Source organism: Lissotriton helveticus, chromosome 1_1, assembly GCF_964261635.1.
Source record: "Lissotriton helveticus chromosome 1_1, aLisHel1.1, whole genome shotgun sequence".
Taxonomy (NCBI): domain Eukaryota; kingdom Metazoa; phylum Chordata; class Amphibia; order Caudata; family Salamandridae; genus Lissotriton; species Lissotriton helveticus.
The window spans coordinates 631,024,174-631,096,262 of NC_136057.1; positions in this window are offsets into that span (position 1 = coordinate 631,024,174).

Genomic DNA, 72,089 nt, shown 5'->3' on the forward strand with positions numbered 1-72,089 from the left:
TCCCTGCTCCCCCAACGCTCCTTTGCTGTCCCTGTGAAGAGTGCTGAGGTACTGAAGGGGGTTGCTGCCTTGTGAAGTGCTGTACCTGCAGGGTGCTATTATCTAAACCTGATTGCCTGCTGAAGCGCTGTCCCCAGCATTGCCTGTGGCCAAGCGCTGTCATGTGAGGAACTGAGGTAGTGCCCAGGGAAGCGCTGTAATTTCACTCCAAGCGCTTTCTTGAATGTCCCATAGAAGCGCTGTAATTGTGCCTCCAAGCGCTCTCTTGTAGGCCCCAGAGAAACGCTGTATTTTTGACCTTAAGTGCCCACCTGTTGGCCCCTATGTGCCTCTAGTGACGTGGAGGCCATTAAGTTACTGTTTATGCCTGAGGACAGGCTTGCCATTCATTAACTGTTTGGGCCCTGGTTCCGGCGTAGGCCTAAAGGCATACTGAGTTCACCTGCGATGGCTTAGCCCTGCATAGGGGAGTCCAAGGCATAGTAAAATGCTCATTGAGAATGCTTTACTGAATTGCTTATTGAAATGTTCACCTTAATTAACAGAAATGTTTTACTAGTCTAAAGCAAGGCCTGTGCTTGCTTAATGAGATGTTGCTCTCTAGCAATGAGTAATGTTCTATTTATAAGTTACTTAATGAAATGCCTATGCCTGATTCCTTCCCTGTAATGTTTACTCCTGATTAGGGGGATGTTACCTATGATTGGGGAAGAGTTTTGAAGTGGTTATTCCTGCTTGGAACCAGGATTATTCTGAACTATAGAAGTTTTATTACACCCATGCCCCAGTGTTATAACCTCTACTTATTTACAGGATTACTCTTGGGTGCTGAAAGGTTTATGCCTGCTTAATGTAGGAATTAGAATGTTGATCCTGGCCTGGGGGTGGAAACGCCAACCGCTGCATAATGAACTGTGTCTGCTGACTAATGAAACATTTATTCATGTTGGTTGAAAGGTGGAGCACATGCCCACAGTTATGGAGTGAGGTGCTCCTTGCTTTAAAGAAATGTTTACATTTACTAAAAGGCTTTACATGCATAAACCAAGTCTTCTAAGCTCAGGCTTGCCTGTTAAAAATGGTTATCTCTGCCTTGAAGAGTTGTTAACTGTTGATTGCTGAGTAGGGGAACGTTAATGCTATAAGGATATAGTTACACTGCCTAATGAGATGTTTTATCCGCAGTGGCGTGTTTTTATTCCTGCCATAGGAGTTTCATTCCTGCCTAAGGAAATGGTTAATGAAATGTTTTACCCTCAGTGAAGTGTTTTACTTCTGCTAAACTGATTATCTCTATTGCAGGAAATGTTTTACCTGTAAGCTCCTGATTAATAGGGGGAAGGCCCTGCCTGTTCAGGCATCAGGTAATAGGATGGTGTGTGATGCCTAAAGAAATACTTTATGCCTAATGAAAGGTGTTGACCTCATTTGAGGCAATGTTTACTCCTGCCCAGGGAAGGGTCTCATACCCCTGCTATAACAGAGATCTACTTACACCTGCTCAATGTAGGGATTTCTACTTCCCTGATGGAATGTTGGTGTAGCCCTGATACAGTTAAACCTGCACAAGGGGATGGTTACCTAGATTGCAATGTTTTCTCCTAGTTAGTGCTGGCTAATGCAATGGTTAGCTGGGCCCAATGAGAAGTTCTCCCAAAGGGATGCCCAACCTTGTTATATGGAATAATTATTCTTAATGAAATGTTTAATTCCTATTACAGGAGGAGAGTTACATCCACATACTTTTGTGGCAAATGAAATGTTTCATATTTAAGGAAATGTTTGAACTACACTTAACAAATTGTTTATTCCTACAGCGGGGAGATGTTTCTGTTAAGGAACTGTCCCTTTGTTTACCTGAGGAAATGGATATTGATGCTTAATGCAGTGTTGTTCTTATGACTTTGAGATGTATTCCTTTCAGGTACTGACCAAGAAGCAAGGCGTAGGTCGGGCCTGTGTCCCACTAAAAATGTATTTAACTATTTATTGATCCAATATTTAATATTTATTGCAGAACGGATATTTATTCATCCAATATTGATTGCAAGTCTTGAGACACATGTATTTTAAATGAATGTATGATTTCCCTGATCCTGCTCTATCTATCTGATTATTTATCTTAATACAAATCACTTGTTTTTATACAAGCTCTGGAGTGGAGTCATTTATTGCGTGCCCAGGTTTCTGTCTCAGTGTGAGTGTGTGCTGCATGATCGCTTAACACATGTGCTTTCGGATGCCTACCCGCTCGTGCCATGCTACCCTAGGGGACTGGTGACCCCAGTTCCGACATATTGGTGTTGAGCGGTGGGATCCAGGACCTGTGACCATGCAGCACCCTCCATTGGGACAGGGTGCACAGCAATTGGGCTGCACACTGATTGTGTGTGCAAGCCTTAGTAATTGACCCCTCCACTGTCTAGCCTGTGAGTGTATCAGGGCCTGTTTGACCTATACTGTCACCCACATCCTAGAACCTTTTCCTGAATTATCTGAGTCCTCACCTGGCACTGGAGTGTTGTGTCAGGGGATGGGGGTGCCTGTTGGGCGGAGGGAAGAAGGAACTCCGTACCACTTTGGGGCACGGGTAGGAGCCCACCCAGAGGGGAGAGGGGATGGGGACAGGAGGGGCAGGTCACACCCAGGGAGGCGGCCACACCAGAGAACTCTGAGAGGGGGTGTGCGTCGTCAGAGAGGTTAGAGCATGAAAGGGAGAGTGTGAGCCTTGCAATGAAGGAAAGGAAGCTGGCGCACAGGCTTCAGCTAGAAGAGTTAGAGCTGAAGGCCTGGGAATGATGTGCACCAGGTTCTTCCAATGGTGGCAGCGTACCCGAGGTTCGGAGTTTAGACCAGTCACAGGGTGTAGAACCTGGACTGGGGTTTCAGGTGCAGGGGTTGCCTGATCTGGAGGGTGGGGTACCAGTAACTATGGACCCTACCAATGTGACTTCCAGGGGTACCTATCCGGGGAGGAGGGTGCGGAACCCTGGAAGGGGGTGCAGAGGGAGGAAGGACTCTCCTCTGGCACCGGTCCAGCCACGGGGTTCAGATCCTGGGTTGGGTGGCCAGGTTCAGGGGTTGCCTGACCTGGCGGGAGGAATCTCTGTATTCAGAGTTCCCCCGGTTGTGACTCTCAGGGGTACTACTCCAGGTGGGAGGGTGCGGAACCCTGGGAGGGGGTGCAGGGAGAGGTAGGTCTCGCCCCTGTCACCAATTCAACTTAAGGGTTTAGACCCTAGGTTGAGGAGGAGAGTGGAAAGGGTACCACGGGCCTGGGGCTACTGCCCCCCACTCTGAGAGAGAGCAAGGGCCAGAGACATCTGAATTGTTTAGAGGTCCGTCCTGGCTGCATCTCACTGGGGAACACCAGTGGGGTGGTTGGATTAGCGAGAATGTCATGGTGGTATTGGGCCTGCGTCCACCTTTTTCCGCCCCAAGCAGGGAAGCCCATCAAGGGAATGATCGGACTACCCTGGCTTTTGGCTGGGGGGGAGATGTGTGGGACTTGGCCCTTTCCCCAGAAATGTTTCGTTTTTTACCCCTTTTAATTTAGAATGCCCCTATTGTAACAACAATGTATAGGCCTTGTGTAGTGAGGAAAGCCCTGTGTACTGTGAAACTGATGTTAAGATGCAGGTGTCTTATACCCCTAACATGGCTGCCACTGACCACTGCTGCTGCAGCGGGGTTAGTGAGCGCATTCTAGTGGCTAGGGCCTGGCTGGAACCCTCCAAACAATGTATCAACTTAGCCTGCCAGCCTGCCCACAGGTAGAATGGTGGAACCTCCTAGAACCCCCTGGAACCTTCTGGAACAGGTGAGGTGACACCAACTGCCACTGCCAACTGTCAAACTGGCACTGTATAAGGAAAGGAAGGAAAACTTTCCTGTCAGAGTGACTGAGGGGAAGACCTGGGGAAGAACCTACGCAGGAGGATAGGCAGTGAGGGTCAGGGCAGGGTCTTATGATGCTGGAAATGACAGGGCCTAGAGTGCTGCTTTACAAGTATTGAGGCATCCTGTACCCCCCCCCCCCCACTGACCTAACCCCGTGGAAGGGAACCCCCAGGGACCACTTGAAGGGATTGGCTGAGGAGATCTTACACCAGCCACCAACTTAACCCCCTTCAAGGAAACAAGAAACCAAAGGGCGCAAGAAACATCACGCCAAGAAGAAACTAAGCCTCTATTTACAAGGGCGCAAGAAACCTAAAGCACTAAGAAGAAATTAAATCATCACAGGACTTTTGAAGAAGCAAACAGGTATTGGCGCGGTACTGACCCTGCGTTTCCTGATGTCACCTGGGGTCTCCCTTGCTAACCTGCCACTGGGGTGTCACCTGTCCTGTATATCTAGCGCTGCCCTTGCTGACCCTGTGAAGAGCGCTGAAGTAATGGAGGGGGTTGCTGCCTTCTGAAGCACTATATTTGCCTGAACTGCAGCACCCTGAACTGAATGTTATTAGACCTGCTGGTCTTGCCCCCACCTCGTGTGGGCCAAAGCGCTATAGCCCTGCACCCTGCTGTCTGTGAAGCGCTAGAATCCTGGGCGTGATTCCTGCCTGAAGCGCTATATTCTGTGGTGCCCTTCAGCAGCGCTACCTGGAACGAACTGTCTGCCGAGCGCTACCTCTGCTGTGAATTGCCTGCTATATCGTAGCGCTGTGAATCCTGAAAAGCGCTATCCCCCTGAAGCGCTGTGTCACCAAGAACTTCTGTGGCTCTAGAAGTTGCTGCCTTCTGAAGCGCTGACTCCCTGCTCCCCCAACGCTCCTTTGCTGTCCCTGTGAAGAGTGCTGAGGTACTGAAGGGGGTTGCTGCCTTGTGAAGTGCTGTGTAGTGTAGTTCCTATCATCCCAATAGGCTCTGCGCATTGGAATAATACCTACAGCAGTAAAGGCCTAGACCAGACGTTAACTAGGTCTACTACTGTCGATACTAGACTTAAAGTTTTGGGTTTGCCAGCTTAGCTCAGAGTTCACTAGAAACTTTCTCGAATGTTCAAGGAGGACTTAACTTCCCTGATTAGACAAGAAGGGATTTAGTTTCTGACAACCATAGAACATGACAACTTTGCTCTCCCCTAATCAAGAGTATATCTCGAGAGTCGTGTGAACAAAAGGCAATTTATTTTACTCAGTCAGTACGTGCATTCTTAGTCTCATCAGATTGTAGAGAAAAGGAAGAGACGGGCGTGTTCAATAAAAAGGTGTTATTTATTGATCAGTCTCTTTTCTCATACAAGAGAAATGGATCGATATTATTGCAATACTTATAGTTAAGTAAAGTGCATACATTAAAAGCAATAGTATAAAATAATACTGTAAAAACATTGATATGGTTTCTAAGCCATAAGATGTTTAAAATGAATAAAATATATTACATACACATATACATTTGACTAAACGTACTCAACTGGTGTTTCTAAATACGCCTACCCCGTGTACCTGACCTAAGCCTAATACGTGGGCGGGAATAGAAAGTTACAGTTTAAGTTAAGTTTGTTTTTGCCAAGTGAATAACTAAAGAATTCTCTGTGAGGGGTTATTCAGTTCTGTACCTGGAATCTAGGTTGAATGAGGGATGGTATCTCTCTCTCTGGTCTCGATATTCCAGGCTGCCTGCGAGGGCTACCCGGAAACGCCGGTGCTGGATTTCTCGGCAGGAGAAAGCAGCTTCTCTCAGCGCGTCAGGAAGGCGGGGCTGCGCCAGCGGGGTCTGCTCTGCTCTTCGCTTCGGCAAGTATGGCTGCTCCGTCTCGTCACCACGCGTGTGTTTGCATAGGGCAATATCGGTAATATTTATACCTTTAAGGTGCCGAGATTGACGTAAGGATGGACATAGATACGTCAATAAGGATGTCATACGACTTGCTCGTTAGCACATTCTTTTACTGAAGTTCTTGGTGAAATCAAAACAATGGCCGCAGGGTTTTGCCCAGGTTGTCATAGGTTTCATTTGTTATGAGAACTCCGTATGCCTTATCAGGGGCTGGAGGAATATCGCTTGTCTAATTAGATCGCAAGCGTTATGACCTAATCAGATAACACGTTCCTGTGCCGTAGTGTGACTGCGTCAGATAACGGTATCTGCATCATGGGGGTTTTCTGCCTCATGGGCTGACTACTTAGTTAACTTGTTAGTTTGCTAACCAGAATAGGGTCAGGAATAGGGGGATCGATTCAGGACCTATAGGAATACATCACACCCACTCCACGCTAACTATGGTCATATTTACTAATCTATGCATAGTATAACATAGTACAACATACTATAGAGTATAGTGTATACCTTACCACCCTAAAATACATAAATGCATTTTGAAATTTTCAAATATACGGAAAAATTGCAGTCATATGTATTGTATGCACTCAAGCTGTAGAATAATGCCAAAGTAATCGCATTTGTATACATTATTGCTATTTTGTATATGAGAATTACACATGAAATGGCTCTTAATACAGAAGAAAAGTTCGAGACCATTTCATCACAGAACATAATAACAACGAACATACCAGCGGGCAGCTAATGTCTATAAGCTATCTAAAATTTGGAAACCATAGTTCTCTAAGAATAGTTCTTACTTTAAGCAGAAGATAGTGTCCCGAAAAATATGCAAAAATATTTTGGGGCTGCTGAAAAATTGCTGTCCGTGAACTGGAGGGAAAATTGTTCATGTGACTTTATTTTTAAAGTTGAAGGCCGAATTCAGGGAACGCCGTGTGCGAGCTTGTTCAAAAGTCTCTATTTTTGTTCTGGCGAGAACATCATATCATTTAGGCTTTCGAAAAAACTGTCAACAGCTTCCTGGGAAAGTTCCACTAACTCGGATATAGGTGTAATCATGCATTCGTGCGCATGATTGTCTCCATTGACATTCTGATTCGCATTGCTGACAGAAGGTCGTACCTGATCGATGCTGCTTTTTTCTTGAACTTCACTACCCATCAATCGTAGTGGTGAAGCTTCCACGAATGCCGTCATCAGGATTGGTAGCCTTTGAGGGCAGCACAAAGCATGAACCTTGATCGGGCTCAACAATGTTTCTGCATCCATTGGCGCATCCGATTGTAGCGTCAGACAGGTGTCTAACACGCATTCTTCTCCGCATAGCAGACACCTTAATACAGGTAAAACACATCTTTGCCACATTGGTCGAAATGATAGAAACCAAGTCATGTTCAGGTCTCTAAGCCGGGAGAGTCCCAGGATTTTTGATATCCGGTCCCGGTATCCAATGGCTAGGATTGTTTCTTCCCTTGTCGCAAGAGTTTTGTCTGTGACATGGGTTGCCATAACGAAAAATAAGGACCAAGAATAGGATTCCTGCAATTAGTCCCAAGATCAGGGGAAGTCCGCCAAAAATCGAATGGACGAAATCTGGAAAAATACCCAGTATGGCTTTGAATGGTGTTAATGCCATCGAAAATACTGTCTTAAATACCTTTGAGACCCCATTGGTATCAGAAATATTTAAGATTTTGTTTAGAATTTCCGCGAAATGTATGGGGGAATTAGTTGATAACAATGAATGTATCTCTGCAGTCGTCCTTGCGACTTGTAGATCATACGTTTCTTTTGATGACGTGAGCCTTGTAGGCGTCTGAAGAAGCACTGTTTTCATTCTGCTTAAAGTATCTATTCGGATAGAAGTAATTTTCAAAATGGGCCATGCCCTTGCCTCCCTGTCTGGAAAGGAGCTGGGGAACAATGAGCGTCCACAGCACTTGACCTTCGCAGTCGTAGTTACTAGATAAGGAGTCCCGGGCATAAGACTACAACATCTGCGGTCTACAATTAGAATGTAACTCCCATTATAGAGTCTTTGAAAGAATGGTTCTATTTCTGTTGCAGGTGTGCCTTGCTGGTGACATGAAAGGTTGTATGAATTCCCTTCACAGGCTCCATGCAAACTAATTCCGTTACACAGAAGTATGCCACTTAGTGACATCGCACAATTGTTGCCACTAAGAAACACTTTCTGTCCTTTATTACTGACACATGCATGTGAATAGGGCAGGTTCCATGTTGTTTTAAGGTACCCCTTTCCCAATTTCTCGTACATGCCAGCCTGTATATATTTTTGGCAGTATTGAAACCTGAAGGTTGAGATTGGAATATTTATTATCCCATGTATTATCCATTCACTGACAGGTCGTTCTGACATTGTCACTGGTAATCTTTCGAGTTTCTCAATGCTCAGGATTGTATAATCAGCACCCTTTTGTGCCATACTGATTTGTCTATCAGTAAGGTTAAAGATTTGGAATAGTGACGTTGTGTTGATTAAACGCCAAGGCACATAGCCTGAACGCAGATTTTGTAACGTCCAGCCAAGCTGTACAATAGAGCGCAATTGTGACTGACCGTGTTGTAATAACAGTAAGTCTTGCGACAATATGTCGATTGCTGAAGACACAATGCTGTCCAAAGAAAAAATTCTGGAGGACAGAGTCATTAACCCATTGTCCACTACAGAAAGTGATTTTTCCAAATTAATACGGTCAATTTCCCGTATTCTCTCTGCTGTTTCAATTTGAGTAACCTTCCAGGCCTCATTGTATGCTGCATATACAGAGGCTGCTATGAAACGTTTTTGACGCTGTTTGCGCGGTCCCATAATGAAATCACGCAAGTCAGCACCATCAGTAAGTAAAGTTAGGTGTTGTTTAATTTCTGCCAGTGTGGAAGTGTGTAGCCATTGAAGGCATAATTTGCCCACACTGTAGGTGGTTATTATCCCTGGGTGATGTCTTTGGGGATATCTCGGGTCTGGCCTGGTCATTTTGAACCCCTGTGTTTTGTTCAGGAATCTATCTTGACAGTTATTTGTATCTGTGGGCCAGATCAACCACTGTTTCCAATCAGGATGTGCTCTGTTTTGGTTTAATACATAATTTACGTCTATCTCTTCATCTGTAGAGCTATTGCTGAACATTGTTGGCTTTGGAATAGACGGTTTATTTAAGTCTTTGATTTTGGCTAGGCCAAGACAGGTAGTTTGTTGAACAGTGTCATTTAAAAATATCATTTGTTCTGGGACCATGCAGGCTCTAAACAAAGATTCTATACCCTGCACTTGCCATTCTTTTGTACCCCAAACACTTTTCAATTCAACATTTTTGTCCCAATAATCAAAACCAAAAGTATTCATTTGTTCAAAAAATGAGTCTGAATATATCAATTTTGTGTTGGTTATCATGGTCTTTGTCCCTGTCTTGTTTGACAATTTAAAATAGAATGCTTCAGCATTACTTGTGTTAAAACCTGAAAAGTATGAATATTTGTCATAGAAGGTCCTTGAGCTTCCTTTTGGAGGGGTTGCACAATGTTCCCATTGATTATAATTTAAAATATTTCTAGGTTGTGCAGATCTATGTAAAAAATGGTTACCATAGTGGTTATAACAGTACATACTATCATAATTTGTAGAACCCTGCAAATAATCATGTTTGGTAAATTTAGCAGACATTACTAAGTCAGACATCATATTATTAATGCTTTCGAAGTCCCAATCATCAGCAAATGAGCTTGGTTTTACAAAGTCACTCAAGGAGATCTTAATTTGGTGTGGATATTTCAGGATTTCGACTGGACCATAAATTTCATAGTCAGTGTTGTCCCAGGCTACCCCACCCGGTATCGGATTGGCTGTGAAGTTGACTGAAGAAAGTTCTCTTTTCTCGATGTGTGAAGATGTGTGTGGTTTGAGGATCAAGTTGATTTTCTGACTTGCTGTGTCCATTTTTGCATATTTTCCCTCAATGAAGCGTCCCAAAGTTAGTATCATGATGAGCCAAAGTATGAGGATAAATGCACCAAAATTCAATCCATGGGGAAATCAGATATGTTTCTTTCAGTTGTTTCAAAAGTTCTTTAGCTTTATCTTTAAAGGTTTTTGATGATGGCTGTGTATTTGATTCACTGAAGCCTTCAGAGGAATCATCGAAGTTTATGAAGTAGCCGGATGCTGTTCTGTCAATTGTTCCAATTGCTTCAGGATTACTGTTTCTTGCATTTTCACTTGGTACTGCATTATAGATTGGTGTGTCCCTGCTAAATGTTTTTATTTGGGCTTTCAGAGGTCTGAGTTCTATTGCATTGTTGCATAGTCCTTGTTGTTTTTCCGTAGGCGTTTCGAATGTGATGAGCCTCTTCGTTAGGACCTCTGTACTGGTAGCAAACCTTGGTGTTCTGCTACTTATTGGGAGTCCACTTGGCCTACTGTTTGTTATCGGCCACATGTTGTGGTTTTACCAGGTCGATGGATACAACTCGGTTCTCCTTTTTTCCAGCAAGTGGCGGTAGTACAACTGATCTTGTCCCGTTGACAGACAAGACTGGAACTGCTTTTCTGTAAGAAGGCCCAAATTCCTTCTTTACCGCGATCTTTTCCCTGACTAGATCCCCGACTTTTGGAATCCAGACAGGTCTTGCTGGGACAGGTGGTGGTTCTTCAGTGGTTGTTGGCTGTTGTTTCAACTTTATGTTGCTCAGGTCTTTTCTTGTTTTGTTTAAGTCCTGCAAAATAGCCAAACGGTCTTTGATATCAAAGCATTTTTCTTCTACCACTGAAGTCTGACTATCAATGTCAGAGATCAACATCCTAGTTCCAAATAATAATTCGTACGCACTGAATCCCTTCAGAGAATTTCTTGGCAAGTTATTTAGACTACGTTGGACACTTATTAGATGTTTGACCCACCCAGCTCCTGAACCTAATATCCTTTCCGCTATAGATTGCTTTATGCCTTGGTTTTTTCTTTACACCATCCCGTACCCTCAGGAAGGAAGTGAGAAGATTCCCGCTGTGCTATGCTCATTTGGCCATGTTTCCCATCAGGCTGGAAGGCTAGAGTGAAAACAATGGTCAAACGTAGCATGCTCTTAGCGTATATGCCATTTAGACTCGCAAATCTTTGTATAACAGTCCAGACGTCAGCCGAGTGCTGGTGATCTACATTATAAGTGTAAACTAGCCTGTATATGTGAATCGCAAGCCTTCTTTTTTACTCTTGATCTTTTCTGGAGTAAACCGACGAGGTATTAAACTGTTTCTCTCCCCACTGCGATCTCTGTTGCAGTTTGGGCAGTTTTTTACAAACATGGTGTGACGCAGGCTCATGCCTGGCCACCAGTACCGTGATTGTAATTCTTCCAGAGAATCTTTTAGTTTGAGGTGTCTGAGACCCTCGCCCATATGTGCGTCTGCGATTAACAAGTTTCTCCTGTCCATGTTTGGAATCACTCTATCCCCCACTCCAGGGATTCGAGCAAAAGGGACGGAGTTTGCATCGATTATGTATGTATAATTGAGTGGATAGTTGATCGGTAACGCTGAGCAGTCGCCTTTTGATGACGTTTTCACTGCCAGCACTGATTCACTGTCAATGTATTTTAATGTACGCTTTTTTTGAACTACGGGAGCCGATTTAGTGGCTGCCGCTGTGGCTGTTTCAGCCAATGAATTCCCTGCAACGTGAACGCCATCACGCTGATGACTCAGTGAGTGTGTCACGTGAGTCTTTGGTAGTTCTTTTTGTAAAAGAGCTATTTGTTCCCATAGCAGTTTCTGCTTTATTGGTGCATCTGTGTCATCTTTGTAACCGTTTCGAATCCATGTCTGCAAAACCTTGTTATATGATTTGACGCAGTAATATGAATCTGACACTATAAGTGTCGGGAATTCGCGATCCGCATTATCTAGCGCCATTTTCAAAGCTAATATTTCAGTTTGTTGTTCTGAATTAGTTTCTACTGAGTGTGTTTTTGTTAATAGAGGTTTTAGTTTCCCTCCGCGCCACACTTCTTTTGTAATCCCACATGTGGGGTTGTATGCCTGTTCGCCCCAAACGGGGGGTTGAGCATGTCCGTCTGTATAAATTACACAGGCGTAATGTCGTAAAGGCAGAATATCGATTGGCAGAAGATATGTTTTTTCATATTCTAGATTTTTTAATTCTTCTAGTTCTGGATCAAAGTAGTAGTACACTTTGTCCGTTGTGATTGAATTCACCCATTGTATCCATTCTGGATTCAATGTTGTTGTTGGTAAATTACACGGTGTTATTAGTGCCTCAAAGGCTGATTCTGCTGTTCTGACTGTGATATGTCTACCGTCCGCTTGATCTTTTTCTCTAGCTATTGCGGTTTGAACTGCATGAACAATTTTTTCTTTGTTGCTGAATTTCTGTTCAGCTTCTGTGTACAAGTGTGATTTGAATGCAATTGGTACCTTTTCTCCCTCATTAGAGGTCAGGTATGTGAATCCGCATCTCCCTGGGATGACTCGAATCACAAGATTGCGTGTGTTATCACGTGTTTCTAATTTTGTTTTAATTAGCATGTCTGTTTGTAGGGATCTCAAAATTTCTGTGTGTATTTGAGTCCAATTGGATCTTTTAAAATCTGGTTTTATCAGATCATAAAGGGGTTTGACCCTTTCTGCGTAATTTGCAATGTATGTTCTTCCGAAATTTAGGAAGCCTAGAATCGACTGTAGGTTTTTTAGTGTTCTAGGTGCTTGGATTACGGCACATTTCTCTAGGAAATTGTCAGCCAGGCTTTTGCCTTCACTTGATAATTCATATCCTAAGAACAGGACTGTCAGATGGGCAATTCTGGATTTTTTAAAGTTGAATTTGTAACCCTCTGCAGCGAACCCAAGTATTATGGTGTTCACTCTTTTCAAGTGAGTCTCCAAGTCATCATCTGTTAAGTAAATGTCATCGACATAAGATAATGCTTCATCATCATATATTTGTAGAAATTCTGTTACTCTCGCTGAGAATATTCCCGGGCTGTTCTTGTACCCCTGGGCTAACCGACAGAATTGTTTTTGAGTGCCATTTATTGAGAATGCAGTTAAATATCTGCTCTCTGGTGCTATGTTTTGACAAAAGAATCCATTAGAGATGTCTAAGGTTGTTTTGTATTTTTTGCGCACTATGTTATTCATTAGTGCAGCACTATGCGAATTTTGCACTGCAAAAGTTTTGCAACATGTGTTAAGGTGTCGGTAATCCAAAACTAGACGATATGAATTGTCTGGTTTGGAGACCGGAAATAAAGGGTTGTTCATTTGTGAGGTGCAAGTTTCAATCACCCCCTGGTATTCTAGCTGATCTAGTATTTCATTTACCTGTTTTTTAGCTTCTTGCTTAATTGGGTACTGCCTTTGTGCAGTAGGTTGTGATTTTAACTGGATTTTGTGAGGAGGAGAGTCCTCATCCCATCCCACGTGATTTTTATATAAAGCAGGAGCTAGAGCCACTGCCCACTTTCTAGCAAGTGTGTATTTTTTATGAATTGGGATATGATTTGAGAAGGCAGGCATAATTACTTCTTCGCCATGAGGGCACTCCCTGACAAACTCTGGTGGCCAGTCTTTTTCAGCTAGAAGGATATCATAGCCCTTGGAGAGATTATCCCAAAATAGTCCCCTTATTTTCCTAATCTTATCTCCCTCTATACGCAATGTTATTTCGTATATCTTGTGAGGTTTGCTAACTCTGGTGTCCGCAGTTTCCACTTGAAGATATTCATTCGTGTCCACTGTCTCCAGATGATTCATAAGGACTTTGCGAGCTATGCTCACTTCTGCTGCGCTGTCTAGCATTGTCTGAGCCCATTCTCCGTTTTTCAGTTGTGTCCTCAGTATTCTCGGCATTGTTAACTACCTTGATACTGGCTACCTTCTTTTTTGGAAATTGTAATTTCTTTTTTAGCTGAGCAGGTTCCTTGTCTTTGGACTTGGCGTGCTCTTCTCTTTGTTCTGATCGTCCTCTTCTTTCCGATTTCTGCGAGGAAGTCTGAAAAGATTGAGAGGGACGTGTATCAATGTCTTGATATCTATCAGGCTTTTTAATATTATCCCTATTTCTAAGGTTATATCTTTTCCCAGAGGGGTCACTCTGAGGTGACCTGTGTCTTTGGTTCGGAGATTTTTCTCTTCGCCTAGGAGACCTTCCTCGGGACTGGAATTTCTTTTCTTTAGGATTGGATTGTTTGTTTCCATCCCAGTTCTTTTTTGGTGATGTAGAATTATTATTAAAAAATATTTTTTCAGGACTTTCAATTAGTTGCGGTTTTACTGGTATTCCACCTAAACTATCTCTGCCTAGTTCCTCATAGGATTTTTCTATGATTCTGGCAATTTCAGCTGGTTGGTCTGCTATATCTGTCTCTTTTAACCTCTGGCGAATCGCCACGTTTGCTGCTTCTCCTTTTATGTTGGCTAATAGTATAGCCGAGACCTGCTTGAAGTCTTTTAGTAATTTCATACCAAGAGTTAAAGCGGGTTCAGGACCATATTCATCTTGAATTTGTTTTAGCACATCTGGTATTACCGAAATGGATGGAACACCGTGCGTTTTTGTGTAGATGGAAGCAAAGACTGTACCCCAAGTGTCACAGTCCTCAATGTGTGGTGCGATTCCCATTGGAAGACAGATAGTCAGAATCCTGTGCTTTTCTAGCGCGGTAGTGTCTGGAAACACCGCCTCTATTTGGGTGATTTTCTGCGCTAGCCAGAATGGTATTTGTTCCCGTTTAGCCGGTACTTTACCTAGGCAGGACTGGATGTTCTGTGGTGTAATTTTATTTGTGTTCCCCTGGTGAGGGGTCAGCTGTGGGAGTTTAATCGCTGGCTGAATTGTTGAAGTCCGCATCACATATTGGACTAATTGTCTGTGTATTTTTATTAGTTGTTTTAGCTGTGTTAAAAGGTTTGGTGCAGACATCCCATCGATGTCTGGATGTGGTGTGTATCCGGCTAGGACCGGCCACGTTGCTCCTGGTCCACCTAAAGGACCGAGCCTGGTGATGTGATTATTATGTTTTAGGGCGCCATCAAATAAGAGCAAATGCTCTTGAAATTTGAGTGGTACTTCCACCTCCTCGAAAGGAGTGTACGTTTCAGGAGGTTCCTCTATTTTGTAATAGTGGAAGTACTTTGTTACAGGATTTGCTGCTGGAAAATGTATCCATGAATAGTATACCTCTGTCTGCCGATATTCGTGTGCCTCAATTACGAATATGACTGTGCCACCTCTAGGTGTCAGTCCATTTTCTATAAGTTTTATGGTTATAGATTTCCTTTTGATGACCGGGATGAGTATTATATCCGGGTCTGCGTCTTGCATGGTAGCGTCAGCTGCTGCGAGTTCAGTTGCTAATCTAACTGCCTCTCTTTCATCCTCATTGTCTGACATTTTACTGTCCAAAGGGTTTTTTCTTTTGTTTGCAGATCGGGTTTCTTATGGAAACAAAGTTTAGATGCACAATATTTTGGAACTGTTTTTATCCTTCAACGTTGACTTGTACCAAGAACCATACATAGGAGTTCCCTCCTGCGAGGTCTGGCGGATATAACCTTTCACCCACTCCAGACGTCTTTGGAGTATTTGGAAAAAGGGGTCTGAGTGAGAAAGCACGACTGAGTTACTCTAAATGTCTTACGTTAGTTTTATCGCCCTTTCCAAACGCGTTGGGCGCCATGTAGTGTAGTTCCTATCATCCCAATAGGCTCTGCGCATTGGAGTAATACCTACAGCAGTAAAGGCCTAGACCAGACGTTAACTAGGTCTACTACTGTCGATACTAGACTTAAAGTTTTGGGTTTGCCAGCTTAGCTCAGAGTTCACTAGAAACTTTCTCGAATGTTCAAGGAGGACTTAACTTCCCTGATTAGACAAGAAGGGATTTAGTTTCTGACAACCATAGAACATGACAACTTTGCTCTCCCCTAATCAAGAGTATATCTCGAGAGTCGTGTGAACAAAAGGCAATTTATTTTACTCAGTCAGTACGTGCATTCTTAGTCTCATCAGATTGTAGAGAAAAGGAAGAGACGGGCGTGTTCAATAAAAAGGTGTTATTTATTGATCAGTCTCTTTTCTCATACAAGAGAAATTGATCGATATTATTGCAATACTTATAGTTAAGTAAAGTGCATACATTAAAAGCAATAGTATAAAATAATACTGTAAAAACATTGATATGGTTTCTAAGCCATAAGATGTTTAAAATGAATAAAATATATTACATACACATATACATTTGACTAAACGTACTCAACTGGTGTTTCTAAATACGCCTACCCCGTGTACCTGACCTAAGCCTAATACGTGGGCGGGAATAGAAAGTTACAGTTTAAGTTAAGTTTGTTTTTGCCAAGTGAATAACTAAAGAATTCTCTGTGAGGGGTTATTCAGTTCTGTACCTGGAATCTAGGTTGAATGAGGGATGGTATCTCTCTCTCTGGTCTCGATATTCCAGGCTGCCTGCGAGGGCTACCCGGAAACGCCGGTGCTGGATTTCTCGGCAGGAGAAAGCAGCTTCTCTCAGCGCGTCAGGAAGGCGGGGCTGCGCCAGCGGGGTCTGCTCTGCTCTTCGCTTCGGCAAGTATGGCTGCTCCGTCTCGTCACCACGCGTGTGTTTGCATAGGGCAATATCGGTAATATTTATACCTTTAAGGTGCCGAGATTGACGTAAGGATGGACATAGATACGTCAATAAGGATGTCATACGACTTGCTCGTTAGCACATTCTTTTACTGAAGTTCTCGGTGAAATCAAAACAATGGCCGCAGGGTTTTGCCCAGGTTGTCATAGGTTTGATTTGTTATGAGAACTCCGTATGCCTTATCAGGGGCTGGAGGAATATCGCTTGTCTAATTAGATCGCAAGCGTTATGACCTAATCAGATAACACGTTCCTGTGCCGTAGTGTGACTGCGTCAGATAACGGTATCTGCATCATGGGGGTTTTCTGCCTCATGGGCTGACTACTTAGTTAACTTGTTAGTTTGCTAACCAGAATAGGGTCAGGAATAGGGGGATCGATTCAGGACCTATAGGAATACATCACAGCTGTACCTGCAGGGTGCTATTATCTAAACTTGATTGCCTGCTGAAGCGCTGTCCCCAGCATTGCCTGTGGCCAAGCGCTGTCATGTGAGGAACTGAGGTAGTGCCCAGGGAAGCGCTGTAATTTCACTCCAAGCGCTTTCTTGAATGTCCCATAGAAGCGCTGTAATTGTGCATCCAAGCGCTCTCTTGTAGGCCCCAGAGAAACGCTGTATTTTTGACCTTAAGTGCCCACCTGTTGGCACCTATGTGCCTCTAGTGACGTGGAGGCCATTAAGTTACTGTTTATGCCTGAGGACAGGCTTGCCATTCATTAACTGTTTGGGCCCTGGTTCCGGCGTAGGCCTAAAGACATACTGAGTTCACCTGCGATGGCTTAGCCCTATAGGGGAGTCCAAGGCATAGTAAAATGCTCATTGAGAATGCTTTACTGAATTGCTTATTGAAATGTTCACCTTAATTAACAGAAATGTTTTACTAGTCTAAAGCAAGGCCTGTGCTTGCTTAATGAGATGTTGCTCTCTAGCAATGAGTAATGTTCTATTTATAGGTTACTTAATGAAATGCCTATGCCTGATTCCTTCCCTGTAATGTTTACTCCTGATTAGGGGGATGTTACCTATGATTGGGGAAGAGTTTTGAAGTGGTTATTCCTGCTTGGAACCAGGATTATTCTGAACTATAGAAGTTTTATTACACCCCTGCCCCAGTGTTATAACCTCTACTTATTTACAGGATTACTCTTGGGTGCTGAAAGGTTTATGCCTGCTTAATGTAGGAATTAGAATGTTGATCCTGGCCTGGGGGTGGAAACGCCAACAGCTGCATAATGAACTGTGTCTGCTGACTAATGAAACATTTATTCATGTAGGTTGAAAGGTGGAGCACATGCCCACAGTTATGGAGTGAGGTGCTCCTTGCTTTAAAGAAATGTTTACATTTACTAAAAGGCTTTACATGCATAAACCAAGTCTTCTAAGCTCAGGCTTGCCTGTTAAAAATGGTTATCTCTGCCTTGAAGAGTTGTTAACTGTTGATTGCTGAGTAGGGGAACGTTAATGCTATAAGGATATAGTTACACTGCCTAATGAGATGTTTTATCCGCAGTGGCGTGTTTTTATTCCTGCCATAGGAGTTTCATACCTGCCTAAGGAAATGGTTAATGAAATGTTTTACCCTCAGTGAAGTGTTTTACTTCTGCTAAACTGATTATCTCTATTGCAGGAAATGTTTTACCTGTAAGCTCCTGATTAATAGGGGGAAGGCCCTGCCTGTTCAGGCATCAGGTAATAGGATGGTGTGTGATGCCTAAAGAAATACTTTATGCCTAATGAAAGGTGTTGACCTCATTTGAGGCAATTTTTACTCCTGCCCAGGGAAGAGTCTCATACCCCTGCTATAACAGAGATCTACTTACACCTGCTCAATGTAGGGATTTCTACTTCCCTGATGGAATGTTGGTGTAGCCCTGATACAGTTAAACCTGCACAAGGGGATGGTTACCTAGATTGCAATGTTTTCTCCTAGTTAGTGCTGGCTAATGCAATGGTTAGCTGGGCCCAATGAGAAGTTCTCCCAAAGGGATGCCCAACCTTGTTATATGGAATAATTATTCTTAATGAAATGTTTAATTCCTATTACAGGAGGAGAGTTACGTCCACATACTTTTGTGGCAAATGAAATGTTTCATATTTAAGGAAATGTTTGAACTACACTTAACAAATTGTTTATTCCTACAGCGGGGAGATGTTTCTGTTATGGAACTGTCCCTTTGTTTACCTGAGGAAATGGATATTGATGCTTAATGCAGTGTTGTTCTTATGACTTTGAGATGTATTCCTTTCAGGTACTGACCAAGAAGCAAGGCGTAGGTCGGGCCTGTGTCCCACTAAAAATGTATTTAACTATTTATTGATCCAATATTTAATATTTATTGCAGAACGGATATTTATTCATCCAATATTGATTGCAAGTCTTGAGACACATGTATTTTAAATGAATTTATGATTTCCCTGATCCTGCTCTATCTATCTGATTATTTATCCTAATACAAATCACTTGTTTTTATACAAGCTCTGGAGTGGAGTCATTTATTGCGTGCCCAGGTTTCTGTCTCAGTGTGAGTGTGTGTGTTGCATGATCGCTTAACACATGTGCTTTCGGATGCCTACCCGCTCGTGCCATGCTACCCTAGGGGACTGGTGACCCCAGTTCCAACAGGAACCCTATCAAAACCACACATTTCTGAAAACTAGACACCCGGGGAATTCCAGGGAGGTATGGCTTGCATGGATCCCCCAACGTTTCATTACCCAGAATCCCCTGCAAACCTTAATTTTAGCTGAAAGAATCACTTTTTTCACACATTTTTGTGTGGGAAAGTTGTTGCCACACCGGGCTGACACAAATTTCCTACCACCCAGTGTTCCCCCGGGTCACCCGATAATAATGGTGCCTCACTCGTGTGGGAGACCCAAGTACCCACGACAGGCAAGTGCCCAAAACATTTTGTGATAGGCAATTTTGATGTTGCCTCAATACAGTTCTACCTTCACGCGTAGCGGGCGCATGCGTGCAGCATCGTACTTTCAAGGACATCATTCCACATAACGGTAAGACCCTTGCCCAACCTCCTGTGGCTAGGCCTTTGTTATTTATTAACAACTGGGGCATTTTTGAAGATTGTTCTCCCTTCATTGTAGGTCTATACGGACTCACGTGTGCAGGCCTCGCAAAGATTATTAAAAATATTACCCCGCTGGTCGGAGTGGTTGCTATAAGCGCGACAAGCATTCATCTGCTTCTACCTGGGTAAGGATGCCTTAACTCCTTCCACACTGCTCACTATGCTGGTTTCTGTACTCGCTTCAGCTCTGATATAAATCCCATTCAATTTCAGACATTTATCCACAAACACACATTGTTGTCTCCATTCCAGTAGTGCAACGTGCTTCGCCCTTTATCCTAAGGACTACTGCCATTGACCACTCCCAGTCAGCCCCCCTCACTGGGGTAAGTTTTTGCTCTCAGCATGTTCATTGTACTACTGCACCTTATCAGTCAGTCACTACAAAGCTCACTTTTTTCCTCCACCTCCACATGCATAGAGCCCGGGTGGGGTCCCATGTGAGTAATCCTCTTACCTAACCACTTCCCTATTGTGAACCAATGCCATGCTGACAGACCTTCCCTTCTCAGGTACAGGCCTACCCAGTTTTGGTCCATACTACCAACACAGTTGTATCAGTGCTCACACTTATGTTACCTTTTTTTCTTTATTTATACATGTCCTACATCAATAGGTCTTGAAGAGACCCCTTATTGTTATAAGGATCAAAAAGCAGTCGACAATATTTTAAAGTGAGCCATTCAACAGCCCCTATGATTGCATAAGGAGGCTGCTCTCATTATTTATCTTCCTTTGATGGTCGACTTTACTTATATTTTGGAAACCCCACTGTTTATATCACAATATGTCACCTTTCTTGTAGTTTCCAATTTCACTGGGTTCACTTTGCACTAAATGTGCATTTTTCCTTCTGTAAAAATTCTTTTTTTTTTCATTTTATAATATACTAGCAGCCCGCCCCGACGTTGTCCGGGGGCAATAGATATGCTTTTGGTGAGTCCTCGTCATCCATTTGTCTAGTCAACTGTTATTCACATTTTGCTCCCTCCTTCCACAACGTGGGCAATGTGTCAGTCAACTTCAGTAATGTGTTCTCTTACACTGTGACGGGTAGCATTTTCCTGAGCACATGTGCACACCGGTGACAAAAAGAAATACAACTCGATGCCAGGACTGGTGGGCAATACGTTACTTTGACAATGCTTCTGACCTTTCATTCTTTTCACTTTCTTTGCGTCATCCCGGCCCCCGCCCGCCCCGACATTGTCCGTGTTCTCCCGTTTCCTGAGCACATGTGCACACCGGTGACAAAAAGAAATACAACTCGATGCCAGGACTGGTGGGCAATACGTTACTTTGACAATGCTTCTGACCTTTCATTCTTTTCACTTTCTTTGCGTCATCCCGGCCCCCGCCCGCCCCGACATTGTTGTGTCCCGGAGCCACCTCCCACCCCCTGCCCCGGCCCCCTTCCGCCCTGACATTTTACGTCTCCGGAGCCTTACCCAGCCGCCGCTCCTCCCCGCGCTCCTGACTTCACCGCCGCTCCTCGCCGCTCGTCCCCGCTCCTCCCCGCCTGTCCGCCGCTCCTCTCCGCTCCTCCCCGCGCTCATGTCCGCCGCTCCTCCTCGTCATCACGCACGTCGCGGCCAGCGCTACGTCGCGGTCGGCGCTACTTTCAGGGGACTACTTTGTTTTTAAAGTTACATTTTTAAATTTACGTTTTTAGGTTTCGCCCTGGCCGTAGCAACTGCGTAGCAGTTGCTCCGCCCAGGGCGAAATCTTATGTCCTACATATGGGGCTTTGGTCCCGCCTCTGTCTTCCACTGGCTAGCTCCATAAATGGAGGCTAGCCATTGGACCATTGAGTCAATCACGCTTTCCCCGTGAAAACGCGATTCGGGAGCGTTTCTGGGTCTTTTTTTAAGCCCCGCCCCTTGTTGCCGTGTGTCCCGGGCCGCGCTGTGATTGGCTGCAGGCCGGGGATACCCCCGTGACGTCATTTCCCTTCCCGGGCCGCGCTGTGATTGGCTGCCGGCCCGGGACACCCCCGTGACGTCATTTCCCGGGCCGCGCTGTGATTGGCTGCCGGCCCGGGACCTGACTTGTTTAAGATTAATTTTCTTGCTGGTAAAACGTGAACATTGAAAATGCAAGTACAAAAAACCTGCGATTTTATCTTTCTTCTTTCCGTTTAGGTGTTCACAGATGTTGCCATATATGCACCTGACTGCACCACCCCTGAAAGTGCCTCACAAGCTTGTCGTGAAATGGAGACAAGCCCCCATGCGCCCCTCTAGTGCTGCCTCTATACAGGTATCCCAAAGTCCACCTCTCGTTACCCCCAGCGGCCCCTCCCACCCGGAAACGATGGCTTTCAGCGAAGAGGTAACGCGGTCTCTATTTTCGCACACCAGTTTATTCCGGGATTAGCTCTCACGAAACGGAAAGAAATGTCGCTGGCCGGTTACCTGGGGGAGCACGGCTGAGACATACGTGGGGGTCAGTCCTGCCTTCGTCCTGCTTCGTCGGGTTCTCTGCGTCCGCTGCTCCGGCAGCGACGCCAGACCCCAGACTGCCAGTGTTTGTTTTAGTGCAGGCGGCTTCCCTCCCACGCGCACCTGCACTACCGGTTTAGTGTCCGTGCCATGCCTAGAACACACACACACACGGCACACCTGCTCCGGGACTGCCACGGTTTACGCGCACAGTTAATTAAGCAGGGGCATAGTGGGTGCAGCAGCGCCGGGGTCCAGAGATGGAAGGGACCCCCCTCCGCGCTGTAATCATGGCTGTCTCTTACTACCAGACATGCAGCCGCCGAGCTTCTCAGTTCTGCTCTCAAGCCCGGGATCTGGCGCTTGGTCACCCGAAGGAATCGATGAAAGGCCACCTACCCCCCCACCCCCCAAGCATTAGTGTACAGGCGAAAATGCCCTACAGGGAAAGGGAGAGCTTGCCTTACAAGGCGGGTGTGATCCTGTGAAAGGGCAGCAGAGCCGGGCCAGGCAGGACGATATCTAATTTGCAATGCAATAGGTCTCGCATTTAGGCGAGTTGGACCTATTGGCATTGTAAAATGACAATGGCTTTTATTTATGTTTCAAAAACTAAAACATAAATAAAAGGCAATGTCATTTTCAATAAAAATAGCTCAAACTCTTGCAAATGCGAGACCTATTGCATTGCAAATGCTTGTCTTTTCTATCTTTCTTTCTTTTGTTACGTGCTTTTTCTTCCTTTGTTTCGCCATTATCCAATTTTCCTCGCACACATGTTTAACTTGCTTTGCAAATGTTAGCATTTATCGGTCTCTAATCAAGTTTGTTTACTTTGCCACCCCACTTACCCCCACCCGGAAGCACTGCCATTGTTTCTTCTTTCTTGCTGTATTATTCGTCAGCTCTTGTGTTGTGTGTGTGTGGGCCTCGTGTGTGTGTGGGGGGCTCTTGTGTGTGTGTGGGGCTCTTGTGTGGGTGTGTGTGTACAAATGCAATACGTCTCGCATTTGCGACAGAGTAAGCTATTGGCATTGTAAATGACAATGCCATTTATTTATCTGTTTTCAAAACCAACACATAAATAAAAAGTTTGTCATTTACAATGCTAATAGCTCTAACTTTTCCGAAGGCGAAACCGCTGCATTGTAAATGCTTGTTTTTTAATTTTATGTAGCCTATGTCCATCTACACACCCTGACAATTTCAACGATATATCGGGTGTGTGGATTGGCGCTGTGGTTCCCGAGTTTACCTGGCTCAAAGGGTTGTGTTCTCTCTTTATAATAGTAGTATAGATATAAATAACGATTGTGATTACCAAACATTGTGTTGTATATTTTCTCCTCTCCTATGTTTATAATTACCAATATCATTGTACTAGACCACAGGAACCACTGTTTCTGTTTATATACCATTTTAAATGTTGGCAAAGATCCATTGCAGAGAAGAAGATTTTGGTGTGGAGCTGGAGACCCTTAATATAAGTTAAAGGTTGAACTGAATTTATTTAAGAAAAACGTTTCCGCTCCAGCAAGGTCAATCAAGGGTTCTAGATTTAGGCTCAGTTCTGTCTAAGATTGCTTGGAAGACCTGTGACCAGTATTCATTAACATGAAAGCGTTCCTAAGCAAGGTGCACCATCCTCACATTTGGAGCTGCACATCTTCTACATTCCATGGAGGTAAATAACCCAAAATGTACCATGTTTTATGAAGTATAGTATTTTCTAGCTATACATTTGTAGTGGATGAGTCTGTGTCCCCCCAATAGATGACACTTCCTTAATCTGTTGGTAGACAACATTCCCAATGGGCATCTGTTAACTTCACTCCCAGGTGCTGGGCACACTAAGTCCTAGCCCGAGGTGCTGGACCCCACTAAGTCCTAGCCCAGGTATCCCCCCTTCCATTGTTTTTAGAGCAAAGTTGTACACAGTGGTTATCAGTCTAGAAATGATAGGGTTTGAAATGATTGTCGTTTCTGTGGCGAGGTATGGAAGATTTCATGTATGATACAATATAATCTATGGAATAGCATGACATCCAATGGAATGAATGGCACACAGGCTGTGTATTCTGACAGTGCCGTACTATATTTATTCATGTATATATCTCCCACTTTGTTTACTTGTTTGAAATGATTTCATAGCTACTTGTTCACACAAAACTTCAATGTGTGGGTTATTACTTAGTAGTATTAACAGTGAGTTTGTTGCGTCAATTTCGCAAATTTCCCCTAACCTAGTCCATGCCCACATTGTACAGTTTACTGTGTGAATGTCATTCCCTGATTTTATAGGTTTTTTAATGTAGTCATAATATTTAACGGGACCTGTTCTACTATTCCCTTTTCAAATTGATAGTGTGTTACCAGCCTAGGGTTTTGGAACCAATGGTGCTCACGTTATGCTTCCTCAATTAAATAGTATATTTCAACATTTGGAGCTGCAAAGCCTCCTTTACTGTAGGGCGTCCGTTGCCGAGCTGCTGCCCCACCCAAGCCAGCATGATCATGAGAAAAGTCAAGTAACCATAAAGTCCACAGTTCAGAGGTATTGGAATATGTAGCAGAAGATACAGCAGCCTGGGTAGGAAGATTATCTTCATCAGAGCTACTCACCTGGCTATCGTTAGTCGTACCCTGTTCAGTTTCTCTGTTTGAGTAGTTATATTTATCATTCCTTTGCCACAGTTTTCTCTTATCAGCAACTCCATATACCGATGATATTATATAAATAAATATCTAATGGGTATTTCCTGCCATTGTATAGGGTAAGCCAGACAAGGTGCTGGCATTACCCTGGTCAAGGGCACTTTAACCCCTTCGACGCTCATGACGAGCCCAGCTCGTCATGGAGTTTCCATTGATTTCAATGGAAATTACATTGAAGTCCTAAAATAGCCTTAGCATCCAAGTTTAAAGACAATTTTAATACCCTTCTACAGTCTATGATTTCACTTATTACAGGACTAAGATTTCTGAGTTTTTGATTTAATAGTGTGTCCACTGGATGCAAGGACAGTAAAGTCTTATGGGTTCCAAATGTTATGCCACTGCCATGATCAAACTCTCTAAGCAGACTGGCAAGTAGTTCAACCACCAGAGAATAAAGGATCAGTGATGAAGGGCATCTCTGTTGTGTGCCCCTGTGAATGTTTATAGTTTCTGATAACCAAGAATGTCCCTTCAATAGAGTGAAAGGCCTTAAAATGTACCCACTCCTTAAAGGGCTACATCTATTTGATATGTTGCAGCAATTTGTGTTGTTAGATTATTCGTAGTTGACCTGCCTGGTATAACGCCAGATGGATCTGGCAGTACTAGACGTGGCAACAGGGATAGCTGTCTGTTTACAATTATTTTTGCCATTATTTTGTTATCTAAATTTTTTTAATGATAGTGGGTGATACTAATCAGATTTTAATGAGGGTTTAGCAGGTTTCAGCAGAGCAATCGCTATTGCCTCTCTCAATAAAGGGGAAAGCGTTCCTCTAGATCTCACCTCTTCATACACCGGAAGTAGATATGGGGCTAATGTTGCTTCATATTCTTAGTAAAGTTAAACGCTGAACCCGTCACATCCTGGGGCTCGCTCATTTTTCATGCCCCTAATAGCTTCATATATTTCATCTAGTGTAATTAGGGAGCACAGTGGTTACCTTTCTCTGCACATTGGCATGCTAGTGTTGTTCTTTCCAAATATTTTTGTAGTTCACTTATGTCGTAGTGGGTATGAGAGGTATATCATTTCGTGTAGAACTCAGAAAATCCGTCTCGTATGTCTGTGGATTAATTTAATGATAGGCTCTCCTCTGATTTAATGTTAATTATATCTGAAGCAGCCCATTGTGGGCATATTGGTCTAGCCAGGGTGTGCCAAGGACATTCATCTTCTCCGTATATCCGAGCCCTGGCGGATTTCCCCATACATTTAACAAACCTGCTGCTTCCTCTCAAATTCTCTCATCCCTTCAGTATATTTAACAGTGTTTTCATGTCTTTAGTATACACATTCTACTGTTTTGATATCCCTCTCTAGTTTGCTTAGCAAATTGTTAATGGACTTAAGATTCCATATCGTCTGGCGATACACTTCCCCAGAATCTCCAAATTCAACTCTTCCCACAAATTTGCATATGAGTAGACTGACCTCTTGTTGATGTTCAAGTAAGATGAGATGTCTTGTTGCATTTACACCTTGAATGTAGTGTCAAATAGCATATTTGACTAAAAGCTCCACACTGTATATACGGATGTACTGCCCGGGAGACTCAGGATCAGTACCACTGTAAAGTGGTCTCTATATGTTCTAGGTAGGTGTTCTTGATATTTAGTCCAGCCTGTGACAAACCTGGTTCCCGACCAAAAGTCAATTTTGGATTCTGAACCATACTCTGCTGACTAATATGCAGTCTCCCTTGTAGTTTCACATTGGATGCTCCATATATCTATCATGTAATATTGTTGTAATATATTTTAGCATCTCTATGCCGTGCGTATTAAATCTGTCTCTGGTGTTTGTGCTATGGAATGTGTTGTGCAATGTTAAATTGTGATCTCCACACAAGATAAATAAAAGTGATCTTAAAGCCACACATTGTGCCATGACCTTTGATAAATATTCATGATCATTATAGTCGGCCCATAGCTATATATGAGTGATATACGTCCCTTGTAGTATACCTTGCACAATAACGTAGCACCCTTCAGGATCTGTGACATTGCAAATGTGAGTAAACCCTATTTCCTTCTTGATCTGTATGACTTCTCTCTGCCCCCCTCCCCTAATAGGTGAGTATTTTCTACATATGTATGCCTATTTTGCATCTATTTGCATATTCTACTACTTGATGTTTTTCCTGTGATAGTTTAAACCCTTCACATTCCATGTCTTTGCCTTAATTTGAGTTACTTTTGGAGTCTTGTGTTCCATCTTACAAGCTGTGGTACCATATCATAGTACATTTTGTTTCAGTCATTTCCATGTCTGAATCCTTTCCCACATTCATCGTCCCTGCAGTTAATAACACCTTGAATGTCTTTAATCTCCCAACCTCACTGGACTCAAACATATTTTTCCCTCTGATTATTTTGGCCACAGTTGGTTGATAGTACTTCCCACTCATACTATTTGCTAATTTTCTAGCCGATGGGGGCAGGCAATTGGGCTATGTTCCTTTTGTACTGTTTCACCACCAGCTTGTTGCTATCTGCATACTTTCGACATTTTGCCTTTAGTAGTAGTTTTCAAGGCTTTTTTTATCATTACGATGGCATATATGTATGATATAATGTCTCTCATGATCATAATTCAGGTAATATTTCTCAAAGGTGGTTAACGCTCTTGTTGTTCCTTCTACGATTAAAGGGCTTGGAAACCAATGACGTAATTGTATGTATGCTCCAATTCTAAGAGCCCTAATTCTACCTGCATATTTTCAGAGTTTGACCTCTCCAGCACCAAATACATCTTGCAGTGTTTTTCACCCCCTTCTATCTAGCTCCAGAAGCATGTCCCCAGAGCAAACTCTCTTCCCTCACAAGGTAAAGGTTGAAGGATATGACGTCAGACCCAACTGGACTACCACCATATACCAGACTCTCAAGATGGCACTAATGATAGACAAAATATATGGGGGCATATGTAGGTAGGCGTTTGTGATTCGCAAATGCCGAAATTCGGCGAATTTCGGCGTTTGCGAATCGCAAACGGCGTTTTGATATGTAGGTGCCACTTAGCAAAATAAGGAATCGCAAAAATTGTGATTCCTTATTTTGCTCAAGCATTTACGGAATCGCAATTTTGCAATTCCTTAAATGCTATGTAGGGGTGGTTTTAAAATTGCGATTTTGGCTTAAGAAATCGCAAAATACCACCTACTTCAAGTAGGTGGTGTTTTGCGATTTCCTGTCAAAATGCATTTTTTAAAAAAAATCAAAGAGCCATGTGGCGCACAGACATGCCCTTAGGGCATGTATGTGCGCCACATATACTTACAGGCACATTCCAGCTGTCCTTTGACACCCTGGCACCCTTGGAATTGTAATTCTCAAATTGCGATTTTCTCATAGAAAATCGCAATTTGAGAATGTATCCCCAGTCATTCCTATGGGCCTCTTGGCCCATAGGAATGAATGGGACACTCATTCCTTATTTGCAATTCGCAATTTGCGAATCGCAATTAAGGAATGTTAGAGATTTGCAAAAAAATTGCTAATTATTACCTACATTCCATTTTGCAATTCTCAAATAGCGATTCCTTAAAAATCGCTATTTGAGAATCGCAAAATGGAAATTACCTACATATGCCCCTAAGTAGCAGATTTCTCTCTGCGCGAGGGTCCGCTACATTTCCCATTGGTAACCACCCTCAACTGTGTGATCTATCCAACACCAGACTTTTTAGGTCTCGTCCTTTACCATTCCGAAGGAATGGGAAATGGCGAGAATTCAAGTGCTCGAACTGATTGTCAAACCACCGCTTTTTTTCGTGGCGTTTTCTTCGAGTGCACGTACAGGCACGCGCTTTTGGCCCATACACTTTCATGGCCATCTGTTCCTGTTCCTCAATGTCCCTCCCACCCTTCGTTTGATCTTGCCGCGAGTTCAGGCTAATGGCCCTCCCCCCTCCCCCAGCACAGAGCGCGCATCGCGGCCGCACAGCACATCAAAGGGCTTCTCCCAGCGTGTGCTGTGCGGCTTCTCCTCCCCTAATTATGTGGCCGGCCGTACTTGTGTTTCCTGGCCGCTTCCCGGCCGCTCTTGTATTTAATTAGCAGCAGCAGCATTTCTCCTGTGCCAGGCCACATCAAAGGCTCTGTGCCACTTTCACCCACACAGCAACACTTACAGACACGCAACGCCACTCACACCCACGCAAGCCCACTATCATCCACGCAACACCACACTCACGCACGCAACGCCACTCACCCAAGCAACACCACTCACACACGCAACCCCACTCATCCACGCAACCCCACTCATCCACGCAACACCACTCATCTAAGCAACCCCACTCATCCACGCAACGCCACTCATCCACGCAACGCCACTCATCCACGCAACGCCACTCACACACGCAACGCCACTCACCCACGCAACACCACTCACCCACGCAACCCCACTCATCCACGCAACGCCACTCATCCACGCAACGCCACTCACACATGCAATGCCACTCACACATGCAACGCCACTCACCCACGCAACACCACTCACCCACGCAACACCACTCACCCACGCAACACCACTCACACACGCAACGCCACTCACCCACGCAACGCCACTCACTCACGCAACGCCACTCACCCACGCAACGCCACTCACCCATGCAACGCCACTCACACACGCAACGCCACTCACACATGCAACGCCACTCACACACGCAACGCCACTCACACGCGCAACGCCACTCACACGCGCAACGCCACTCACACGCGCAACGCCTCTCACACGCCCAACGCCACTCACACGCGCAACGCCACTCACACGTGCAACGCCACTCACACGTGAAACGCCACTCACACGCGCAACGCCACTCACGCACGCAACGCCACTCACGCACGCAACGCCACTCATGCACGCAACGCCACTCACACGCGCAACGCCACTCACACACGCAACGCCACTCACACGTGCAACGCCACTCACACGCGCAACGCCACTCACACGCGCAACGCCACTCACACGCGCAACGCCACTCACACGCGCAACGCCACTCACACACGCAACGCCACTCACACGCGCAACGCCACTCACACGCGCAACGCCACTCACACGCGCAACGCCACTCACACGCGCAACGCCACTCACACTCACACGCGCAACGCCACTCACACGCGCAACGCCACTCACACGCGCAACGCCACTCACACGCGCAACGCCACTCGCACGCGCAACGCCACTCGCACGTGCAACGCCACTCGCACGCGCAACGCCACTCGCACACGCAACGCCACACACACACGCAACGCCACTCACACATGCAACGCCACTCACACACGCAACGCCACTCACACACGCAACGCCACTCACACACGCAACGCCACTCACACACGCAACGCCACTGACACACGCAACACCACTCACACACGCAACGCCACTCACACACGCAATGCAACTCACACACGCAACGCCACTCACACAGGCAACGCCACTCACACAGGCAACGCCACTCACACACGCAACGCCACTCACACACGCAACGCCACTCACACATGCAACGCCACTCACACACGCAACGCCACTCACACACGCAACGCCACTCACACACGCAACGCCACTCACACGTGCAACGCGACTCACACGCGCAACGCCACTCACATGCGCAATGCCACTCACACGCGCAACGCCACTCACACGCGCAATGCCACTCACACGCGCAACGCGACTCACACGCACAACGCCACTCACACACGCAACGCCACTCACACGCGCAACGCCACTCACACGCGCAACGCCACTCACACACGCAACACCACTCACACACGCAACGCCACTCACACACGCAACGCCACTCACACACGCAACGCCACTCACACACGCAACGCGACTCACACGTGCAACGCCACTCACACGCGCAACGCCACTGACACGCGCAACGCCACTCACACGCGCAACGCCACTCACACGTGCAACTCCACTCACACGTGCAACGCCACTCACACGCGCAACGCCACTCACACGCGCAACGCCACTCACACGTGCAACGCCACTCACACGCGCAACGCCACTCACACGCGCAACGCCACTCACACGCGCAACGCCACTCACACGCGCAACGCCACTCACACTCGCAACGCCACTCACACGCGCAACGCCACTCACACGCGCAACGCCACTGACACGCGCAACGCCACTCACACACGCAACACCACTCACATGCGCAACGCCACTCACACGTGCAACGCCACTCACACGCGCAACGCCACTCACACGTGCAACGCCACTCGCACACGCAATGCCACACACACACGCAACGCCACACACACACGCAACGCCACTCACACACGCAACGCCACTCACACACGCAACGCCACTCACACACGCAACGCCACTGACACACGCAACGCCACTCACACACGCAACGCCACTCACACAGGCAACGCCACTCACACAGGCAACGCCACTCACACACGCAACGCCACTCACACACGCAACGCCACTCACACACGCAACGCCACTCACACATGCAACGCCACTCACACATTGTGGGTGCAGATTGTGGGTGCAGATTGTGGGTGCAGATTGTGGGTGCAGATTGTGGGTGCAGATTCAGAGAAAACTCAGCAGCACCACCACCATTGCAATGCAATAGGTCTCGTTTTAACGCAAATTTAAGCTATAGGCCTTGTAAATGGCAAAGCCTTTTATTTATGTTCCAAAAACCAGAACGCAAAAATAAAGGGCATAATCATTTACAATGCTAATAGTTCAGACTCGCGTTATTGCGAGACCTATTGCATTTTCAATGCTTGTTTCAGTTTCTCTCCTAGTCCATTCTACTATCTCAAGTGGGCGACCTCATAATATCTATGTAAATTGGGGACTCCCAACCCTTCCTTGTTTAGTAGGCAGAATGCCGTGATCTTTACCAAGTCTGGCCCTTTTCCCTTGTCGAATTGATACGTTTGCTTGATCTTCTAGAACACGGACTGGGAAAAGGCTTTCTAGACCCATGGTACTAAAGGACTTTGTCAATGCTCCAACATGAGAAAGAAAGCAGTTGTACTGCAACCACTCAGCAACTCACAGAGCAATATTTGAGTGAGATATATTTCAGGTATCAGTTATGTAAAATATCACAGGGGGGATTATTTGAAATCCAAACCCTCTTTCATTTTGAAAGGTACACTCAATACCACTAGGAAATGATGGATATATTTCAAAGATTTTAAAATGAATATCCTATCACAGTGCACACAATATGTGTTATAACTATTATAAAGACAAACAGAATAGTAGCTACAATGTTGAGAAGTAATATAAACAGGCCTGTCTCCTCTCAATCTCCTGGTGTGACGTCCTTCTCCTAACTCTTCCCACTCTGATCATAACTTACATCAATCAATCAATCAATCAAATAGTTTGTAAAGCGCACTACATACCCGCAAGGGTTTCAAGGCGCTGGAGGGAGGGGAGGAGGGGGGTGCTGTTGCTATTGGTCGAACAGCCAGGTCTTGAGTTCTCTCCTGAAGGTTAGAAGGTCTTCGGTTTGTCGTAGGATGAGGGGGAGGGTGTTCCAGGTCTTGGAAGGCGCGGTGGGAGAAGGATTTGCCTCCGGCTGTGGTTTTACGGATGCGTGGGACGGTAGCCAGGGAGAGGTCTGCGGAGCGGAGTTTCCTGTTGGGTACGTAGAAGGAGATCCGGTGTAGACGGTGTTTCCGTAGCCGAGTCTGCTGCTGACTAGGGCCTGGGTGACTGTTTTCCTTGTATCTTTCGGGATCCATCGGTAGATCTTGCGGAGCATACAGAGGGTGCTGAAACAAGTGGAGGAGACAGAGTTGACATGTTTCGTCATGGTGAGTTTCGAGTCGAGGATGACTCCCAGATTGCGTGCGTGGGTGGTGGATGCCCCAGTGATGTGGGCCACCAGTTGGTCTTGTCTGTGTTCAGTTTGAGGCGGCTATACTCCATCCATTCGGCGACGGCCTTCATTCCCTGGTGAAGGTTGGATTTGGCGGTGAGGGGGTCCTTGGTGAGGGAGAGGATCAGTTGTGTGGCGTTGGGGTAGGAGATTTTGTTGAGGTCGTGCTGTCGGGCGATGCGTGCGCGAGGCGCCCTGTAGACGTTGAACAATTACAAAAAGGGGGTGGTGATGGACAGAGTATCTGAGTTAATCAGAACACTCCTACCCAGTCAAGAGATCAGGGTTTGATCCATCACCGTTTTTTAGCTCACTGCACCATCCCAGTTCAGAACCTGGCTATATGCAAATTAGTCTGTCCCTGGCCCAGTGCATCATGGGAACAGGGCAGACCAAACTACCAAGCCAATTCTTCACTGGAAAGGAAACAAGCTTCCGGGGACCGGTTTCTGGCATTACAGCCGTCTTCGGCCCGGCTTGCTTGAATCCTGATGGTGCAATGAGCAAGGGACTCATGTCTGAGCATACCCTTCCACACTCATGGTGGCCAAAATAATTACAAAAAGGGGGTGGTGATGGACAGAGTATCTGAGTTAATCAGAACACTCCTACCCAGTCAAGAGATCAGGGTTTGATCCATCACCGTTTTTTAGCTCACTGCACCATCCCAGTTCAGAACCTGGCTATATGCAAATTAGTCTGTCCCTGGCCCAGTGCATCATGGGAACAGGGCAGACCAAACTACCAAGCCAATTCTTCACTGGAAAGGAAACAAGCTTCCGGGGACCGGTTTCTGGCATTACAGCCGTCTTCGGCCCGGCTTGCTTGAATCCTGATGGTGCAATGAGCAAGGGACTCATGTCTGAGCATACCCTTCCACACTCATGGTGGCCAAAATAATTACAAAAAGGGGGGGGGGTGGTGATGGACAGAGTATCTGAGTTAATCAGAACACTCCTACCCAGTCAAGAGATCAGGGTTTGATCCATCACCGTTTTTTAGCTCACTGCACCATCCCAGTTCAGAACCTGGCTATATGCAAATTAGTCTGTCCCTGGCCCAGTGCATCATGGGAACAGGGCAGACCAAACTACCAAGCCAATTCTTCACTGGAAAGGAAACAAGCTTCCGGGGACCGGTTTCTGGCATTACAGCCGTCTTCGGCCCGGCTTGCTTGAATCCTGATGGTGCAATGAGCAAGGGACTCATGTCTGAGCATACCCTTCCACACTCATGGTGGCCAAAATAATTACAAAAAGGGGGTGGTGATGGACAGAGTATCTGAGTTAATCAGAACACTCCTACCCAGTCAAGAGATCAGGGTTTGATCCATCACCGTTTTTTAGCTCACTGCACCATCCCAGTTCAGAACCTGGCTATATGCAAATTAGTCTGTCCCTGGCCCAGTGCATCATGGGAACAGGGCAGACCAAACTACCAAGCCAATTCTTTACTGGAAAGGAAACAAGCTTCCGGGGACCGGTTTCTGGCATTACAGCCGTCTTCGGCCCGGCTTGCTTGAATCCTGATGGTGCAATGAGCAAGGGACTCATGTCTGAGCATACCCTTCCACACTCATGGTGGCCAAAAAAATTACAAAAAGGGGGTGGTGATGGACAGAGTATCTGAGTTAACCAGAACACTCCTACCCAGTCAAGAGATCAGGGTTTGATCCATCACCGTTTTTTAGCTCACTGCACCATCCCAGTTCAGAACCTGGCTATATGCAAATTAGTCTGTCCCTGGCCCAGTGCATCATGGGAACAGGGCAGACCAAACTACCAAGCCAATTCTTCACTGGAAAGGAAACAAGCTCCCGGGGACCGGTTTCTGGCATTACAGCCGTCTTCGGCCCGGCTTGCTTGAATCCTGATGGTGCAATGAGCAAGGGACTCATGTCTGAGCATACCCTTCCACACTCATGGTGGCCAAAATAATTACAAAAAGGGGGTGGTGATGGACAGAGTATCTGAGTTAATCAGAACACTCCTACCCAGTCAAGAGATCAGGGTTTGATCCATCACCGTTTTTTAGCTCACTGCACCATCCCAGTTCAGAACCTGGCTATATGCAAATTAGTCTGTCCCTGGCCCAGTGCATCATGGGAACAGGGCAGACCAAACTACCAAGCCAATTCTTCACTGGAAAGGAAACAAGCTTCCGGGGACCGGTTTCTGGCATTACAGCCGTCTTCGGCCCGGCTTGCTTGAATCCTGATGGTGCAATGAGCAAGGGACTCATGTCTGAGCATACCCTTCCACACTCATGGTGGCCAAAATAATTACAAAAAGGGGGTGGTGATGGACAGAGTATCTGAGTTAATCAGAACACTCCTACCCAGTCAAGAGATCAGGGTTTGATCCATCACCGTTTTTTAGCTCACTGCACCATCCCAGTTCAGAACCTGGCTATATGCAAATTAGTCTGTCCCTGGCCCAGTGCATCATGGGAACAGGGCAGACCAAACTACCAAGCCAATTCTTCCCTGGAAAGGAAACAAGCTTCCGGGGACCGGTTTCTGGCATTACAGCCGTCTTCGGCCCGGCTTGCTTGAATCCTGATGGTGCAATGAGCAAGGGACTCATGTCTGAGCATACCCTTCCACACTCATGGTGGCCAAAATAATTACAAAAAGGGGGTGGTGATGGACAGAGTATCTGAGTTAATCAGAACACTCCTACCCAGTCAAGAGATCAGGGTTTGATCCATCACCGATGTGAGTCCCTTGCTCATTGCACCATCAGGATTCAAGCAAGCCGGGCCGAAGACGGCTGAAATGCCAGAAACCGGTCCCCGGAAGCTTGTTTCCTTCCCAGTGTAAGAATTGGCTTTTGTAGTCTGGTCTGCCCTGTTCCCATGATGCACTGGGCCAGGGACAGACTAATTTGCATACAGCCAGGTTCTGAAACTGGGATGGTGCAATGAGCTAAAAAACGGTGTTGGATCTAGCCCTGATCTCTTGACTGGGTGAGAGTATTCTGCTTAATTCAGAGACTCTGTCCATCACCACCCCTTGTTGTAAATATTTTTGTCCACCCTAAGCGTGGAAGGGAATACTCAGATGTGAGTCCCTTGCTCATTGCACCATCAGGATTCAAGCAAGCCGGGCCGAAGACGGCTGAAATGCCAGAAACCGGTCCCCGGAAGCTTGTTTCCTTCCCAGTGTAAGAATTGGCTTTTGTAGTCTGGTCTGCCCTGTTCCCATGATGCACTGGGCCAGGGACAGACTAATTTGCATACAGCCAGGTTCTGAAACTGGGATGGTGCAATGAGCTAAAAAACGGTGTTGGATCTAGCCCTGATCTCTTGACTGGGTGAGAGTATTCTGCTTAATTCAGAGACTCTGTCCATCACCACCCCTTGTTGTAAATATGTAGACGTTGAACAGCATCAGGCGTCAGGCTGAGGGAGGATCCCTGCAGGAAGCCGCAGATGATCTCGGAGGCTTCAGATCAGAACGGGGGGAGGCGGACTCTTTGGGTTCTGCCAGAGAGGAAGGAGAAGGTCCAGTCCAGGGCCTTGTTTTGGATCCCTGCGTCGTGGAATCGTGTGCGTAGTGTGCTGTGGCAGAAGGATGAGGGCCGCCGTCTCGCCGTGGTCCAACAGGATCCTGATGTTGTCTGTGGAGGCGATGAGGGCGGTCTCGGTGCTGTGGTTGCTGCGGAAACCTGACTGTGAGGGAGCCAGGATGCTGTTGTCTTCGAGTTAGCGGGTGAGCTAGATGTTGACTATCTTCTCGATGACCTTAGCTGGGAACGGAAGCCGGGAGATGGGCCAGAAGTTTTTCAGTTCGCTCGGGTCCGCCTTGGGTTTCTTCAGTAGGGCGTTGATCTCGGCGTGGTTCCAGCTCTCAGGGAAGTTCACAGTCTCGAAGGAGAGGTTGATGATGTTGCGTAGGTGGGGGGCGATGGAGCTGCTGGCTTTGTTGAAGATGTGGTGTGGAAAAGGGTCAGACGGCGAGCCGGAGTGGATTGTGCCCATGGTCTTAATTGTGTCTTCGATGCTCACGTTGGCCCAAGTTATCAGGGGTTGTAATCGGTGGGGTGTGGTGGTTCCTGAGTGTTGGGTCGTCCGGGGGTTGAAGCTGTTGTGGATGTCAGCGATCTTGCGGTGGAAGAAGGTGGCGAGGGAGTCGCACAGGGCTTGCGACGGCAGAATGTCGTTGGCGTTGAAGCTGGGGTTGGAGAGTTCCTTCACGATGTTGAAGAGCTCCTTGCTGTTGTGTGCATTGTTGTTGAGGCGGTCTTTGAAGGAGGTCCTCTTGGCGGTCCTGATGAGGTGGTGGTGGTTGCGGATGGCGTCTTTGTGGGCTGCACGGCTGCCGAGCGACTTCTCGCTGTGCCATATGTTCTCCATCTTCCGGCAGGTGTGCTTAGACGCTAGGAGTTCTGGGGTGAACCAGTTTGCTCTCTTACTGGTTTCTTTGAGGGTTTGTTTTTTCAGCGGGGCTAAGGTGTTTGCGCAGTCGTCCATCCATCGTCTGAGGGTGCGCGTGCCATTGTCGGGGTTGGTCGGTGGGTTGAGTGCGAGGTTTGTCTGTAGTTCTACTTCGGTGATTTTGCCCCAGCAGCGACGGGGGATCAATAGGGTGCGGTGATGTGTGACTGGTTTCCGGAAGGTGAAGTGGATGCAGTGGTGGTCGGTCCAGGGGGGTTCGGAGACGTGGCTGAAGAAGACGTGTGGGCTTGAGGAGAAAATGGCATCGAGCGTGTGTCGGGCGATGTGGGTTGGCGTCGTGTCGAACTGTTCCAGTCCGAGGTTAGCGAGGTTGTCTATCAGGGTGGAGGAGTTGCTGTAGTTGTTGTTCTCCAGGTGGAAGTTCAGGTCTCTGAGGAGAATATAGTTGGTGGAGGTCAGTGCGTGCGTGCTGATGAAGTCGGCGATGGTGTTGCAGAATTGTGGTCGGGGTCCGGGTGGTCTGTAGACGAGGGTGCCACTTAGGGTGGTCTTGGGGTCCGTGTGGAGCTGGAAGTGCATGTGTTCGCGGTGCTGAGAGTGTCGTCGGTGTTTGTTGAGACCCAGATGGTCTTCTTGTGGACGATGGAGATTCCTCCTCCGACTCCGTTGGTGCGGTCTCTGCAGGCGTTCTTGTATCCGTCGGGGAAGGCTATTGTGATGTCCGGGGAGGAGGCTTCGTTCATCCAGGTCTCGGTCAGGAAGGCGACGTCTAGAGATGCGGTGTCAAGTAGGTCCCAGAGCTCGACGGTGTGTTTGCGTGCGGAGCAGGTGTTAATCAGGATGCAACGGAGCTGGTTGTGTTTTGTCGTGGCGGGTGTCTTCGATGCAGGAGAAGCTGCAATTCTGGCAGGCGAAGGGACAGTGGGTGCGCTTCGGGGTGGCCCTGCAGCAGGTGGAGGTTTGTCTTGGGTTGAGAGCGATGAGGGTGCTAGCGTTGTACCGGAGGAGGTCATCACGGCTGGTGCGGGGGTCAGGGGTTCTGGCGCTGGGCGCGGTCCAGGCGCGGATGGGTGCAGACGGGCTTGCCTTAGACGCGCCTTCGGCGGTGTACGCGCATAACAGTATCTGGCCATTGTTGAATCTTTTAGCAGTCCTGATGACCTTTTACATATTTTGTTTCATAAATTACGACTCTGGTGTAGTTCTACAAGGTTTGCTTTCCCACCCATGGATGACATGTTTGAACTTTGGTTCAAGGCACTAACAATGAATATGAAAAGTAGATTATTGTAGCCTCGAAGAACTCCACACAATGTACTTTTGACGTGGAATCACTGCTTTTGGGTTACTAGCAATCCCTAAAACGGGATCTGGGGCACCGTAGTACCGGAAAGAGACCTATTCTTCTCTTTAGAATATCACCCACATAAATGATACAAAAAAAAACCACTATTCACTAAAAATATTTATTGCAACAGGGCAAACCTGTTTCTCAGCATACCTGAAACAACCAAACAGAATATCATAAAAACAGCAAATAGGCACGCTGTGAGCAACGAGATCAAACAGAACATTTCTAATACAGATAAAATGTAATTTAAAAGCTAACACCCTAAAACCTATTTGTATGTGCTGTGCTAGGAGAGCATGGAAAGTAGAACTTGCATTCTAGATTTTCCTAGGAAGAAGCAACACACTCCATACCTTGTTGACCACCAAAGCTGTGCTTATCAAAGAGGCATGAAGGCAGTGTTTCATGTGAAAGGAAAACACATTCCACGGCTCTGTTCTTTCTCCTACACTCAAATTATTATCTGCATCAGGCGGACGCTGCATCATTTTTTAGATGCCCTGGCAGCACTCAAGACCGTCTCCAGCAGTGTCTTACGCAATAATCTGGACAAAGGGCTACTCCTGACCAGGCCTCAAAAATCATAAAAAGTTGCAGGTTTAGTGACTTAAAAAATCTACTTGACCTACTTGTAATGCGCTTGACCCATAAACGAGTTCCAAACAATATGACAGTGTGCAAATATTTAAATTCACTGAGCCACCATTTTCTTCATTATCACATATTCATCATTTATTTATTAATCAAAAGTTTTATATGGTGCTAGCTAGACCCGGAGGTATCAGAGCGCTTTACATAATCAGGAGCCAGGGAATAAACAATACACTTAGTTACTGACATACGAACAATCTTAAGCTAATGTACAAACAGCATTAAATACACTAGGAAAAATTAGGCAATGCAGGTGGAATACACTATGTACACAGACAGCTGCCAGGCCCTGAAGGTGGTTAATGCTTAATGGCAAGTGGCCACTTAAGAGTCCAATAAAAGAATGAACAAGGTAGGAGGGGGGCAAAAAACAGAAGTAAACAGCCATCTGTTTAACGGGTCAGATAGAGAGACTGATAGGACCAAGGTTGAGGATTGATAAAGTGGTCGACTATTTCTTGAGGAGCAGGTGTTTAAGATCACTTTTGAAGCCAGAGAAGGAAGGGTTACATCGTAAGTCCTTCGGTAGGGAGTTCCATATGCTGGTAGCATTACCCGAGAAAGATCGAGCCTGGATAGATTTCTTTTTTAGTTTGAACAAAAAAGAAGTAGTATGTTGGAGCTTCTCAATGCTCTGGTTCTTCCTGATTTAATGAGTTTGTGGTCTATGTATTCAGGGGTGTGTGAGTGAATGGCTTAGTAGGTGATACAGGTGGTCTTGAAATTGCATCTTCTTTCTATAGGAAGCCATTGAGGGTCTTGAGTGCAGGCGTGATGTGCTCAAATCATTTAATATCTGTTATGAGCCTGGCTGCCATGTTTAGTACAGATCTGAGACAGTGGCTGAAAATCTTTGATTTGCTGAGACCTAGTAAATCCCAAGAGTTCTGGAGTTATTTAAACACCTTAACTCAAAGAAAAAATCACAGAGAGAACTCCCTCGATGCACACACCTGGGTCGCCCACGTTAAAACTTTATACAAAGACGATCAAAGTAGACCTTATCTAAAGAAAGCCGTTGCAGGAAGTGAAAAGATAGACCCCAGTGCACATACAATGGCCGCCCCAGGAAAATCTGTAGTACTTAAGACTCTAAAAAAAATCAGACAAAACGGTGCACCGGGCCCCAACGGCCTCCCGGGCTCCTTATTCAAGGCGAATATAGAGTTCTGGTCTGAGAATTTGACCCTACTATACACTGAATGCTGGATCCTGGGGGACGTCCCAGACTCCTGGAGAGGGTCGCTTCTGCACCCAATACACAAGAAGGGGCCGAAATCCGACCCGTCCAACTACCGTATGATTGCCCTGTTGGACATCGAGGGCAAGGCCTACGCGATTACCATCTTGGCGGATCAAGCAAGCTGGGCTAGCTCAGAAGGTCTTCTGCCCCCTTTCCAAACAGGGTTCAGACCCGGTGCATCAACCGTGGATAATATAACAGCTCTTTCATACCTAGTCCACCAAGCATGGTCGCGCAAAAGTCTTCCCCTCTCCGCTTGCTTCATAGACTATTCTGCAGCGTGAATTCTTTGGAAGAAGCTGGCACTTTGGAACATCAACCCAGCCCTGCTGAAAGCAATCCAGTCTCTGTATCAAAGAACGTGGGTCAGAATTAAACTTTCGTGCGACTCCGCATCAGAGAAAATTGAAACGGACCGTGGCTTAAAGCAAGGGTGCTTCCTAGCACCGCTTCTGTTCAACCTATACACAGCAGACATGGACCAAGCCCTGTTCGGAGCCGCACTAGCTACACCAAGGATCGGGGGCACTAAAATACAGTTTATGCAATATGCCGACGACTTGGTAGTTTTGGATCATACCAAAATAGGCCTACAAAAGGCACTGTCGGCCTTGGCAATTTACAATGATAAAAACAGGTTGGTGGTCAATTCATCTAAATCAAAAATTGTAATTTTTGGTCACTACCACAAAAAAAGCTAGCAAAATGGAGCCTTGGTAACTTGATTCTGGGATGCACGCAGCAATACAACTACTTGGGCGTTTGGTTCCATGAATCGGGGCGCCCTGGAGCTCATTTAAGTAAAATTCAAAGCAAAGGGAAAGCCATCATCTACGCCCTTTGCAAGTTACAAGCCACCTTATATAGCCCTACCACGACAGCCATCCAAAGAGTTCTAAGGGCAAAACTAATGCCAGCCTTTAATTACGCCCAACAAGCGTTCCCTGGCAAGCTAAACAAGGACCTGGAAAAAATTGACTGCAGCGCATGCAAGAGACTATTCCATCTACCCGCGTGCACCATAAACACTCTTGTGCGACTTGAATTTTCCTTGAACCAACAAAAGCTGGAAGAGATGGCTGCCCTGAGCAAATACTTCTACCTTACCACAGCGGCACATGAGAAAACAATGAAGGCAGTCCTAAAAAACATCTTTCTGGAACCTGGGAACCCTTGGTCAGCAACCCTTGGCGCGGCCACTGACCTCCTCAATTTAGCCATAGAGAACTGGGACCCTGAGCTAATTAATTATTCTGGCATCAAAAACACAACTAAAAAACAAGTCCGCATCTGCTCTCGTGCCTCGGATTTGGAATCACTGGCAAAAAGAGGTCTTCACGATTCTCAAAGTCTCCCACACACAGTGTATAACTCTAAATAAGACCTCACGCAGGCAGTGGGCCGCACAGCCTTAAACAGGATTTTAGCATACAGATTACATCCCCTGCCACTCAAAGAACTATACATCACTAAACCGTCAGGATCAGCGATCAAGGAATGCAGGCTCTGTGAATACAAACGCGAATCTTTGGCTTATCTCCTATTTTGCTGCCCGGCCCTGCGCACAGCTGGCAGTCTTTATCTTAGGCCCATCATTCTACAACTGGGGACCCGCACTGCAAAGGAGGCAGTCCACCAATTATTCACATTGAACACAGTAAAACAGATGGCCACATTTGGTAAATTTATCCAACAGACTCGTATGAAGCTGATGGCCTATTCAGGCTAAATGACCAGAGACCTAGACAATGCTCGTTGGGCCGCAAGGTTATGGATATCATTTCTCTCAGCCCCCAAGTACTCATATTTTAATTACACAGCCTTTTCTCCAATATGATGATCTCCCTGTTCTTTTAACCTTGGTAACTTTTGTATCTTGGTTTTAATGTAATGGTTTTGAGTAACCAAACAATAATTTCCTTCATTCATTCATTCATACAGATCTGAGGGGAGCAAGGTGCGATTTCGGGGTCCCTGTGATGATAGCATTCCCATAGTCATGTTTGGAGAGGACGAGAGATTTAACGACCTATTTGAAGTCACCGGAGGAAATGAATGGTTTGATTTTTTTTTTTAAACTCTTTTGATTAACAGTGCTCAATCTGGTTGACTTATATCCATCCAGTGGTCACAGTGCATCGGATAAACAGGCAGTGCAAAGCATGAAGAATAATCACATTTAGCCAGCATCAGGACAATCACAATAGAACCCATTACCCTAGGCCTCCCCTTATTCCCCTGTACCTTCTTCAAGGCCCCCAGACCTTCTTCCATTTTTTGGGGCACCCCTAGCTTTTATAAATGGTCTCCTCTGCCCTCTGGCACCAATCAAGGTCCCGCTCCCACTGATCCCACTGCGGCGGCGCCGACGCCCTCCAGGCCCTAACGATGTTCCTTTTTGCCACTCCCGCCACCATAGCCAACCATAGTTCCCCATATCGGGTCCAATCGGTGAGGTTTGATTTTTTTTAAGGTGTTTAAGTGTGTACATCGCTCCTTTGGCTGAGTTTCTGATGTGTTCTTTCAGGCTATCCTGTCTTATGATGGAGTAACCAGGCGGGGTAAGTAGATCAAGTATGACATTTGAGTGGTCATTGAGCCAGGTTTCCGTGAGGAAGGCAATATCAATTTCCTCACTGAGTAGGGTTTCCGCGATATCAGTGGCATATTGAGCTGCCAATCTGCAGTTGACAAGCAAGCGAGATAAGGAGGAAGGGGTATCTTTAGCCAGTTGTAGCATCTGGATGGTGGTGAATTGAGCAGGTGGTCTGGGCAAGTCAGTAGTAACGTGGGATCTATTTATGCCCACTATAACTGGGATGGTGGAGGGATTGTGTGCCAAGGTCGGAGACTTTACAGCCGATCTGCTGTTGAAGGGAAAGCAAGCTAGTAGGCAGGGATTGTCTGTTACAGATTGTTAGGGGCTGGATGGTAGTGAGTTGGGCAGGGGGTCTAGGTGAGTCTGTAATATCAGGGATTCTGTTAGTGCCCTTTATTACTGGAATGGAGGAGGAAGGGGAGAGAATAGTAGTCTGGAGCTTGGGTAGGTAAGAGTCACTGAGAGCCACAGCTTCACAAGAAGATAGGGGGCAGTGAGAATGACGGAGCCTATGAGCCAATCGGCCCAGTGGAGTGGAAGGCCAAGGGGTGCCTTGTACGGCCTTCACAGAGTCTGGGTAACGCGGCCATTTCAAGCTCTCGTTGTTGGGAGAAAGGGAATGGATGGCCTGAATTGATAGGTCCTGTCTACGATGCGCTAGGTCCATTGTGAGTGAGTCGATTTTATGCTCCATACCGTGAAGCATCTGAGTGAGAGTGTAATTGATAAATCCTGCATAGGTATTGGGGGAAGTCTTGGCAAGTGCATGTGAGAGTAGGGGTCACTGAGTTGTTAGGGTGTTCTACCTTGTTGGGGCAAGCATCCCCACACCCAATGTGTACCTCAAGAGGCTTGGTTGTAGTATGATTGTTTGTAGGTGAGGAAGCAGGTGGGGACCTTCTGGTGGGCAATTGACTGTTGTCAGAATTGGAGGAGGTGTCAGGGGTGATGATTGAGTCCGGGAGAATCCCAGCGAAATATTGGTAATGTGAGGGAACATGTTCAGACTTGTGTGTAGGGTAGCAGGGAGGTCAAGACTACACTGGAGGACAGTGTTGTTGGGTCTGTCCAAGCTGATCGTCTCTGGCGTCAGGGTAGGGCTAGCATTAAGAGTAATGGGGGCATCTGTAGCCAGATTGGTGGAAGACGGGCCAGGGGCTGGGGTCTACCACCCTATGTATTGTGAGAGAGTTGTCTGGGAAAGTCATTGTGAGATTTCTGGTTAGAGAGTTCATAATAGGGTACATTGGTCGAGGGTGTGTGTTGGAGGGTGTGGCCGGATTGAAAGTAGTGTCAGGAGGTGGGGCCACGTGGGGTATGGAGTCCAGTTGAAGGAGGGTCAGTACAGGATTATCAGATTGTGGTAGAGGGGAGAGAGAAGTTGAAGGTATTTGACGCTGTTGTGTGAGTGCAGTGGACAGTGAAAGAAAGTGTCTATCAAAGATGGAGAGGTGAGGGTCAGTGGCTTGGATGAGGATATTCCCTGTTCTGAAAATGGATATGGCAATTTCTCCTCCTAAAGAGGGGGAGGGGGACATCGTCATTTTTACTCCATAGGGTATTTTGGTTGATTTAGTGATTTGTAGGAGGCGGCTGTAGATGCTTTTCCATTTAGCCGGGCGTTTAGAGTAGAAGATAAAGTCAGTTTTCTTGGTGCCATTGAGCACGGTAGGTATCGGCTATTAGTGTTTCCGGGTGCAGCATCAGTAGCTTATGTTTAAGATTCTTTTTTGCGTACTTGGAAAGATTTTTAGGATACACGATGCTCAATGAGTTCGGGCCATATCTGGTCAGGGCAGAGTCCAGGGGCTTGTGTAGGTCCATTGCTAAGGAAGGCCCTTGATAGATTTATGAGGAATCATTCATTGTGGTTCGAGTTGGTAATACTAATTCAACATAGCATAGGTATATTAGCATGGGGATGCATCAGGATTCAAGCAGCAAGGATACTAAGTCTTTTCACAGAAATGCCAGGACTAAGAGTAGACGGTGGAGAGCCATTGCTAACATCACCTTCAAATATGCGACTTCAGCATATGTGCTGTACAAAAAAACTATTTTGCTTGAATTAAAATAGACTACATTTTTTTCAATATATAATACAAATTGAGCCACCTATAGGATACACATGACCCCTAACTTGCATCTTAGTTCATTCACAGTATTGTCATCAGGCCGGAGGAAGGAATGTTTCGCAAATCGTGTTTAAAAACAATCACTTTTAATAAATACATGACTAAAGCATGAGGTGGCAGCACACTATCATTTGCAATCAGCAGATTTTCATTGAAATGGCCACAAGAGTTCCCACTGACATGCGGTTTTACTGATAAAAGTATATATAGTGTGCAAACAATGATGTTTGGAAATCGAGTTTCTACAAATATGTGTCATTTGCACCCATCGCCAAGTAAAGTGTTCTGATTTGTTTTGCTCCTATTTAAATCTTTGTTTGCATTACATTTCTTAAATACAAAAAAGATGTGCTTTCGTAATTACGGATATATTTTGAAAAATTTGTACTATTCATTTACAGGCTATTTAAATGTTATCTCTTAGAAAAAAACTGACATCTTCAGACAGCACACTTGACAAAACCCACAACTCTAGTAAGAGAAAGAAAAATAAACTCCATTTTCCAAACAGCAATTAGTAAAAAGACAAGCTGACATTTGACCTCTGTCCTTGAACAGACAGCAAGTGTGTCAAGATAAAAACAAGAGTTAATGGTATCTTTATTGCTCATACACTTTCTGAATGAACAGAACACCTGTTCCTTTCCAGCTTAAATTCACTCGACAGAAGGAGTAGTAGGTGCTAAAAATAGCTGAACCTGATAAAATCTGACTCGCCATTGCAAGTGGGCGGGTATATATTTTCTAGGCCTGCTGAAAAGTGGTCAAGAGGCAGTTGTTATATATTAACTATTTTCAGAGATTGGAATTTGTGACATAAATTTAGCAATGTCTGACATAGATTATGTGCATCAAGGTGTGCGTCTTAGATGTATCATTATGAAAATATAAGGTAAATGGACGTCAATTCGGACTACACTATTTTGGCTATATGTCTGTGTTTGCTATTATTTGACCTTGATATTGTGATAACTAGACACTTGTCCCACCTTGATGTCTCATTAGGTGTGATATCTATGTCATTGTCAAATTGATTTGACACGTTCACAGTTCTTGGAATGATAAGGTCAGACAACATCTGTGTCAGTGGCAGGCATTACAATCATTCTGCATAAATTGAGGCTGATGGTGACTCCCATTATTTAAAATTGAGAAAATGGTGACTCCCATTATCTAGTTAGAGTCGGACCCTACTCAAAATGGAGTCGGAGCTTAGGGGCGTTACGCCATCCCTGGATTGTACATCTGAATGTGACGTCATATGGGTGCATTAGCGGGGCACCACGCTTAGGTTGCTCGCTTGGTTTTTACAAGACCGAAAGCAAGCGGTACGCCTTATTACTTTCATGTCTGAAGCAAAGGGCCTCACTTGTGGGGTCCCCCAGGGCTCTTCCCTTTCTCCGTTGCTATTTAACCCCTATATTTTTCCCCTCATCTCCGAACTGCGGAAAAGGCCGGTGGTCACCTTTAACTGTGCGGATGACCTCCAGCTCATCTTTAATATTGATTCCTCACTCACCTCCACTGAGAATGTTCAGTCGACTATGACGTTCATTAGCAGTTGGATGAATGCTAACCAGCTCAAACTAAACGGGGATAAGACTGAGCTGGTTCTCACTGGGCCGCCTGGAAACCCCTGGCATTCTAATTTCTGGCCACACTCCCTGGGCGGCGCACCGAGCCCGGTCATCTCAGTCAAGAGCCTAAGAGTTACCATCAGTAAGGATCTCTCTATGAGACCTCAAATTAAATCAGTGATGTCGGCATGCTTTTTCCATCTTCGCCGCATCAGAAAAATCAGTAGATTCCTTACCCATGACGCCCTAGTCCAAGTAATGCTAGGTTTAGTAATTTCTCGAATTGATTACGTAAACTCACTGTATATTGGTATCCCTGCTTACCAATCTCATCAACTTCAACTCATTCAAAATCAGGCAGCGAGACTCACTTTTGGTCAACCTAAGTCTAGTTCTGCTAAGCCACTCTTGAGGAGCCTGCACTGGCTCCATGTGGTCCAGCGCAGCCTCTTCAAAGTTGGCTGCTTGATTCACCAGGCCCTCTCTCATCAAGGTCCAGCTTTTATTGCCTCCCGTCTCCACCGTTACACCCCCTCCCGAGCTCTCCGTTCCTCAGGCTCTAACCTACTGTCTACCTGTTCTTTCAAGCGCAAAAAATTTGGGGGATTAAGATTCGCCTCGCAAGCTCCCCGTTTCTGGAATGCTCTCCCCCTTGATCTCCGTCTCACCCCCTCCTATCCTTTATACAGGAGGGCTCTGAAGACTTGGCTGTTCTCCCAAGCCTACAATTAATTTCTCTTCCTCGCAGCCCTATCTTTTGCTCGTCCTGAAAGCGCCAAGAAACCGTTGGTAAACGTGCGCTATATAAGTTCCTTTATCATATCATTAGGTATTTATCAAGTTTTAGGTGTCTTATATCCTAGTAAGTTAATAGCATGGATTTCCCTACATGTTAGCTAAATCCCTATCAGATATATATATATATATATATATATATATATATATATATATATATATATATATATATATATATATATATATATATATATATATATATATATATATATATATATATATCAATCAAAACAACTCTGTCAAAGACGAGTCACTGTCTGGAATGTTCCGTCTCTGCTGTAGTCTGAAGCAGGGGTGGAGCCGCGCAGGTTCTGAAGAACCCATTCGGACAGAAGGAGCACTTTGCGTTCTAGTCCTAGCGAACTTTCCTTTACGTCCAGGGCCCTATACCTGCTTATGGGTCACCACGGCTCCAGTCCTGTTGTCACCTAACTCCTTGTGTCAGGTTCTTCGTGGGTGCTCACAGCCCTACACAAGATGTTCTCGGCAGGGACCCCTCCCGCTTACAGCCCTCCACACTGCATTTTCAGCAACATTCCAACCTACTCTCATTCTTGCACACCATGTCTTCGGTGGGGGTCCAGCCTGATAAAACAAACAAGAAACCTGCAAAAAATCTTAGTGTAAAGGCAGTAACGCGCAGCCGCTCCATGAACCTAAAAAAGTTTCTTGAAAGGTTGCCTAAGCAAATACTTATCTGATTGGCTTTCCATGGCGAATATGGGGATCTGCATTTTTTTATGGTATAATTCCTGGCTGTATTGAAGCATAACAGTCAATGTTCTTATTCCTGATTTAAAGGAGATAGAAATAAGCCTGCACATTTTTTGCATATTTTTTGTTACTTATTATTCAGGCCTTTCATTGGGGTCAGTGATTAGGCCACAGTTTCTTTGGACTATGTTTCGTTCTTCTGTGATCTTTACAATAGTAAGCACATTTTAGTACTATCACATTAAATAAAGGAACAGTGTACACTTGGTAATTCTCTCTCTGTTTACTATTCATCTTTTCGAAAGCAGAATTAATTGTTGACTCCTGATACACTTCTGTTCCGTTTCCCCTCTTCCCCCTGTACACTGGTCTTGCTCTGACCCTGTTGGGCAAACTATGTGATAGCGGGAAGTTGGGACCTACTCTTCAGTCTCCTGCCTCTCGTTCCTGTGAAAACTTCAGGTAAGCCTTGATAGTCATGCACACTCAGAAGGGGGGAATAAAGGATATGTTCAAGGTGCTTCAGCCCCTACAAAGTGTTTTGGCCAACAGCGTTGATCAATCATGGGGGTTGCAGTGATACTGACTCCTTATATACTAAACACAATCAGGTGTTCAAATACATAAACATAAACAACGGACTGGTATTGTAGTAAAGGCAGAGAGTGTTAGACAATTATAGGCCATATTAAAGTGCTAGTGTCTGTAGTGTCCTTGGTGCAATAATGACAGACACTACTGATGTTCTGTTAGGAGCTTTATTATCGGCATCCTACCTCGTCCCTGTCCCTGTTCTGACTGTCCCTTTCCTGTCTCCGCTCCTCCTCTTCCTCTGGCCCCCTAGCTCCGCCACTCCCAACTACTAGAATGCATCACAATATTACATCTCTCCCCTTGTTAACGAAATGAACTTAGCGTCCAACACATTTATAGTTCGTCGATCAGCCACACGGGTCCGCGGGCCGTTCGTTTGACCTATGGAGACGCATCTCAGCTTCCGTTGTGTGGCTTTCTGTCGCCTTGACGAGAGCATCCTTTACTACAAGAGTGCATCTTTGCAATTGCACGACGTCTCGTGTGATGTGCGTATGCTCATATTCGTGGTGGTTTTCAATCAGCTTCTGGGTGATCCACTCACCTTCAGTGTCTGAGGTGACTGTGAAGAGCTCAGCTTGATATCAGCAGTCTGTCTTCCTTTGTGACTCTTGTTCGATTGACGTTCGATCACCTTTCTGTGGGGATGTTGTTCTGGTTCTCTTCCGAGCACTCGCATGTACTTTTACTTCTTTTTGTCTTGTCCAGTTGAGAGCAACGCTGCCTTCCTGTTCGGAGTCATGTATGCCAGACGGTAAGGTACTATCTGAAGAGATTGTCTTGGTTTGGTTTGGGGACTCCTTTGCTGCTTCTCATCCACTCCCGCTCGCGTTTTGAACTGGTGAACCCTTGAACCATCTGTGCATATGTATGTTTCTCTCTCATCCGTTGATGATCTGTCTCTATGGACATGTCTGGCTTTCCTGGCAGATTGACTGGCTGGTCCTTTTCCATCCGGTAAGTAATGTCCACTATATCTGTTTTCCTTTTGTAGGCCCTTTGAGTCAACCTCGCTGACCCCATCAGGGGTGACGGTGTATTATTTATGTCTTGATACACCTGTGACTGACATGACAGGTTGTCTTGTGGAGCGATTGAGTGTTCAGAGACATTGGTGTGAGACATGTTGCTCTTGACGTTAAGAATGTCCCTTGGTTCTCTGGTGTGTTCGGGTGATTGACGCCATGGCCGTTGTCGGGACCACGACTCGGTCGACTTGAAGGATCGGACCGACATGCTTTCTGAATCAGAGGAGTTCTTTGTCGTTTTCTTTTGAGAACGTTCCTTTGAGCATGTCTTAACGGGTGGATTGCTGAAATGGGTAGTCCATGACGAGCTGCTCTTCACGTCGGAGTTATCTTTGGGATGTTTCTCCGGGTATCTTTCTCGAAGTGTCTTCGTTGTCAATTCACTGGAGAAGTTGTTCGATAACCACGTACTTGTTTCTTGAGTTTGATCCCAAGGTATTTCATTTCTGCCTCTCTCGCATAATGGTAATGACCTCCTCTCAGTTTCTTCATTATCTCGGATGTCATGAATGCGTTTGCCTTCCCCTTTACGTTGTCTGAGTGAATCAGTCCATCTTATGCAGTTCGCTTCCTCTTCACACTTGTTTGGTGCACTGACATCTGTGCTACCGGTGTGATGTGTTCTCATGTTTAATATCTCCTCGGACTCGTCTCTAGAATTTGGCAAACAGTGAGGTGCTTGTGTGTGGTCGTGTACCGATTTCCAGTGTTGACGTGACTGGTCCAGTCTTCCATTGTTTGCCTTTCTTGCGCGTTTGTTGGGCAGACTGCCATCTGGTCCATTGGTGCGATCTGTCCCACTTGACACTTCATCTGCTTCAGAACCGTTTGCACCATATGTTGAATGACTCCTTGAGGTTGAATAACTCCTTGAGGTTGTATCCGAGACGCTATCGCAATCCTGACTCATCCTGGTCTTTTGTGTTGTTGACTCAGAGTATTTCATGTCACTTTGTCTCTCCCGTTGTTTGGAGTACTTCATGTCCCTTTGTCTCTCCTTTTGTCTTGACTCTGGTCTGCCTTCACCCTCCCTCTTTCTGGTTTTGTTTGTTTCTTGGGTTTTGTTCCCAGACATGAGGGATGTCTCTTTCCTGGTATCTTTGTGTCTTGCATTCGAGTGCAATTCTTTTGATATGTCTCTTGCTTTGACCCGCACTCTAACTTCGGCCTTTCTGATGATTTCCTTTAGCGACCATTGCCCTCGAAGGATCTTGCGCTTCGTGTTAGAATTTGAACAGCCTTCGATTATACGGAGCCGAACTGCTTCCTCATTCGTAAATGTATTGAAATGGCAACATGGTACCAAACTTTGCAACCGGCTGATGAATTTTGGCAATGGTTCTCCTGGTTCCTGCCGTGCTGTGTTGAAGACTATGCGATCATGATCCACGTCCGCCTGTGCGTGGAAGTGGGCACGTAGCTTCTCTTGGAGTCTTTCGTATGTCTCTGAGTCCTTTTCGGGAAATGTTCTGATTAAGCGTCGGCCCTCATGACCTACCAGCTGGAGGAGTAGTATCAGACATTTTCTATCACTTCGCTCACCAATTGCCTCAAGAAAATCGTCCAGTGATTCCAGCCTCCGGTTTCATTCGAGACCCAAACTCCGAGTGTCAGTCTGTGTCACTGGGGGCGGCACTTCAATGCAGGGATTGGACCGTTTTGTTGCTTTTCCCACCGCCATGAGGGAGGAAGATTCTGATCTGTTACGGTCATAGGACTGTTCACTTTGCTCCCATCTTCTTCGCTGACTCTTTTCAGCCGAGTTCCTTGATCTGGTCGTTTCCTTTGAGGTTGGTAAGCTGTGTAACCGTCTCGATAGGCGCCAGTGACTGAAACTTGGATTTCTTGTGTGTCCACCACTCAGCTACACTATGCGTAACTCATGGCTCGCTTTCTTTGGAGTCGCATGTTAGCTGCAGGTGGTTGGTGGCTCTTCCGCAATGGTGCATGGCACATTTGATATCTTGCTCGCTCATGTGTCTCTTTCTGGACTAGCGCAGGTTATTCAATCACTTCGTTGATGAGAGAAGGCTTCCTTGACATTCATCTACTCATGCTTCTGAATCATTTACTTTCTTAGCTCCCGTTACTTTTTGATTGTTTGTCTTCATGTGGTGCTGAACGTTTACTTTGGCACTTGTCTTTGCTCGTGCTCGTTACATTCGTGATCTGCATTTGCTTGTGCTCGCTGACTTCGGAACTTGCTTTCATCCGTGCTTGTTTATGTTCAGTGTAATCTCCGCTTGTTGCCGGCACTGTCTTCCGCCTTTCTGCCCTCTTCGGGGTCTTCTGCAGGACTGCCCTCTTCTGGGTCTTCTGCAATTCTGCCCTCTTCGGGGTCTTCTGCAGTTCTGCCCTCTTCGGGGTCTTCTGCAGGACTGCCCTCTTCAGGTCCTCTGCAATTCTGCCCTCTTCGGGGTCTTCTGCAGTTCTGCCCTCTTCGGGGACTTCTGCAGTTCTGCCCTCTTCGGGGTCTTCCGCAGTTCTGCCCTCTTCGGGGACTTCTGCAGTTCTGCCCTCTTCGGGGTCTTCTGCAATTCTGCCCTCTTCGGTTTGTGCTCACCGTTGTCTTTATTTGTCTCTTGCATTTGCTGATGCTTGGTCTTTGCCAATGCTTGTTTGCTTGCTTCTGCCAATGCTTGTTTTGCATCTACCAATGTTTGTTTGCTTGTCTTCGCCAATGCTTGTTTGGTCTTTGCCAATGCTTGTTTGCTGGCTGCTTGCTTTTGCCAATGCTCGTTTTGCATTTACCAATGTTTGTTTGTTTGCTTGTTTATTGTCTTCGCCAATGTTTGTTTGGTCTTCGCCAATGCTTGTTTGCTTGCTGCTTGCTTATGTTTCACTCTCGCTTTTGCTTGTGCTTGTTTGTCGCCTTACTCTTGCACTTGCTCGTGCTTGTTTCATATGCCACTTTTGCTTTGGCTCGTGCTTGTTTTCTATTATATTCTTGCCTTGACTCGGGTTTGTTTGCCAATTCAAACTTGCACTGACTTGTGCTTATTTGTCCTTGTTCACTCTTGTTTTTACTTGTGCTTGATGCTTTTCCTTGCACTGCCTGACTTCAAAATGGCCGTTCATGCGTCTCACAGGGGATGTCTCCTGGGTTGCCTGACTCTAAGATGCCCGCCAGTCTCGAAATCTCGCCCTCCACGAGATTTGGTCTCACTCATTCAAACTCTCTGCAGAACTCACAGAACTCCACTCGGCACTCACCGATACCCGATTTTCAAAACGCAAGCCTTCCTCAGCGCCTTACACAATTGTTGACCACCAGGACATCCAGGTAGGATCGGGGTAATCTCCCGACTTTGCTTCTTTTTCCCGCGTGCCGACTTGCACGCATCGGGGGTGAGCTTTTCAACTTTGGCGCTTACCGGCGCTTTTCTCCAAGTATTCCCACAGTAATTTAGGCGTTCTCGATCACCGGAGCAACGAGACAGGATCGGAGTGGGCTTCCGATTACTTCTCGATAGACGCGTGCCGATTTGTACGCATCGAGTGAGCACGTCTTTTGGCGCGTACCAGCGCTTTTCCTTGGCTCTTCCTCTTCACGGCTCCACGCGACCAGGCAATCGCGGAGCGAGACAAATGCTGCTGGCCCTGGGCATTCGGCGATTCAGAAAAGGGGGTGGTGATGAACAGAGTGTCTGAATTAAGCAGACCACTCTTACCCAGTCCAAAGATCAGGGCTTGATCCATCACCGTTATTTAGCTCACTGCCCCATCCCAGCTCAGAACCTGGCTATATGCAAATTAGTCTGTCCCTGGCCCAGTGCATCATGGGAACAGGGCAGACCAAACTACCAAGCCAATTCTTCACCAGAAAGGAGACAAGCTACCGGGGACCGGTTTCTGGCATTTCAGCCTCGTCGGCCCGGCTTGCTTGAATCCTGATGGATCAGTGAGCAAGGGACTCATGTATGAGTATAACCTGCCACACCTATAGTGGCCAAAAACGATTCAGAAAAGGGGGTGGTGATGAACAGAGTGTCTGAATTAAGCAGACCACTCTTACCCAGTCCAAAGATCAGGGCTTGATCCATCACCGTTATTTAGCTCACTGCCCCATCCCAGCTCAGAACCTGGCTATATGCAAATTAGTCTGTCCCTGGCCCAGTGCATCATGGGAACAGGGCAGACCAAACTACCAAGCCAATTCTTCACCAGAAAGGAGACAAGCTACCGGGGACCGGTTTCTGGCATTTCAGCCTCGTCAGCCCGGCTTGCTTGAATCCTGATGGAGCAGTGAGCAAGGGACTCATGTCTGAGTATACCCTGCCACACCTATAGTGGCCAAAAACGATTCAGAAAAGGGGGTGGAAGGGTATACTCAGATGTGAGTCCCTTGCTCATTGCACCATCAGGATTCAAGCAAGCCGGGCCGACGACGCCTGAAATGGCAGAAACCGGTCCCCGGAAGCTTGTTTCCTTCCCAGTATAAGAATTGGCTTGGTAGTTTGGTTTGCCCTGTTCCCATCATGCACTGGGACAGGTACAGACTAATTTGCATATAGCCAAGTTCTGAGCTGGGATGGTGCAGTGAGCTAAAAAACGGTGATGGATCAAGCCCTGATCTTTGGACTGGGTAAGAGTGGTCTGCTTAATTCAGGCACTCTGTTCATCACCACCCCCTTTTCTGAATCATTTTGTCCACCATAAGCGTGGAAGGGTATACTCAGATGTGAGTCCCTTGCTCATTGCACCATCAGGATTCAAGCAAGCCGGGCCGACGACGCCTGAAATGGCAGAAACCGGTCCCCGGAAGCTTGTTTCCTTCCCAGTATAAGAATTGGCTTGGTAGTTTGGTTTGCCCTGTTCCCATCATGCACTGGGACAGGAACAGACTAATTTGCATATAGCCAAGTTCTGAGCTGGGATGGTGCAGTGAGCTAAAAAACGGTGATGGATCAAGCCCTGATCTTTGGACTGGGTAAGAGTGGTCTGCTTAATTCAGGCACGCTGTTCATCACCACCCCCTTTTCTGAATCATTTTGTCCACCATAAGCGTGGAAGGGTATACTCAGATGTGAGTCCCTTGCTCATTGCACCATCAGGATTCAAGCAAGCCGGGCCGACGACGCCTGAAATGGCAGAAACCGGTCCCCGGAAGCTTGTTTCCTTCCCAGTATAAGAATTGGCTTGGTAGTTTGGTTTGCCCTGTTCCCATCATGCACTGGGACAGGAACAGACTAATTTGCATATAGCCAAGTTCTGAGCTGGGATGGTGCAGTGAGCTAAAAAACGGTGATGGATCAAGCCCTGATCTTTGGACTGGGTAAGAGTGGTCTGCTTAATTCAGGCACTCTGTTCATCACCACCCCCTTTTCTGAATCCTGGGCATTCGGCGGCAGCTTCAGCAGGGGACACACGTGTCGCAACAACGACCGTTCCTCTCACTCTGCTGGGGACAGGACGCTTCTTCAGGGGTGGCAAACTGCACCATCCCACCCTCGTCGCCAGCTGTAGTGTCCTTGGTGCAATAATGACAGACACCACTGATGTTCTGTTAGGAGCTTTATTATCGGCATCCTACCTCGTCCCTGTCCCTGTTCTGACTGTCCCTTTCCTGTCTCCGCTCCTCCTCTTCCTCTGGCCCCCTAGCTCCGCCCACTCCCAACTACTAGAATGCATCACAATATTACAGTGTCTTAACGTAGAGCCCGGTGGCTTTCCATTGATGTGTTTGGTAAATATGGAGTCAGTATCACTGTGACCCCAATGCCTGATTAATGCTGTAGGTCAAAATGTGTTGCAGGGGCTGGAGATGTAGGCCCAAAATTATTTCAGTTGTACAGTTTATGAATCATAACACAGGCTTCACTTGTGTGGCATCCATTTTCGGGCCACTAAATTGTGTGCTTGGTTTTTGATTAAGACTAGACATTTTGCTGTAGGTTTGTTTGCATTGCAGAACTGCGCATTTAAAAACTCTGCTTGGTATTTTAAAGAGGATCACTAATCTTCATTCCGTTTTGGGATTGGATATTTTGCTTGATTTCTCCCTTGAACATTTGCTCCTTTTGTCAGGTGACAGTGTTCTGTTCGTTTGGCTCGAGTGCACGTTAATTACACATGGCTGCGTGCAGACCCGCCGCTTACCTGTGGCGGTGTGGTGTTTCTGGGTGTGTTGGGGCATGGCAGCCACATAGGAAGGCTCCCTTCCATTCTGCCACGGGATGCTGCTGGGCCTGTTATATTGTGGCTCTGATGCAGGCGCCATCTTGGAATGAGCTACAATAGTGATTCAGGATGGCGCTCCGAATTATAGATTCCTCTTAGTCCAATCTAAGATGCTGGGGAATTAGTTCCTGTGGTTCCTCCTGTACTTTCTGGATAATTATTCCTATATATGTGGGGTCAGTGAAATCAACAGTGTGTTGCAACGTTCTCGCTATGTCCTTGGTGTACCGGTAGGTATTTTCCTGGGGCTGTTTGTTCTTTTCTTGCCATTCAGATTTCTTGGTGCTGCTTCTGAATTTGTTTCCCAGTTGTCAATATTGGAGGTTTTTGCTTTGGCTTTTTTCCTCCACAGCAGTGGTTTCTTTCAAAGGGCACTTGCCAGCTGCTGTCTAATACATCACCAATTGGTACATTGGCTGCAGAAAGGAATCTCCCATTCCTTGGAGTCAAGTCCTCAAAACTACAAAGACTGCTGCTGCATCCAGCTCTGTACAGATTGTGACGCGAGCATATTCCTGAACCATCAGTAGAAATGGATCCTGCTTCTGATCTGAAAGCTACCATTCAGCTGCAAAATGCAATGATAATGTATTTGAGAAATGAGAATGCCGCCCTACAACAATCTTTGGCACCTCGAAATTCATTGGATTCACTTCCTGTGCATCAAAAACCACTCACCTGATCGGCAAGCATCTTTGGTAGCGAAGAGTCCACCTAGTCCCAGGTGAAAGAACCCTCAACACGCGAATGGCCATGGGTTTTGGTGGTTGCTTCCCAGGGGAAAGGGGGTTGGTACATTTGTGATTGGTGAGAAGCTCTATTTCTTCTTTATGCTATGTAAGCTGAATGTGGACCTCTTTACCAACAATGGGGGCAACTTTCCGCAGGGTTAGGCTTCAACAGCTCCAAGATCAATGTTGAGCACAACAGATCAACAACAAACATGAGTAATCTTTATTAAGACATTATCATCCAATCTTTTAACAGTATAGTTCATACACTCTCAAATTGTACACTGCACTCACCAAAGCATGCAGAGTGTGGTCTTAGTACTAATCCATTTAACTCTATTGCCTCATGGAGGCGTGGCCAAGCTGGCAACCAAGATGGCCGCACAGCATTGAAGCTTCGGAGCCAAGCGCCCATTCCTGTTACAGTTCAGCGGTCATCCGCCCACATCCCAATGCTGCCGGCGCATGTCTTGATGGAGGGGGGCCCCCTCTGTCCATAGTCTCTCTTCTGGACCTTTGGAGGCTCTGGGTGTCACTCTATATGCTGGCAACCGCTGCGGCCTGATGCGATCCTCAGAGGCCCTGCGGTGACAAGGACAGCAGACGAGCCTCAGGGTGGGTTGCGGCATGTACGGAGTTGGTCTGGACTTGCTGAGCAGACGCCACCTCTGCGGAACAGTGTGACAGTGCCCACCACCCAAAGATATGGATAATGTGGTAGCCAGAGAGGTAAGGCCGGGCTTCACCACTGAGCCCTGGCACCTGGGCTGCACTGGTGGGGTTCTGATTCGGGAGTGGGCCTGCTCCACGGATCGCGCTGTTTGGGCGCTTGCGGTCCAAGGCTTCCCTTTCATGCAGATTGTTCTGCTAAATTATGGCCCAGCACTACACATGTTAGAGCAGCAGGTTGATTGTTGGATAAGCTACCCCTCTCACTGGCCAGGAGAGTAGCAGTCATTAAAATGGTTGTGCTCCCCAAATTCTTGTATTTATTTCAGAACATACCCATTCCGTTACCCAACAGCTTTTTTCGAACGCTTCGCTCACATCTCATCAGACTGACATAGGGCGGGAGAAAAGCCAGGGTCAGTTGGGACACTCTGACCCTGCCACATGAAAGGGGAGGTCTGGGGGTACCACATTTCCAGATTTATTATTTAGTTGCACAAAGCAGTTTTGCACACTCCTGGTACCAACCCGATGCACGTATCCCTTATTCCAAACTTGAAGCTGACCTTGTGCATCCTGCTCCGCTTAAAACGGTTTTGCCAAAGGAATTTCCCAGAGACCTCCGAGATATACAGACAGTGTCCACCACTTGCTGGGCCTGGAAGAATCTAAACCCAGTGAAAGGAGGTCATACACTATACTCCTCTGCGCTGCCGATAGTCAACAACCCATGGTTGCACACTTATAACATACTCCTTAGACACAAGTGGAGATCTATTTCCGGGTGGGCATGTTTTCTTTAGCTCTGAGGATGGGAGGTTCAGTGAAGCATCTCTTATGGACCACTTAATCCTTAGTAGGCTTTGGAGTGCACTAAGAGCACAGATTGCTGAATTCCCGTTGGAACCTGAGTTATTTTACCACTGACAATGTCTATCACAAACACAGGGGGTGACCACCTAATTTCAAAGCTGTACAAAGCCTGCATGACATTAATTCCCACTAGAGATGCCAAAGTCTGGGAGATCTGGGAGCGAGACCTGGGACACTGTAAAGATGAGGCGGAGGCAGGAGATTGTAGTTTAGGATTTATTCAGGAGAAGAGAGCCGTCCAGCTTGAGGGGAAGACACAGTAGCTGCAACTGCCAAACAGGGAACGCTGGGGAGGAATCTTCAGTACATGGAAACCCGATGGATGACATCACAGGATAGAGCAATGAAATGATAACAATACAGATCACCACACACCTCCCCCCTTTTTAAAGAAAAAAAAACAATCCTGAAAACACAGTAAAAGTTACAATGAAGCAAATCAGATAAAATCACGAAATTTGTTAGGCCTAACAATTGCTCTTGAACTTTTCCTTAAACCATTACCAACATTTACATTTGAACTTTTCTTTAAGTTATTACTAACATTGACATTGGATGGAAGAGCAGTTGCACGGGAGGGGTCTTTAGCAACACGAGAAGTGCTCCACCAATTGCCATTTGACAGCGTTCTTGCGAACTTCCACAACTTGTTGAGGATCAAGAAATTTTGAAAAGCCTTTCTTAACTGTGACAGGATTTTTAATTCTGACCCAATCGCCAGCACGAATACTGTGAAAAGACTTCTTACTTGATTCCACATTGCAAGGTAGTGAACTGGCAGATTTTTTATTAGCACATTCCCACACCTCTTCCAAGTCACAGCCTCGGTGGAGACTTTTGACCATCCAAAAGGGGAAAGCCTGGGAGCAAGCTTTCCTCCCTCTCATCAGTTCGAAAGGAGAGAAGCCCGTGGCAACATGGGGAGAAATCCGATAAGACCATATAAGATCTTTTACAGCTTGGAAAATACAGTTATTTGACCTGAAAGCAGCTTGCACACATTCGACAATAACTCTATTAAACCTCTCGGTTTTGCCATTACTCTGGGGATGATATAACGGAGTTCTGGTATGTTTAATACAGCAATTATTCAAAAAAACACCCATTTCCTTAGAGATAAATTGTACCCCGTTGTCAGTGAGAATTTCTTCCGGACAACCCTCCCTCAGGAAGATTTTGCTTAAACAATCAATGACACTCTTAGAGTTGGGAACATTGATAGGTTCAACTTCGACCCACCTAGAAAGATGATCAACAAGGACCAGGAAGTATTTGGAAGTGTTGGGAAGAACATGAAACGGACCTAGAAAGTCCAGACCAATTTTTTGCCAAGCTCTAACAGGTGGGGGAACAATAGAATCACAAACACCTTCTAAGATAAGAACCTTGTCACTGGTGTTGCAACGTGTACAAAGTTTGATGGCCTCTACAATTTGATTGTCCATCTTTGGCCACCAAAAATTCGATCTGACATTTCTCTTGGTAATAGTGGCTCCTAGATGTCCAGAATGGGCATCAGTAATGATTTTCTCTCGATAAACAGAAGGAGGAATGAATTTATCACCCCTAACAATTTTGCCATTTTCTAAAGAAAGTTCTGAGTTAATTTTCCAATAGATTTGAAGTTCGGGAGAAAGAGATTTTTCTTTGGGCCAACCTTTTTGTATGAACAAAATTACATCCTTGAGAACAACATCATTTTCAACAGCCTTGACCCAATCATTCTCAGCAAAAGAAATGGAATTTTGGGAAATATTGGCCACAAAACACTCCTCAATCTCAGTTTCCCAATCATTTTCATCAGATTCTTGTACAGGTAACCTGGACAAACAGTCTGCCCGTTTGTTTTTTCCACCAGGGATGTAGATAGCTTTGAAGTTGAATTCTAATAATTTAGTGGAAAGTCTAGCCAAACGTGCAGTTGTGCGATTGACATTTCTGCCTGATAAAATGTCGACAAGAGGTCGATGGTCGGTTTGAAGAATGAATGGTCTACCCCATAAGTAGGATTTGAACTTCTCAACACTCCACACGCAAGCTAGCAGTTCTTTCTCTATTACTGAGTATTTCCTTTCAATAGGACGGAGAGTCCTGGAGGCAAATCCCACGGTAAATTCCTTACCGTAGGCCAGTTGTGAGAGGACAGCTCCTAAGCCATATTCACAGGCATCGACAGTAACTACAGTTTCTCTATTACCATTAAAAGGCTGAAGAGCAGGAGCATTAGTGATGTGCTCTTTAATGAGCTGAAAGCCCTTTTCACATTCATCAGACCAGCTGAAGGTGGCACCTTTTTTAAGTAAAATTCTAAAACATTCAGTGGTCTTGGCATAGTCTTTCATGAATTTTGAATAAAATTCACAGAGACCAAGAAAGGATAAAAGTTGTTCTTTGTTAGAAGGGGCAGGAGCTTCAATGATGCTTTTGACTAGACCTGATCTGGGCTTGATGCCACTCTCAGAAATGGTATGACCAAGATATTCTACCTCTCTGGTTTTGAAAACACACTTACTCTTTTGTATAGTTACACCTCTTCGTTCCAGGATGTTAAAATCTTGGTCAATGACTTTGTCATGTTCGCTCTCAGTTTGGGTAAATATAAGAATATCATCTTGGAAAACTACTACATTAGAGAGTTCCTCAAACATTTCGGACATGATACGCTGGAAAACAGCGGCGGCAGAAGCCAACCCAAAAGGGAGGCGACAAAATTGGAATACACCATCTGGTGTTACAAAAGCGGTGAGATGTCGTGAGAGAGGATGCAATTCAATCTGGTGGTAAGCCGCTTTTAAATCGAGTTTGGAAAACCAAGTAGATGATCCTACTTTTGCTATCAAATCCTCAATACGAGGAAGAGGAAAACCATCGACCCAGATGGCCTCATTAAGACTGCGCAAATCCACACACATCCGAAGGTCACCGGACCTTTTCCTAGCAAGGACAATGGGGGAAAGCCATAATGTCGATTCTACCTTTTCTATAACTCCTTGTTCGCATAGTGATTTTAGGTGTTTTGACAAATCTTCTCTAATACTGAGTGGGACATTTCTGAGTTTGTGTTTAACCGGGGTAATGCAATCTTTGACTTTGATAAAATGTTGGAAATTGGTGATCTTACCAAGACGATCTTCAAAGACCTTTTCATATTTGTGCTCCCACAATTTGCCATTTAAAATGTTGCATACAGGGACAGAAGATGAAGGGGTAGAACAGGGAAGATTGCACCCTTCAATGAATACAGGGTTGGGTAAACCAGGTTTAATGGTAATGCCAAATTCTGCCTGATGTATGAGACCTAGGACATTAATACCACGCTTGGCAACGTAAACTTTCCCTTTGATAGATTTACCAAAGATGGAAATTTCAGCCCAGAAATAACCTAAAAGATTAATTTTGCTTCCTTCAAAAGCCACAGTGAGAACATCAGGGGGAAGTAAACACTTATCTTGCCAATAATGAGAATATTTGTCATGGGAAACAATAGTGATGCGAGCACCGGTGTCTACGAGTAGTTGGACATGATGTTTATCAATGATAGTGTCAACTTCAGGATCAGGAACATGAAAAATGCGACTGGCACTATCATTGTCTTTCACAACAACTATATACTCCTGAGTAGTTACATCACATTCTGAATATTCAGTTGACTGCTCAAGGGGGTTTAAATCAGGAGAGGAGTCATTCTCATTCATGACACATCGCACACTACCTCTTCTACCTCTCATACAGACTCTTGAGAAATGACCATTTTTGTCACATTGAGTGCATTGTTGATTGGCGGCCGGACAATTTTTGAAGTTGGAAACATGGTAAGAAGAACCACATCTAAAACAAAAAGTACTTTGGCTGTATTGTCTATTGGGCATAAAAGGTCTTCTAGTTCCCATTCTTCTAAAATAACCACGTGAGTCACGAGGAATAAAATTAGAAGTCTTAATAGGAGCCGGCGTTTTAGTGGAAACTGCACTGGAAATAGAAGTATTGGAGAGGGAAACTTCCAATTGTTTAGAATCCTCCAAGGATGTCTCAATACTTTTGGCTATGTCAATGGCTTTATCTAGAGAAGGGTCTTTGCAGGATAATAGTTTCCCTTGGATTTGTTTACAGGAACAGCGAGCAACGAGTTGGTCCCTAATAAGTTGAGAGGTGAAATTGTCGAATTCGCATTTTGAAGCAAGTATTTTTAAAGCAGTAACAAAAGTGTCAATGCTTTCTTCGGGTTTTTGAGTTCTGGTGAAAAATTTGTAGCGATGTACAACCATGTTTTTAGTCTTGACAAAGTACTTGTCCAATTTGGCTATAGCTATATCGAATTCATCTGGAGTTTCACCAGACGGTGGAACATAAGGATGTAGATGGTCAAAAACGTTTTGGCCTTCTACACCAAGATGATAATACATTAAATTCTTTTTTCTTTCTGCACGATATCTGAGGCCATCAATTGCACCTAAATAGGCCATGAAAGATCTTAACCAAAGCTTCCATTCGAGAGGAGGATCTCCAGGAGTCTGAAGAAATGGAGCTGGGGGAGTAACACTTTGCATTGTGAGATCTTCTATTATTCTCTTTGTATTGGAAAGTTTCGATTCAATGAAATAAAATTAGAAAAAAAAATATGTATTTATAGAACAAGAGTAACTATTGTAAATAGGACTTCAGAAAAAAAAAATTGCAATTAACAATGAGGATGTGTAAAATCTTAAATCTTTTGATGTAAGTAAATACTGTGTACATCAGTGTGCAAATGCTGTGCACATCAGCGTGTAAATACTGTGCACGTCAGTGTGCAGATGCTGTGCACGTCAGCGTGTAAGTGTTGATAAGGTAGGTATAGGCTGTGCGCATCAGCGCGAAGACGTAGTTTTTTTTATTTTTTTTTATGTAAAAGCTGAGCACATCAGCGTGAGAAGAAAGAAATGGTTTGCTGTGTACTTGATCTGCTGTGTGCTTGAGCTGTGCACATCAGCGTAACGAATAAATAAAGCGAAGTGTCAAAAGCTGTGTGCATCAGCGAAGGCAAAGTCTCAATGACTCAATGACTAATTAGCTGTGCACTGAAGAAACGAAGACTTGAATGCAGCAATTGAAGCCTTTGTGACGTGTGGAAGCTGAAGAGTACGGCAGAGGTAATGAAGACTTGAGCACCGCAATTGAATCCTTTGTGACGTGTAGACGCTGAGAAGCAGGAAGAAGAAGAGCGTCTTGACTGTTGTTATGGTGACCAGCGTGATCAACGTGCGTGATGCGTGATGGCGCTTGATTGTGGTAGGTTGAGAATTCTACCACGTCATCATACTGAAGCGCAGCTCGAAGGGGGAAGAACAAACGCTGGAAGCACACGCAGCGCTGGAAGAGCAGGGGTAAAGGTAGGAAGGTTTTGAAAAAGACGGTGGAAAAGTCTTGTGATTGTCAGCTGGTAGAAGCCGTGAAGACTGGTGCAGGGGATGAAGCCGATTACGCACAGCAGGGTGACGCGCAGCTTGGTAGCGCGTAGGGGAACTTAATTGGCAGGGATTATGGTAAAGTCAGTTGAAAAGAAAATAGTTTTGTGGCTGCGACGGCTCTCAATGAGTACAGCGGGTAATATAGTTTGTAAATGTACTCACATGAATGTAGATCGTAAAGGAAGAAAATGTCCTGAAATTCAAAGCGCTTTGCGTGAAGAAGTTGTTTTGAAGGTTGAAACGTCAGCTGAAGAACAGTTGACCACCATCCTCCGTCGCCAATGTAAAGATGAGGCGGAGGCAGGAGATTGTAGTTTAGGATTTATTCAGGAGAAGAGAGCCGTCCAGCTTGAGGGGAAGACACAGTAGCTGCAACTACCAAACAGGGAACGCTGGGGAGGAATCTTCAGTACATGGAAACCCGATGGATGACATCACAGGATAGAGCAATGAAATGATAACAATACAGATCACCACAGACACCTCATAGAGGACTCCCATTGGTCCTTCTGCTGTACCCAGACTAAGGAAGTTTCCCTGAATAGTCGGTACAAACTGATCCATTTCAAGTACCTATGGAGGGCATACATGTCCCCTGCTAAACTCAACTCTATAGACCCCTCTCAGCCACACACATGCCCTAAATGTGAAGCGTATCATGCGGACTTTGCTCACATGACCTGGAACTGTAAGAAAATAGGAGGGTATTTGAGAGCAGTTGACACAATCCTTTCACATATGACTCACCTTGACCTCCATCCCATGCCAAAGGTCGCCCTACTGGGGTATGTATGTACACAGCTTTCCAAAGCAGTTGCGCCGATTCCCTTCTATTGCGTTACTGCTCGCCAAACGTGAAATAGCACTGCACTGGGGCAATAAGGTCATTCCCACTACAAAGGCCTGGCTGAATAGCCTCATTTATTGTAACACAAATTGTGAGCTGTTTGCAACAACCCAACCTGTGATATCCAGGCCCAAGGACATATGGAGCCCTTTGAAGAACTACGTGCTAGAGGCCGAATTGACCACACCATCGCAACCGCCTGTAGGGATAGATCAAGAATGGGAGAGATGATTAGAACCTAGGTAATTAAAGTAAACGTTGCCGCTATCTGAATGTGTTAGTTGTGCTTTTTAAGTTGATAACCACCTATTGAACTACATCTACTGTATTGCTACATTAAGAACATGTCTCATATTGTTGTGATTTCACATGAAAATGGTAAATAAAGTTTTTTTAAAAATGTAAATAAAGTTTAAAAAACAAAAAGGCTTCCCTTTCATGGCCGTGGCCCCCTAAGTATCAAGAAGTTGGAAGCGTGGCCCGTGCCGCCTCATCCCATGCCTTCCGGCGAGTATAGTGCCTGAAGCAGAGAGTCACCTTATATCTCGCATTCTGGACGTGTGGCCTGCGGGTGTCGGGCTTGATTGGATGACGCCTGTACAGGGGGTCACTGAACATTACCGTGGCTGCTGGCCTTTGCATTCCATACAGCAATTGAGCCTGCTTCTCTGGCAGATCGCACCTGCTGCTGCTTGGACTGTGCTCTGACACTACTTTCCCTTCAGGATTACTAATGGGCAGGCCTGAGGTGAGCGTGCACTACCACCATTGAGGCGTGCTTACACTGGGTCTGTGTGCCTGACACCTACGATGGGGCACGGTGACCCCAAACAAAAGAAGCTCACCTTAGACCCTGTACAGATACGATGGTAACACCATTCCCTCTCAAACACTGAGGAGGCCTCGCACAGCAGCGCTGCCCCTCCACCATTGGAGAGTGTCTAGTCCCTCATCATGGCTGAGCGCCGAGCCGGGTACAAATCAATAGATGAACAACATGCAGCATCAATATGCTGCAAACCCATTCGCACTGCTTCAGAAAAAATGTGTACCAAACTTTGCAGCTTTTAGTTCATTTTATTCAAGATAATCATTTGTGTTTCAACTTGACTTGATTAATCACGATGAAGTTGTCCAAATGTCCATAAACTTCACACCATGTGCATTACAAATCAATAGATGCCTGTTTTGACACTCTCAATAGACATCTGGACCACATGGGTGAGGCATTAACCGCCACACGACGCGGCTGGATGGGACGGAACGTAGGATCTTTGAGATGGAAGAGGACGCCCTGATGTTCTGAAACACATAGAAAAGGTAAAGCACATGCTTAAATATGCAATAGCCAAAAATTAAGATTTTGAGATGCACTTGAGCTGCAATAACCTTCTGATTATGGGGATCACCAAATTCACAAACATTGGGTGCCCAGATGTGTTTGTCGAAAACCTACTCACTGAGCTCTTCAGCAGGCAAAACTTTACAGATACCTTTGTAATAGAAAGAGTTCATAGGACACTAGACCCACATCCAGCTCCGGGTGTGCCACCATGCCCGATCATAGCACACTTCCTCAATTTGAGGGACACGGCTCTGCACCTTGCTCGCGAGTGTGGCCCTCTTCAACAACAGGGCTTGACGCTGTCCCTTTTCCTGGACTTTACCCCAGAAGTCCAAGCGGCGCATAGCATATTCTCAGATGTTGTAGTGCCAGAGGGACTCCCATATATTAGGACCACGTGATGACCTTTGACTATAATTGTTTTAATTAACTTTAGGTGTTAATTATTCTAGCTTGAATGTACAACATAATTTTTTCTGTATGTGCACTCTGTATTGTGAGTTCATTTTGTGTCTCCTTGTTGCTTCAAAGTGGGAGTGTTTGCTTTTTACAGCTTTGCCAGGAACAGAACATGTGGGATGTGCATTTGAAAACATAAGAGAAAGGTGTGGAATGTACTTCTCAGTCTTGGAGTGTACTGTTATAGGCAGTGGTGCACAAATGTGCATTGTGTTGTATATTGGGAAGTTTTATGAAGTTTTTACTATTGGCTTTGACATGCCCTTATGCCATCTTGAATTCTGACTCTATCTAGTTTGAGCTTTGCACACACAAGCAGGTCCCCGGATCTCTCACATTCTTTAGGTTATCCACATTCAAGATTGTTTTCTGCACTCGTGGAGATGTTTTCTACTCCAGTAAGTTTCCTTGGTGCAGAGGAGGTCTTCTCTGAAACTTCTACTGCATTGAGATTATAAAACTGAGGTTTGTTGACTTGGAAAGTGGGAGTTTGTTTTGACCTGAAGGGACGGACGCGTGTTATTCAGTCTAGCAGTTCCCGGATGGCTGAGTCTCTTGACCCCAGCTGTGAATCCCCCAGTCTTGTGTGGGCTAAGATGAAGTTATTGCAGCTGATGATGTATTTTCTCTGATTATTGGCATTGTGTTGTGTGAGTTTGTCTGTGTGCACATTCAAGTCTCCAGTGGTCATAATCATCTGATGTATTCTGTGTATATATATTTATATCTTTATATCTTTTCATGCTTTCCTTTGATTCCTTGTGTATGATTACCTGTATTTAACAGTGCCTATTTCTTGCAGTGGACTTCCAGTATTATTATCATTATAATCAGCTTGTATTTTATTCCATGCATTTAACAGTTGCATTTGCTTACTTGTGTGCTAGTATTGCTTGCATATTTATATATATATTTATATATATATATATATATATATGTATATATATATATATATACACACACATTATCTACTGGCGGTCGCCAGTAGATAATTAATAGTTAGGACCTATTATCCATATCCATAGGAAAATCGCAACATTCTATTCCCAATAACTTTGGCGCCGGTTGACGAATCTTCGCGAAATTTTCAAAACTCGTGGCCGGCTCCAGTCTGCTCCTATCTTGAAAGTTTCGGGGTGATTTGTCAAGCTTGGGCCGAGAAAAAAGGGGGTCCCAAAACGTGTTTCCCCATGCAATTTTCCATAGGAAACTTTAGCCACGGCTACAGCCCGAACTGCTGAACGGAATTACACCAAATTTAGGAAAAAGGTAGCCCTTGGTTCAGAAAGAACTCTTTTTGTTAAATAGTGTAAAGTAGTTGCTGAGAAAATGAAATTTAAAAAAATAGTGATATCTAGGGCTGCGGGCGCGGACCCTCCCGACCACGAGCTGTATTCTAATTGGCTGTCAACACTCCAAACCAGGAAGTGTTGGCAGCCATCTTGTGCCTCGGTAGAACCGAGGCACAAGAAAACAGAAAAACAAACGCGAAAAACAAGAAAAGGGGTCAGGGTAGAAACACCCTGACCTCCTAGGCCTTTTTAGGGGGTCCCACAAGGACCCCCAAGGCCCAAAAACATTTTTTTTTTAATCGCAGGAAGCGCGGAGGACCAGCGGATCCGGCCACGAAAAAAAAAACGAAGCGTTAATATTTAGCCAAATACCGGGGGCAAACTTTTATTGTAATAGCCCCGGGGACCGCCACCCCCGGGGCTTTATAAACGTATTTGCGGGGGGCTTCCTCGGGCTCTAAATATTAAAATTAGAGAGTCCGTGATGGACCCCCAAGCCCCGGGGACCACCACCCCCCGGGGCTTTGTAAACGGTGGGAGGGGGGCCGCGCGGTCCCCCTCCTGGAGCCCTGTCATGGCCCTGGGGACCGCCACCCCCAGGGCCGGCTCCAGCAGTGTCCCGGGGTGCCCACCCCCGGGACACTGCAGTTTGCTATGGCAGGGCGGGAGCCTCGCGATTCCCACCCTGCCATAGCAAACTCTGCTTTGGTATTTGGAAGAGAGAGCAGGAAACCTGCTCTCTCTTTCAAATACCAAAGCAGACGGGAGCTGCATCTTAGCAGCTCCCGTGTGGAAAAGCAATGTCTGCTCCCGCAGGAGACGGGGAGCCGGCGGGACCATAGGGGGATTGGGGACCCCCCCCACGGTCCCCAACGGATAGGGACAGCCCCGGGGGATGGGGTCCCCGGGGCCAATAATTTAGGAAAAGAAGGGGGTCCACACAGCCCCCCTTCTTAAAAAACAGTAAAAAAAAGACCGGCATTGCGCCGGAGGCCCCCCCCTCTCCTTGCAGCACTCTGCAAACGCGCCCCCCTGGCGCATTTGGAGATGGGGAACTAATTCCCCTTGAATACTGGGGATCCCTGGGGGCCAACTAGCCCACCAAGAACCTCCAGTATGTGCCAGGGAGCTGCGTTGCAGAGAGGTGTTCTGAGGCCATGCCCCTTTTTACACCCCTCTGCAACGCATCTCTGTGGCGCTTAATGGAGGTACCTGGTGGGCTAGTTGCACCCCAGGGACCCTCAGGATTCAAGGGGAGTTAATCCCCCTACTTAAAACGTTCCACGGGCGCGTTTGCACAGTGGTGAAGGGAGGGGGCGGGGCTTGAGGTGTGGCGTGTTTTAGGTTAGGGAATGAATACCTCTTCAATCCTGAGGGTCCCTGATGGCCAAGTAGTCCACCAGATACCTCCAGTAAGCGCCACGGAGCAGTGTTGTAAAAGGGGCGTGGCCTCTGAACACCTCTCTGCAACGCAGCTCTCTGATGCATACTGGAGGTATCTGGTGGGCTAGTTGGCCCCCAGGGACCCTCAGGATTGAAGAGGAATTAATTCCCCAACTTAAAACTTGCCACTGGGCGTGTTTGCAGACATGTTCCTATATGCTGGCCCTGTGGCAAGACTGCAGGGGAATCCCTAGAAAGGTACACCATGGGCACACATTCCTGCCTCCACTACATATACGGTGGGAGGGGTCAGGCCAGACTATTGCCGGCTACTAAAATCACACTGGGGGCGTGGAAAAGAGCTACGAATATCACTGGGTGGGTTCACAGACCTAAGAAGCAGACACCGCTATGGGACTGCTCCTGGCTGAAGGAACTTGACAAACTGAGAGGGTTCCAGGGATGGGACGCCATCGGTATCTCTACCCTGAGGGATGTAGTAAAAAATGGGGCATTAAAGTCCTTTCCCTCCCTACAGGCAGAATTTGGGCTACACCGCTCCCAGTTTTTTAAATACATATAATTGAGACTTGCATGGTGGGCAGAGGGGGCACTACAAGAGACACTCCCCGAATACGCGCCACTAGAGGGCCGCCTACTACAGGAAAGGATCCCCGAAAAGGCTGTATCCCTGACATACAAAACTATTATGAATAATAGACCGAATAAACTAGAGGGTCTTCGAGCCACGTGGGAACGAGAAGTAAGGGAGATGGATGATGTGGACTAGGGGGTGGTACTGATGCACCCTAGGGAAGTAGCAATTAAGTCACGTCTACGCCTAATTCAGTTTAAGATCCTACACAGGGCATATTATGATAGAGTGCGGCTCTATAAAATGGGAAGAGTGTCAGACGCTAGCTGCCTGCGTTGCGGACATGATAGCGGAGGTTTCCTACACATAATATGGTTATGCCCGCATATTCAGGCTTATTGGGGTCGATCACTGCCAAATTGGGTGAGGTACTGGAGATAGACATTCCATTAGACCCGAAGCTCATCCTTCTGGGAATGACCAATGACGTAGACCTGGCACGCCCACTGCTAATTTTCCTAGTGCTGGCCTTGGTAGTGGCCAAAAGAGACATAGCTAGGAAATGGGGGGCGCCTGATACACCTCAGCTTGGGGAGTGGAGGAGGGGTCTGGACATCTACATGGCGGCCGAAAGGGTCACATACAAAGCGAGAGGATGGCCGAAGAAATTCCGTAGAGTGTGGAGTAAATGGAGACACTATCCTGGCCTAGATGGAGGTCTCTGAGGAGGCCCGATCATGTACAAATTGGTTTGTTATGGGGGAAAATGCTGTACGAAATTGAGAGGATGGGACTAAATTACGTGGTGAACTGCTATGGAAGAACATCTGAACTGTGATACTGGGACATTGAACCTTGAAGGAAGTGGGGGGGATGAAGGGTGGGGGGCGCGGGGATACTGCTCGATGGTGACATGCTTGTTCTATAATTTTCCTTGTTGCAAAACAATAAAAATATTTTTTTTTTAAAAAGACTGCAGGGGAATGGCAAGCTCACAGATGCCTTTCCGGTGACCAGAGGAACATGTCAGGGTTATACCCTCTCACCCTTGCTTTTTGTTATTGCCTTGGTCCCTGGTCAGGCATCTGCAGGAACTTCAAATGCAAAGAACGCTCCGATTTCAAAATGGCCCACTCCGAGCAGCCATGTATGCAGATGATATTTTACTGTTTGTCCAAGACCCGGCCACACATATCCCTCCCCTTATGCATAAAAAAATAATACACCAAGGACATTTCTTTGGCTTATTCATAAACTGCTTACTGATGCCATTGTCCCCTGCGATCTGGAGTACCCCCTGCGGCAGTGCACTGATTTCTCCAAATATCTGGGTATCATCCTAAACAGACAAAAGTCAGAAGTTCTACGCAAAAACTATGGTTCTGCCATTGACAAATTCAGCTCACGTGTGGAGCTATGGATTAAATTACCATTGTCCATCGCAGGGCGAATTGCTATAATCAAAATGGTGGTCCTCCCACACCTCCTATATCCCTTCTTCAATATACAGACGCCACTGACCAACAGTTTTTTTGCTACCCTTTGTGGCCTCCTGACTAGTCTAATTGGGGCTGGCCGTCACCCCAGAATCCGTAGGGAGACACTGACTCTTCCATACGACTGTTGCGGCTTCATCATGATCCTATATGCTGGCACTGAGGCAAGACTGCAGGGGAATGGCAAGTTCACAGCTGCCTTCCCGGTGACCAGAGGAACATGTCAGGGCTGTCCTCTCTCACCCTTGCTTATTGTTATTGCCTTGGTCCCACTAATCAGGCATCTGCAGGAACTTGACATGCTTAGAACGCTCCGATTTCAAAATGGCCCACTCCTAGCGCCCATGTATGCGGATAATATTTTACTGTTTGTCCAAGACCCGGCCACACATATCCCTCCCCTTATGCATAAAAAAATAATACACCGAGGACATCTCTTTGGCTTATTCATAAACTGCTTACTGATGCCGTTGTCCCCTGTGATCTGGAGTAACCCCTGCGGCAGTGCACTGATTCCCCCAAATATCTGGGTATCATCCTAAACAGACAGAAGTTATACGCAAAAACTATGGTCCCGTCATTGACAAACTCAGCTCACGTGTGAAGCTATGGATTAAATTACCATTGTCTATCGCTGGGCGAATTGCTATAATCAAAATGGTGGTCCTCCCACACCTCCTATATCCCTTCTTAAATATACAGATGACACTGACCAACAGTTTTTTTGCTACCCTTTGTGGCCTCCCGACTAGTCTAATTTGGGCTGGCCATCACCCCAGAATCCGATGGGAGACACTGACTCTTCCATACGACTGTTGTGGCTTCAGTGTTTAGAAGCTGAAATAAGAAATAAGAAATAATACCACACATACAACTCTTTATCAGCACAAAAGATAGCAAGGTTTATTGGAGACCACCACACAGTGGATTAATGTGAAGCACGGAGACATCAGCAAAGTCACTGAATGTCCAAAGAGGTGATGTGTCTGACAGTTTTTATAAAAACCACGGTTGATGGACAGAATGTAGAACAATGTCTTACATTCACCCCAGTACAAAGATCTGGGCCTAAATCCATCGTTTCTTTGCACTCCACACCAC